The sequence below is a fragment of the Apium graveolens genome, chromosome 2 (assembly GCF_009905375.1).
Source record: "Apium graveolens cultivar Ventura chromosome 2, ASM990537v1, whole genome shotgun sequence".
NCBI classification, from domain to species: domain Eukaryota; kingdom Viridiplantae; phylum Streptophyta; class Magnoliopsida; order Apiales; family Apiaceae; genus Apium; species Apium graveolens.
The window spans coordinates 290865576-290937664 of NC_133648.1; the positions used below are offsets into that span (position 1 = coordinate 290865576).

The window sequence follows — 72089 nt, forward strand, 5'->3', positions numbered from 1 at the left end:
AAAGCTAGCAAATAGTAACCAAGTACCTAAACTAAGTAGTATAGCTTGGAACCTAGGATGACTAGCAAAGATTTTTCTTGATTTACTAGTACTACGATATATAGAAAATCAATATCACAATCTTTCACAAGAAGCGTTTCAAGAAAACACAAAAACACTCTCTTCTCTCTCCAAACTCTTCCATTCGGCTATAGCAAGAAAGAAGGAAGAAATCAAAACTCAAACACCCAATTCTAGCCATGGAAAAATTCTAAAATTAAATCCCAAGCTTCATACATCCTAAACTAAGGTAAGATAAATTTTTGAGATCATTCTATTAAGGTTTGATGGGTGAAATAAATTCAAGAAAAGTGATAATGAATAGTAACTCTTCTTGGTTTCTTGATTTTTACGGCTTGAATTAGGTTCCTTAAACTCAACCAAGTATACCCAAGACTCCACCATCAAGAACACATAACAAGATTTCAAGAAAGGTATAATCTTTGACCAATCTTTATTTAAAGGTTTAAATTTCAAGAAACTTTGAGATCTTAGCTGTAAACCTAGTTTTAGTAGTTGATTTGCTATTATCTTAATGTTTAGTTAGTTAGTATTAAGGTTGATGATTGTTGCCTCAAGAACATGATGTTCTTGAGAGGAGTTAGTGTTGAGATGATGATATGATGGTTGTTGGTGATTGAATGATGATTTAAGACGTAAACGAAACTCGAATCGTAATCGTAACCTCGTTAAAACGAACAAAACACAACTTAAAGTTTCTGCAGAAGTTCCTGAATGTATAAAATATATTTTATTGAAATGTAACACTTGATTTAATGTTATAAGGATCCTTTGGGCGCTTGAATCGCTTGATTTTGATTTACGGATCAAAAGTTATGACCGTTTTAGTAAAAGTGATTTACCCGATTAAAACTGCTACGAATTAGGAAATTTGGGAATAGAAATGATCGACTTAAAAATATTCAAAAATCATGAAATTTTTACAGAGAGTAAGAAATAGAGTTTATTAACTTCTATAAAAATTTCAACTGAAAATATAAATTTCTCAATTTTATAAAAATATCGGAGCCGGGACTACGCGATTAGAAAACCATTAAGGATCGTAAGCGGAGCCAGGACCGAAATGTAAAAGTTATAAACGAACATAAAGGATTTCGAAAATAAAGCGAACGTGACAAGGATATGTGCTTAAAGGAATAATAAGATTAAAATGAGTTGAGAGAACGATTAATAAGTAGCGCGTATGTACGAGTCGCCATAAATAAGAACAGGATCTAACGAGATGATTTATGTTTATGATTATAGATTTCTGAGCAGACCCTAGAGCATCCTCCACCTCAAAGTACCCAGGAAAGTTTATGAACCCAACTCAATATACTATTGGGTTGTGAAAAGATTTTACTGTATTCGTATAAATGCCATGATTGCCACGATAATAGCATTTTGAGTTTTCACATCAATAACGATTGTGTTACGATTATATCGTAGAATATGTTAGTGCTACCATAAGCGTGATGTATAATCATAAGACGGAGAGTCGGTCGGAGTTTTAAAACAAAAACCCGGGATTCATCCCGTGATATTTTGGATGATCAAAAGTCTGTACTTATTTTATTCTAAGGGACCCGATATCCACTTGCGAAGTATTAAATACTTCGAACTTATTTAAAACGATTTCGAAAATCCCATTCTCTCAACTATATTTTGTTACTCGATTAATGAATATACTTCAATTATTCATTTAATATAGGAGAAGTATTCTCCAACGAATTATTATTTCGACTCGATTATTTATAATTATTAAAGACTACTTTAATTATTAAACATAAATTAGTTGAGGAATATTATTTCAAATATTCTTTTAAAAATAATTATTCGAGGTCTAGTTATTTAATAATTATTATTTAATTATGAAATATTTATTCAATGATTTAATATGATTTAAAAATCATAGAACCTATTTTAAAATATTTTCTGAGTTTCAGAAAATCATACTGTTAGGTCACACACACTGTAGAAGGGGGTTGAATACAGTGTATAATACAATCAAATCGAATTAAGAACACAAGTATGTAACAAAGAATAATCTTATTAATAAAACAGTATTGCAATTGAACCGTTCTCTCTCAGTGATGAACAAATATCACGAGAGTTGCTAGGGTTACAATGAATAATATTCTCGATAATGATAACACGTCTAGTGTAAACCCTATGCTGTGTTTATATACCACACAGTTAGAAGATAATCTCTAATTGATATCGAATATAATTCTGTATCCTAAAATATATCAATTAGTTATCTTTTCCTCCAAGTCTTCTAGAATTCTTCTCCATGCATATCTCTTCTTGTTTTAGTCTTGATCTTCTTTTCCTTCAATCAGCCGCCTTCCTTATCTGAAAGTCTTCTTAAATCCTGATATTATCTTCTGATGAATATCTTCTGATATCTTAAGTTCTGATAACTTAAGTTCTGATAACTTAAGTTCTGATATCTTAAGTTCTGACTTCAGTATAAGTACTGATTTCCAGTTAGGTCCTGATTTGTCCTGTTAGTCAAGATCTGAAAACTAAACACAAATCATTATTAGACATGACATCACAAATATATCTAACAATCTCCCCCAACTTGTAAATTAGTATAATATACAAGTTCAATTAGATATTTGATGATGTCAAAAACATTAAGTACAAATGCATATGAGAATTTGACTAGATAACTACAACTCACAGTCCTTGTAGCTTTTATCATCCTTAAAGTATGATATCAGCTTTAGCCTGTATATCCTTCAAAATTTAACAGTTGTAGTCCTCGACCTGGCTTCAGTGTGTGATCTCTTGAATGTCAGGAGTTGTTCTGAGATAGTTCTTTAGAAGAGTTCTTTCAGCATATTCAAGTTCATTTATCATCCTCCTTTTAGCATCTTTAAGTTCAGCTGTATCTTCTCTTGTCTGAATGATAGCAGCCCTGAGATCATTAATCTTTGCTTTCCTTATCCCCTGATCCAGTCTGATCAAATAAGCTTTGTCAGACTCCATATTAAATTCAACACCCTTAATACCCAGAAAAGTAGTGATTTTGGCGGTATTGGGCTTCATCTCAACTAAATCACCATTGTGAGATCTATATTTTGGATAGTATGGTCTGTCAGACTTTACAGAGTAAAGTTTCTTCTGCCTCTGAATATCAGATATTAAGTATCTGGCAGCACCATCTGTTGAACTGTTCTTCACTTGAAGTATAAATAAAACATGTTGTAGTTCTTCATAATACTTCAACCGAATTGCATCCTTTCTTATCTGGAATACTCTCCTATCTGTCATAAAATAAAACATTATGTCTTCTTTTAGCTTGGAGTTGTAGACCATCTCTACAGACTCTAATTGATTTAGTCTTTCTAGAGTTGTCCCTACTCCTAGTTCAGTAAGGGATGTAGGATCTGAGGTAGAGTTGTTTATTCAGTCCTTTTTTATCTCTAGCTTCCTTCCCTTGGATCAATCTACCCTGAAAAACATTTATTGAAGTCTTCATAGGTTGAGCAGATTGTTGAGCTTTAGTAAACCCATGTAGTAGAACTATTGAAGGTTTAACATGAGCAATGTCAGAGGTTTCCTTTTCTTCTGATGTCAAGACAACTTGAGCTATGTCAGAGGTTGCTTGAATATTCCTTTTCTTGTTCAAAATCAGACTTGTATCTTCATCAGCATTTACTTCCAGATCCATGGTTGGCAGATATATCTTTACAGATTCATCAGCTTTTGCCTTACCCTTGAATCTAGGATCAACTTCCACCTGTGATTTGGACATGGCCTTAGATGCCTCAGTATATGTCCTCTCTTTGATCACAATGCCCTTAGGCTTAGGTGGTTTCTTTGCTATAACTTGAGCTTTAGACTTTGACTTAGATTTGTCATTTTTATCTTTCAGTCTAATCTCTTCTTCCTTCAGACTTTCAATATCCATGCATGGATTGTCCTTTAGGAACAACCTTTTGGAGATCTCTTCATCAAGTTTCAGAGTTTGTTCATCATAACTTATCCTTTTACCAGTATCAGAACTTGTTCTTTGACTTATAGTTCTGGCTTCCCTTGATAAAGAACCCCTGCCTTGACTTAGACCTCTACTCCTTTCAGAGTTTCCCTGGTCTTTATTATCATCATCCTTACCCTTCAGTGGTTGATCAGTTGTGCATTTGGACTTAATTACTTTCTCCCCCTTTTTGGCATCATCTGGTAGAAGCAGGGAGACAAGCAAGTCCACAGAGTTTTGGATTTCATTGAGTTGGTTTTGTTGAGCAGCTTGATTCTTTAAAATATCAGAAAGTTGAGCTTGCTGCTTTTCTTGAGTCTTTTCTATATAATCAATGCGGTTAAAGGCTGGCTTGAAAAATATTTTCTTGTCCAATGTGACATTCATGGTTTGCTTAGTCACTGTATCTTGAATTTTGTCCACCTTGGCTTGAGTTATTGAGTATTGACCTTGAAGGTTCCTGGTACTCAATGCAGTAACTCTGAGCTGTGCTTTGAAGTCATCATTCATCAGCATCTCATCAGCTTTAGCCAGGTGCTCAACAAGAACATCTGCAGTAGGAACAAAATCAACTTTGTTCCACTCCTTGAACCACTCTCTTCCTATGCGAGTTTTACTCCAAGGAACTGGTGCATCCTTTCTCACAAACTTCTTAATCAAATCAGCTTTATAAACTGTTTGTGGAGGTGCATGTCCAGAAGGACCAGCTGCATCAGCATTTATATTTATAGCAGCTTCACCAGTATTTTCTTCAACAGAACTTGCAGAATCTTCAGTATCAGCATCTTTTGATAGAATGATTGTATGTATTGTATGTGAAGCAATAGAAGATTCATCTTCATGGACATCAGCATCTATCAATGGAGTTGTTGGTGGAGTGTGTTGAGAAAGATGTGAAGTAGATGGAGCATCCAGATACAAGACCAAAGGCACATCCAAGTTGTTGATATCAATTTCAGCACTTGTGCCTGGGTTGTCAGCATGTACTGGAGAGTTTATTGGAGACACAGGAGGTGTAGGCATTGGAGTAGTCTCTGGCTCTTGGATTGGAGATTTGTGAGCTTCATAAAAATCTGGCTCAGCAGTTGGAAGAGATTCAACTACAGCAGGTTCTTGTGGGATCAGAGATTCCTGACCCCCTTCCACAGCTGCTGCTTCCATTCCTTCTTCAGAGATTGATTCTTCTACAGCCCTCCTTGCTCTTTGCTTTTTAAGTCTCTTAACTGGTGGAGAGACTCTGGGAGCTTGATCATCAGAGTTTAGCTTTCTAAGCCTTTTTAGGGGCCTAGAACTCCCAGTTTCTTCAGCTGTCTGAGGAGAGACCTTCTCAGCTACTTCAGCAACAGGTTCTGATGGTTGAACCTGTGCCTCATCATCAGACTCATCCCTTAAAATCATCTTCCTTCTTTTCTGTTGTGCCTGAGGTACTGTCTTATTCCTCTTTGCTCTAGAAGAAGAAGGCTTCACCTGATTATGTGCTGATGATTGGTTGGCATGTTCTGATGTGTGTGTTTGTTGAGTGGCAGTAGTAGGTTCTGATGGCTGTTGTGGTTGTGGTTGTTGTTGTGGAACATCAGGATATAATACAGAATAAGTATCAGCATCAGCATTTATAAGGGCTTGCTTTACTGCTAAAGGAATTCTAAGGGGCCTCAGAACTTTCTTTTTGTTATCATCAGTTAAAAGATCAGTAAAAGCCCTTTTTGCTAACCTAAAAGGTTCTATGTGTTCACTTGCTAGTTGTGGTTCATCTGATGTACAGTAACTGTAAATTAACTGACAGAACCTAGCAAAGTAAACTACATTCCTGTCCTCTTTCATTCTATCTCCTATAAAACATAACACAATCTTGGCATAATCAAAGTGAGACTGGTTTAGGAGAGCATACCCAATTTATTGAGTCAGAATCAGAATGGCGTCAAAATTTGAGCATTTGTTTGCGAACGCCTTGGTGATGCAATCGAAGAAAAAGCTCCATTCTCTTCGAATATGTGGGCGTTTAAGTTGGCCCAACTTTGCCAAACTCTCCTCATACCCTAAATTAGCCATCATTTACTGTAGTAATGGCTCTTCAACAGCAGAACTGAACTGGCAGTTCTCAGGTAGATGTAGAGCTTTCCTGACTGTTGCCGGAGTAACAACGTACTCCACCTCCTTTGCTGTAAAAACGATGCTTGGAGTCTCATCCTTACCACCATCATCATAAAGTCCTGTTCGCCAGAATGTCAGAACTTGAGTTCCAGATAAAGTGGATGGCTGCGTCAAAGTGAACCCTATTTCACTGTGAGCCAAGAAGTCCTGTACAAAATGAAGTTCCGACAGAGCGTCACTCTTGGTTAGAATGGCAGTGTATTTGTTGGGGACGAACTTTACTCCATTAAAGATTAGATCCTTGGGTGCCATTGAAAAAGAAGTGAGAAATAAGAATGCCTGAAAGGTGTTTGGTAAAATGCCTGTGTAAAAACCGTCAGTGAATATAGAGAGAATAAGAGAAAAAAGAGAGAGTATTGAATACAAAAGTAGATAAAAGATTTAAAATCTTTTCTCTCTTTAACTTATACACGCCACTTGACAACAATTAAGACGAATTGGAACAGTCTTTACACCTGTCAGCCATTCAGTAGTTAAGACAATAGTTAATGGGCATGGGAAATAAGTAATGATTACTATGCACATGCAGTTTTTCAATAAAAAAAATTGTTCCCACTAAACAAGTAATTATGACTGTCTTTATCTCACTTAAACCAATATTCTGATAAAATAGAACCGTTCAAGTATTGACCAAAAATAAATCAAGTAAATAAATACTGCCACGTAAGCATCAGAACTTGATTATTATCAGAATTTAAAGGTCATAAGAATATGGTACTCAAAAAGTGAATGTTTATTTCTGTAATTCTTCATACAAACACTGATATGGTTTCCGCAGAACTTAATCATTAGAACTTCCATCAGAACTTGTCCTCAGAATTTATGCAACTGACACTTAAACTGTTCATCTAAAACAACATTGATCACCACAGTAATTTTTCATCATTCATATGGAGTGTAAGTGTGTGCTTTAAGCTAAATATCAGACAAAGAGTAAAGTATGATTCATTTTAGTACATCTTAGAAATAAGGCATAACTAAGAACTTTGCTCAAAATCTGTCATTAGTCTGAAGTCTACTATAGAATGAGTTCATGCATGAGTCCACCTCAACTGTTTTGTGCTCATTTTATGCATCTTTTGATATTCTTTTTCACAGGAGCTCCTCAGTGTAAGTGAGTCACAACTGCTTATCAGAATTTATACTATTATCAGAGTATTTCTCCAGTAATTAGAGAATGTGAAAAGTCACCAAGAAAATTTTATTTTACTTTTCTAATGCATATAACATAATACCAGCAATGCACTTGGGTCTTCCCTTCCACATATATTTTTCTCTAGATCTCAAAGGAGTACCTGATATTTATTTCTTTTCTTTACTTTTTCTTTTGATAAGTGAGGCTTATCAGCACTTAGTACATCCATAAGATTTCCAAAATCAGAACTTAACAGATAAGAAGCACTATTCTAGTTTTTGACTTAGTAATAAGATACACAAAGTAAACCTAACCAAGCTCAATATCAGAATTTGCTTGTGTTAAAAGATTTCCACATAAACAATTACTTCAAACATGGGATCTTTAGTATATTAGAGACTACTAGGTCAGCATCTAGCACGGTTATCCTCATTGGATTGAATAGTCACAGAAACATTCATATCACTATCAGAGTTTAGAAATTCATATCAGACAACAATCAGCACCTAGGTAAATTTCAATTTAAGCACATATTACATAAAGATAGTAATATCTGTAACTACTGATCATAAAGTCTGATGTATCAGAACATAAACTAAACAGATTTAGAGAAAGAACCTGAAACCATTCCAAGTTCATTTACCAATCTTGTAAAAGTAGCTTCACATAATGGTTTTGTGAAGATATCTGCTAGTTGTTGATCTGTTGGAACAAAATGTAATTCCAATGTACCTTCCATCACATGTTCCCTTATGAAGTGGTACCTTATGCTGATGTGCTTTGTCATTGAGTGTTGAACTGGATTACCTCTCATAGCAATAGCACTTTGATTATCACAGTAAATAGGTATTTTAGAATATGTTAACCCATAATCCAGTAACTGATTCTTCATCCAAAGAATTTGTGCACAACATCTTCCTGCAGCAATGTACTCTGCCTCTGCAGTTGATGTGGAAATTGACTTTTGTTTCTTGCTAAACCAAGAAACTAATCTGCCTCCAAGAAATTGGCAGCTTCCACTTGTACTTTTCCTGTCAATTTTGCACCCTGCAAAATCTGCATCTGAGTAACCTATTAGCTTAAGGTCTGATTCCCTAGGATACCATAATCCTAGATCAGTTGTACCCTTAAGATACTTGAAAATTCTTTTCACAGCTGTTAAGTGAGGTTCTCTTGGATCTGCTTGAAATCTTGCACAATGACAGGTAGCATACATGATATCAGGTCTACTTGCAGTTAGATAGAGTAGTGATCCAATCATACCTCTGTAATCAGTAATATCTATTGATGTACCAGTATCCTTATCCAATTTTGTTGCAGTGGCCATGGGAGTGGATGCACTTGAACAGTCTTGCATTCCAAATTTCTTCAACAAATTTCTGATGTATTTAGATTGAAAAATAAAAGTTCCTTCTTCATTCTGCTTGACTTGAAGGCCCAGAAAATAACTAAGTTCTCCCATCATACTCATTTGATATCTTGACTGCATTAGCTTGGCAAACTTCTTACAAAGTCTGTCATTTGTGGAACCAAAAATGATATCATCAACATATATCTGCACCAAAAGTAAGTCCTTTCCATGGTTGAGATAGAATAAAGTTTTGTCAATAGTCCCTCTGTTAAATCCACTTTCCAGAAGAAACTAAGCTAATGTCTCATACCATGCTCTTGGAGCTTGCTTAAGGCCATAAAGTGCTTTATCAAGTCTGTAGACATGATTAGGAAATTTTGAATCCACAAAACCTGGAGGTTGTTCCACATATACTTCTTCTTCCAATTCTCCATTAAGAAAAGCACTTTTTACATCCATTTGAAAGACTTTAAACTTTTTGTGAGCAGCATAAGCCAGAAATATCCTTATGGCTTCCAATCTAGCAACTGGTACAAATGTTTCATCATAATCAATTCCCTCCTGTTGAGAGTATCCTTTTGCAACCAGCCTTGCTTTATTTCTTGTAATTATGCCATCACTATCAGTTTTATTTCTGAACACCCACTTTGTACCAACAACACATTTATTCTTTGGTCTTGGCACTAAGGTCCAGACTTTATTTCTTTCAAATTCATTTAACTCTTCCTGTATTGCTTGCACCCAATCAGCATCTTGAAGAGCTTCTTCTACTTTCTTTGGTTCAGTCTGATAAAGAAAAGAATGATATAGACATTCATTTGATGTTGTTGTTCTAGTTCTAACACCTGCTTCAGGATTTCCAATAATCAAGTCAGGTATATTTGCTTTAGTCCACTTTCTTGCAGATGGAAGGTGATCTCTAGAACTGGATGCTCCCCCATGATCCATGCTGTCTCCATCAACATTTTCTAATACTCCCCCTGAAATTATACTCTCTGAGTTGGATCCTTCAGAATTTGAGTTTCCAGAATTATTAGAACTTGGCCCATCAGAACTTGATGAATCAGAACTTGAAGAGCCTGTTTTAGGTTCTGATGCTTCTTGAGATGTGGTTGGATCTTCAATATGCTACCCTGCACAGGTGCATTTTCATTTGGCGTAGTCACCACAGTTTCAATAACATCAGAGTTTAACCCATCAGAGTTTGCAGTATCAGGATTTAGACTATCAGAATTTACAGAATCATAATTTAAAACTTCATTCTCAAATCTCAGCTGATCATGATCATTGAAATCTTCAAGTCCATTAATTTTCTTATCATCAAAAGAGACATTGATAGATTCCATGACAACCCTTGTTCTTAAATTGTAGACTCTGAAGGCTTTTGTGGAAAGTGGATATCCAACAAAAATTCCTTCATCAGCTTTTAAGGACCCAGACTTGCTTGGATCCTTTGGCCTTATTAAGTTTGTTAGCATTTGCAGCGGATTTAATTTCAGAATTTATGCTAACATGCTGTTTATCAGAATTTACAGTATCAGACTTTGCATCAGAACTTACACTAGAAGGAATAATGTTAAATTTCTTTAAAGAAGGTTTTATTTGATAATAATCATAGTACAAACTATGATATTCCTTACAAGTATAAATGGAATGCCATAAACTACCATAATGAAAACAAGGATTTTGTGGTTTAAACCTAACAGACTGACTCTTAACTCCTGATTTAGGAGGTAAAGAGTTTATATCCTTATTCTTCCTACAAAAAGAAGCAAGATGGTTAGAGTTTCCACAGTTATAGCATTTCTTTCTAGGAGCATTAGGAACAGGCTTATAATTATTGCTTTTCTTCACACCTTCCTTTCCATTCCTATTTTTCCTAGGTGGCTTTACCTTGTTTACATTCTTAATCTCTTTCAGCTTATGCTTAAGCTGCCTTTTTGTCATTAAGCCTACGTTGACTTCAGCTGGCTTATCCTGTTTTACTTTGTCAGAAGTTGACTCTGCCTTAACTTCTGTCTCAGTATCTTTCATCTTTTCAGAATCAGACTTACAGTTTTAGCTACAAACTTAACAGGATTTACCCTTGGCTTAACAGTTTGTTTAACAACAATTGGCTTAATTTGTTCAGTTCTTATTTCACTTTTATCATCTCCATAACCTAAGCCCTCTTTCCAGTTTCCACTACTTAGCAAATTCTGAGTTGTTCTGCCAGAGTTAGTCCAAGTCCTGATAATTTCTCTTTCCTTTTCTAACTCAGTTTTTAGAGATTGATTCAATTTTTACACTTCATCTCTAACATAAAAACATCATCTCTTTCTTTCTGAGTTTGATGGAACATATCTAACTCATTTTCTAAATAGTCATTCCTTTTCTTAAAAGCCAGATTTTTCAGAAGTTAACCTATCACATGTTAAAGTCTGATCTCTATAGCTAATGAATATGGTTTTAAGATAAGATCTCAACTCAGTAATATCATCAGTATGAAAAGCATAAGTTGTTTGAGGTACCTTTAACTCTGCAGCATCTGAACTGCTATCAGCATTTGCCATCAAGGCATGGTTCACCTCATCTTCAGAATCTGAAGTGTCTGTCCTGTTGGATTTTAAACGCAGCGGGGTCATGGTAAAATACTTTTACACATACAAAATCCAAATAAAAGCATATAAATCGTGAATAAAAATTCGAGGGATCGAATCTAACCTTTTAAAATAATTCAGAGACAATGATCAGAGATCCTTAGCAGTTGCTCCTCAAGTGTGAAGCACTCCACCGGTATCCACCAAGAAAACGATGTTAAGGAGGAGGAAGGAGGTGAGAATTGAGTTTTCCAAACTTCTTGGGTTTTCGGGTTCGATGTGGGTTGGAATCAAATTAGTGTTTATAATAGTGTATTTATAGGCAAAATTTTTAGCTGAAATTTTCCCATAAATATTATTATTATCATCCCATTTATTATTCTCATTAATAATTAAAATACCTTTTAATTATTAATCCTTTTTCTAAACACTTTAGAAATAATTCTCTCTCTTGATTTAATTTCCAAAAATTAAATCCTTTAATTAATAATATTAAGAACTTTTCTTAATTAATTTATAATCAATTAAATCTCATTTAATCAATTATTAAATTTGCCAATTAATTATTTATTTCATAAATAAATAATTATTAGCCATTATTAATTAATTCCTCCACCATTAAATCATTCTCTTTTTATGGTGTGACCCTGTAGGTTCAATATTAAGCCGGTAGTAGAAATAAATAATAATAAAACTATTTTATCATTATTTATATAAATTCTCTAATTTATTAATATGATTAATTAATTAATCACTTTTATTCTACATCGTGAGGGATACTTCTCAGCATATCGCGACTATCCGGATAATATGAATTCACTGCTTAGAATACCAAGAACCTATTCAGTGAATAGTTACCGTACAATAAACTCCTTCTACCCTACAATGTCCCGATTAAATACAAGGCATGGATCTCGTGTCAAGCCTATCTAATTCAATCACTTGCTTACCATTTACTATGCGTAGTTCTATGCAAATTAGAAACTCCTTTCTAATTTCATTCACTCTGGCCAGAGATTCCTGAACTAGCATAAGTGGATCAGCCTTGAACATTCGCTTCCTTCACTGGAAGGGGTAGATCCTTTATTGATCATACACTATCTTCGTGTATAAATTCCTATACCCAGAAGAGCCCTAATAATTGTCCCTGGAGACTAAGAACTAAACCAAAGCATAGTTCAGTGTACAGAAGATGATTATGATGACCTCAAGTCTAAGGATACTTGTACAACTATCACTATGTGAACAACTGCTGACACGTGAGTGAACTCCATCAGTTGTTTAGCTGTGCGAGTCATGTTCAGTAAACTTATTCTATAATAAGCACCTACATACTAGCTATAGTGTCACCACACAAATGTCTATGAGAACAGATATCCTTCATAATGAAGCAAGCATAGTATGTACCGATCTTTGCGGATTATTAATTACCAGTTAGTAATCCTATGACCAGGAACTATTTAAGTTTAGAGTTATCATCTTTTTAGGTCTCACTATTATGATCTCATCATAATCCATAAAAAGCTTTACTCTAAACTATGGTATATCTTATTTAAACACTTAAATAGATAAAGCCCGTAATAAAAACATAACAAGTCTTTTATTAATATCAATGAAATCAAAACAGATTACATAAAGAGTTATTCCTAAATCCTAATACATGATTGGACTTAGGACATATTCCTTTCAATCTCCCACTTGTACTAAAGCCAGTCACTCTGGTATCTAATACCCATCTAGTCTTTATGACGATCAAAGTGACTTTCATAAAGTAGCTTTGTGAGTGGGTCTACTATGTTGTTATGCGTGTCAACTCTAATTCAATACAATATAAGAAATGTTACCGCGCTCCCACTAACCCTTTTGTAGACGCATGGTTCATCTTCGTTTTTGATAAAATCAAACTCTTTGATTGTCTCATCAAAATGAATGTTCCATCTTTCGAGAAGCTTACTTTAACCACATATGGTTTGCAGCAGCTTACACACTAGGTTTTCATTTCTCTTGGAAAGAAAACCATCTGGCTATTTTCCAGATCTCATAGTCGTAGTAAGCAGCAATCGCAAGCAAAATCTGAACTGATTTTAACAGGGCTACAGGTAAAAGGTTTCATCAAAGTCAATCCATTGCCTTTGTTTGAATCCTTTTGCCACAAGCCTGGCCTTATAGGTCTCCACCTGGCCATCTGCTATAATCTATCTTTTGTATACCGTATACATAGATTCCATTCTGGATTTCATGGCACTATGCCATTTCTCTGAGTCAACACTACTCATAGCCTCATTATAGGTCACAGGGTCGTCATCATCAATGATCGACAACTCATTGTCATTCTCAATGACAAGGCCATATTACCTCTCAGGTTGGCGAGACACTCTCCCTGATCTATGAATGGGCTGTTCCACAAAAGGTTGTTCAGTCAGAACATGTGTTTCCACTTAAACCGTAGTAGTTTATGCTTCTTGAACTTCATCAAGTTCAATTTTGCTCCCACTGTTTCCTTCAAGGATAAACTCCTTTTCCAAGAAGGTAGCATGTCTGGAGACAAACACCCGATGATCGGTGCAAAAGTAATACCCTAAAGTCTCTTTAGGATATCCCACAAAACTACATTTTACGGATCGATATTCCAGCTTATCTGGGTCAACTTACTTGACATAAGCTGGACATCCCCAAATCTTAACGTGTTTAAGACTCAGTTTCCTTTCTTTCCATATCTCATACGAAGTTTGAGGAACAGATTTTGGAAGGCACCATATTCAGTAAATATGCTGAGGTTTCCAATGCATAACCCCATAGAAATACTGGAAGATTTGTATAGCTCATCATGGACCGAACTATGTCTAACAAAGTTCGATTTCTCCTTTCAGATACCAATCTGGAGGAGTCCACTGGGAGACTATACCATTTACTTTGAGATAATCTAGAAACACTCCATTAAAGTATTCACCACCTCGATCTGATCGAAGAGTTATAATACTATGTTTGGTTGTTTCTCCACTTCATACTTATATTCTTTAAACTTTTCAAAGGCCTCAGACTTGTGTTTCATCAAACACATATCCGAATCCAGATCTATCATCTATGAAAGTAATGAAGTAAGAAAATCCACCCATGGCTTGCGTAGACATTGGTCTACATACATCTGTGTGTACCATTCCTAGCAAATCTGCAACCCTCTCTCCATATCCACTAAATGGAGACTGCAGTGCCACTATGAAGTGAGATTTTCATCATCCCTTTTCTTTTATTAGTTTGTTCAATCTGAAGTAAATTATGTCACATTTATACAGACCATTATTTAAAGTACCACGTCCATAAAGAATATTATCTCTAAGAATAGAACATTCATTATTCTCAATAATAAATGAAAATCCAGCCAAGTCTAACATGGGAATAATATTCCTCACAATCGAGGGAACAAAATAGCAATTATTTCAAACAATAGTCTTGCCCGTAAGCCTATGTAAATGAAATGATTCTACATCTTCAGCAGCAACTCTTGCTCTATTTCCCATCAGTAGAATCACCTCCTCTTCCTCAAGAGTCCTACTTCTCCTTGGTCCCTGCAACAATTGCAGATTTGAGAACCACAGGCGGTATCTAATACCCAAGTAGAAATTTGATTTAATGAAATATTCACTTCTATCATGAACATACCTGAATCAGAAGCGGTAGTCTCACTACCCTTCTTCTTCTTCTTCAATTCTGCAAGGTAAACCTTGCAGTTCCTCTTCCAGTGCCCCACCTTGTTACAGTGAAAGCAAACAACTTTGCTCTTGGGGTCTTCAGCTTTTGGTGGAACCGGCTTTTCTTCACCTACTTTCTTCTTCTTGGAAGAGTTCCTCTTCCTTTTCTTAGGATTGAAACCTTCACTAATTAGAAGAACAGAACTCTTCTTAGGGGGAAAATTCGATTCCGCAGTCTTCAACATGTTGTGGAGTTCAGGCAGGCTGACATCCAACTTATTCATGTGAAAGTTCACAACAAACTGCGAGAACGAACTCGGAAGCGATTGCAAGACCAAGTCTTGGCTCAGCTCCCCATCCATGGCAAAACCAAGTTGTCCAAGACGTTCAATCAAATTGATCATCTTAAGTACATGGTCATTCACAGATGATCCCTCAGACATCCTACAACCGAACAGCTCCTTCGATATCTCATATCGAGCTGTCCTCCCCGCCACATCATACAACTCTTGTAGATGCATGAGGATAGTGTGAGCATCCATATGCTCATGTTGCTTCTGTAGCTCAATGTTCATGGAAGCTAGCATGATGCATTGAGCAACATTTGCATCATCTATCCACTTACGATACACAACATGTTCATCATTATGTGCATCACTAGCAGGTTCAGTAGGCTTAGGTGAGTCAATCACGTATTCCAGCTTCTCAATCCTGAGAATAATTCTTAAGTTTCGAAGCCAGTCAGCATAATTAGGACCAGTCAATTTGTGAGCATCTAGTATGCTCCTGAGTGATAGTGCAGAAGACATAATGTACAAAGTAAATCTGTAAATGATAAACACATAACAACACTTAGCAAATATTCGATTTCATTTCAAAACACTATATGAATCGGGTCTTTATTCATAAGTGGCTCCCACTAGTTTTCCTAATTTATTCAACCCCCTACGTGAAAAATTAAGCATTCATAATGCTAGTGGGAATAGGGATCCTACATTCCATTACACGACCCCGGCTATAGCACGAACCGCCATGTAATGTTCAATAGGCAGACAACTCTTGTCAATTACATCTCATGTTATTCCCTAATCAAACTTTAGCCTCTTGAATAATTGAGTCTCGGCTGTAGCACGACAAACTCAATATTCTAAGTCAAGTCTAACCCAACATTCCGTACAGTTGAATCAGTCCCCAAAGGCCCACGGCTGTAGCACGTACCGACCTTTAGATTCTTATTCAATGTACACATCTCTATGTAATAGACAAGTATTTCTTATTTCGAAATCAAAGCCCTCGGCTGTAGCACGAACCGACAATGATTCAAAAATAAGAACTACTTTCTATCATGTTGGAAGACTATGACCGACACAAGCCCGTTGTATCATTGGCCAATTACTACTTGATATTATTTAATTTTAGAGGGATTATATTATGTTACAATCATAATCATATTATAATGAAATTCTTCCTTTTAAATTAAATATTTCAAATCAATAATCAATAATCAGATGATTCCCAGATCAGGTGGAGCATTGTCAAGAGGCGTCACTTAATAACCCTTTCTTACAGATAGAAATCTGTTGTTGACAGAATCATCCTTTCTCTCATATCGAAAATTCATATTCAATTACGTGTTTCATAAACACAAGAATCTCATGATTGTATTCATAATATTGTTATTAAGGTTATGAAACAATTTCACTATACTAGGTTGTCTAACAAACGCCTTATATTCATTTAAGTTCACCTAAATCTATCATCGCATGATAAACTAAGCATATATCACATATATAAACATGAATAAACATCAAGGTAGGCATGTTACATCATCTAGCACATTAGTCTAAGCATTATACATCTCTATGTATCACATGAAGCATTTAAAAGCAATTAAAACAGTCAAAAACATCTTTAAAACACTTTATGGAAATATAAACAGTTCAAAAATTTTATATAAACTAAAATTGATCACTCCATTAGATCCGTCTCGGAAAAACGAATCCAACGGTATATTGCACGCCCAAAACGGAGTTACGAAACTCCCAGAAAATCAATTTTAATATCAACAAACGGGCTGTAACGCATTACAGGAACGCGTTACAAGCCTTGTAACGCATTCTGGTGATGCGTTACACCCCTTTTAAGCCATTAAAGGGTGTAACGCATTCCGTGAATGCGTCACAGGTGTGTAACGCATTCCTGGAATGCGTTACACCCCTATTTTTTTTTATTTTTTTTTGTTTTTCAGCAGCCGACAGCTTCTCCTCGAACTGCGCGCAGCCGTCCCTGGCTTTTTCGTCCGTGCAACACAGCAGACAGCCACAGAGATACAGACAACAGAGCAGATGTGCAGATGTACAGATAATACAAATATATATATATACTATATATACATATAATTATACTTATTAAATTACGAATTTAATTGTAAGAACTTCAAAAATTCATAATAAAAAATCTATACATCATAAAATTATGAAAAAAATACCCAGACGATCTACAACACTTGTAGAACCCAGATCAACACTCAAAATTATTCTGAGAAACAATTTCTCATCAGACAAAATTAATCCATGATATAACTTGTAAAAATCATAATTAATTCATACAAGCACATAAAATTCTGAAATTTTACCACAGATCTATATGCATACAACCTATGCTCTGATACCATTGTTGGATTTTAAACGCAGCGGGGTCATGGTAAAATACTTTTACACATACAAAATCCAAATAAAAGCATATAAATCGTGAATAAAAATTCGAGGGATCGAATCTAACCTTTTAAAATAATTCGGAGACAACGATCAGAGATCCTTAGCAGTTGCTCCTCAAGTGTGAAGCACTCCACCGGTATCCACCAAAGAAAACGATGTTAAGGAGGAGGAAGGAGGTGGAGAGAATTGGGTTTTCCAAACTTTTTGGGTTTTCGGGTTCGATGTGGGTTGGAATCAAATTAGGGTCTATAATAGTGTATTTATAGGCAAAATTTTCAGCTGAAATTTTCCCATAAATATTATTATTATTATCCCATTTATTATTCTCATTAATAATTAAAACACCTTTTAATTATTAATCCTTTTTCTAAACACTTTAGAAATAATTCTCTCTCTTGATTTAATTTCCAAAAATTAAATCCTTTAATTAATAATATTAAGAACTTTTCTTAATTAATTTATAATCAATTAAATCTCATTTAATCAATTATTAAATTTGCCAATTAATTATTTATTTCATAAATAAATAATTATTAGTCATTATTAATTAATTCCTCCACCATTAAATCATTCTCTTTTTATGGTGTGACCCTGTAGGTTCAATATTAAGCCGATAGTAGAAATAAATAATAATAAAACTATTTTATCATTATATATATAAATTCTCTAATTTATTAATATGATTAATTAATTAATCACTTTTATTCTACATCGTGAGGGATACTTCTCAACATATCGCGACTATCCGGATAATATGAATTCACTGCTTAGAATACCAAGAACCTATTCAGTGAATAGTTACCGTACAATAAACTCCTTCTACCCTACAATGTCCCGATTAAATACAAGGCATGGATCTCGTGTCAAGCCTATCTAATTCAATCACTTGCTTACCATTTACTATGCGTAGTTCTATGCAAATTAGAAACTCCTTTCTAATTTCATTCACTCTGGCCAGAGATTCCTGAACTAGCATAAGTGGATCAGCCTTGAACATTCGCTTCCTTCACTGGAAGGGGTAGATCCTTTATTGATCATACACTATCTTCGTGTACAAATTCCTATACCCAGAAGAGCCCTAATAATTGTCCCTGGAGACTAAGAACTAAACCAAAGCATAGTTCAGTGTACAGAAGATGACTATGATGACCTCAAGTCTAAGGATACTTGTACAACTATCACTATGTGAACAACTGCTGACACGTGAGTGAACTCCATCAGTTGTTCAGCTGTGCGAGTCATGTTCAGTGAACTTATTCTATAATAAGCACCTACATACTAGCTATAGTGTCACCACACAAATGTCTATGAGAACAGACATCCTTCATAATGAAGCAAGCATAGTATGTACCGATCTTTGCGGATTATTAATTACCAGTTAGTAATCCTATGACCAGGAACTATTTAAGTTTAGAGTTATCATCTTTTTAGGTCTCACTATTATGATCTCATCATAATCCATAAAAAGCTTTACTCTAAACTGTGGTATATCTTATTTAAACACTTAAATAGATAAAGCCCGTAATAAAAACATAACAAGTCTTTTATTAATATCAATGAAATCAAAACATATTACATAAAGAGTTATTCCTAAATCCTAATACATGATTGGACTTAGGACATATTCCTTTCATGTCCAGCTTTTCTTCTTTGTGACAAGTGCCTTGCCTTTGTCACCTTTTCCTTTCTTGCAATCAGTAGATATGTGGCCTTTCTCACCACAATTGTAGCATTTAACATTTGAGTTATCTCCTCTGTCAGACTTTCCTACTTTGCCTTCAGATTTTCTGAATCCATTCTTATCAGAACTTCCACTTTTCCTGGAAAACTTCTTTCCCCTTCTGAATTTCCTGTAGGCTATCTTTGTGATACCCTTCACCATAAGAGCACACAATCTCTTCATCAGCATCCATCTCAGATAGACTTTCAGTTTCTGAATCCTCATAATTATCAGAACTTGATGACTCAGTATCAGACTTTATGATGAGAGCCTTTCCTTTTCCTTTCTTTGAGATAGCCACTTTGGGGGATTCCTCCTCAACCTTAAGAGCAATTGTCCTTGACTTTCTCCCATGTCTCTTGCTTCTTTGATCCATCTCAAGTTCATGAGTTTTGAGAATACCATAAATTTCATCAAAAGTAGTTTCATCAAGAGCATAGTTGTCTCTTATAGTAGTTGCCTTCAAATCCCAACTTTCAGGAAGAGCTAAAAGGAATTTAAGATTTGAATCTTTAAGATCATATTCCTTATCCACCAGTGACAGATCATTCAAGAGTTTGACAAATCTGTCATATAAACCAGTTAATGACTCATCAGGTTTTGAGTCAAAGCGCTCATACTCTTGAGTGAGTATAGTCCTCCTGTTCTTCTTAATTGCATCAGTTCCCTGACATCTTGTCTCCAAGGCATCCCATATCTCCTTTGCAGTCTTGTAGTTAATTACCTTGTTTAACATGACATTATCAATGACACTATGCAGCAAATGCCTTGCCTTTGCATCCTTGGCAATAGATGAGATATCTTCAGCTGTATACTCACTTTTCTCCTTTGGTACGGTCTTTGCTGGCTGATCTGCAACTACAACAGAGAGCTTGGTTGGCTTATGTGGTCCTTCATTAATTCTGTCAAGGTATTCTGGATCTGTAGCTTCCAGAAACATAGCCATCCTCACTTTCCATATGGGATACTCAGAAGGTCTCAGCATGGGAACCTTAATAGTCTCATATCGACTGTGGATTTGAGTCTTCGGAGTTTCTTCAGTTTTGGTGGGCTTGGTTGGAGTTTGTTCTTCTTCAGACATGATTGTTTTGGATCTTTACTGTATATGTGTTAACAGATAGGCTCTGATACCACTTGTTAGGTCACACACACTGTAGAAGGGGGTTGAATACAGTGTATAATACAATCAAATCGAATTAAGAACACAAGTATGTAACAAAGAATAATCTTATTAATAAAACAGTATTGCAATGGAACCGTTCTTTCTTAGTGATGAATAAATATCACGAGAGCTGCTAGGGTTACAATGAATAATATTCTTGATAATGATAACACGTCTAGTGTAAACCCTATGCTGTGTTTATATACCACACAGTTACAAGATAATCTCTAATTGATATCGAATATAATTTTGTATCCTAAAATATATCAATTAGTTATCTTTTCCTCCAAGTCTTCTATTCTTCATAGAATTCTTCTCCATGCATATCTCTTCTTGTTTTAGTCTTGATCTTCTTTCCCTTCAATCAGCCACCTTCCTTATCTGAAAGTCTTCTTAAGTCCTGATATTATCTTCTGATGAATATCTTATGATATCTCAAGTTCTGATAACTTAAGTTCTGATATCTCAAGTTCTGACTTCAGTATAAGTACTGATTACCAGTTAAGTCCTGAATTGTACTGTTAGTTAAGATCTGAAAACTAAACACAAATCATTATTAAACATGACATCACAAATATATCTAACACATACTAATACTTTCAGATCATCGAAGAATATTATCTCGACATACCTTATATATTTTGATTATAGTTTCAAAGAAACCCCCCTTATTATTTATCCGTTGACAACAATCAACTCACATTATCTTAGTACTTCCTCCGAAAATTCTCGGAAGTACATATATATATACATATGAGATAATATGCTTCTATCAACAAGCGAAACACTTGGGGAACTTCGATGTGGTTCGAGTTCTCGAGATATGATATAATTCTTCAAAGGACTTGGAGGGGTAGACTCTAGTGCGAAGAGTACTAGGGAGACTACCAAAGGTACCGCAAGCGAAGGTACTCGGTGTACTCAGGAACTTGTGAAGTATGTGTATACCCGAAATGAGACACGTAGCCCGAATGTGGCAAGGGTGATAACCGGGATACGAAGGTGTCGTCCTTCTACTAGTAGAAAAGGTTACTATTTTCCGTATTACGACTAATCATCGTATGCGGTGGCTCCAGTGAATGTCCTAAATTCTTCCAACTGGAATTTTGATGCAATACCATAACCCAAGCCTAGGTGCTGGGTTTACCATTAAGGTATTTGCAGGATAATAAGTCAACAAAAGAATTGTTTCGAGAGAAGGTGTGTAACACCAAGGAAAAAACATTTTAAGTAAACATATTTAGCGTATATGGAATCATACATAAAACTTTTCATATTGTACATTATTATGCTGGGCATTATAGCTCACACTTGTTTTCTTAAATTGACACAACACAACAGTGAATAAAGATGCCTATCATGAAACTCACGGTCAAAAAACGGGGTTGGAAACAACCAGCTGCTCCGTAGGATGTTTGGTGCTATACCTCAGGTAGATCGAATAAGCTGGAATGGTTTTCAGTTATTTTTAGTTCGGCTTATTACAAGTATGACTTATGTAAGATAATAACCAGGAAGCGAATATTTGGCTGCCGGTCTAACCTTACATAAAGGTTACTTCCGCGATAAGACTTAATCACTTTTGGAATTGTAATAATTATCACTTGTGGATTGATGCACTCAAGTAATGCATGGTTCGTTTCCAAGATAATAACCTGTAAGTGTGTGTGTTGATAAGTGTGGGGTCTTAAAGGTGTGAGTATTTATATATTGTTGTATGAGATAAGAATTATACAGGATTCAGGATGGCGTGGCCTCCTAGATCCCTGACCCCGAATTTTGGGGCTCCACAGAGCGTGGTACAGTAATTGAATATAGAAACTTTGATCGGTATTCGAATAATGTTAAGCACATTTGGATTTAGGTATGTCCTATGTGAATAAGACCACAAGCTTAGGTTTGTCTCAACCTCTTTTTACATTATACATCAATTTTACATTTTTAGTTGAAATATTTTTGACACTTTTTATATATTGTATACATACACACACAAGCCCGAGATCTTTCGGGGAACAGGCTCCTCATTCGTTTGGGGAAGGCTGCGTACATTTTACACTTCCTAGACCCTGCGAAAGCGGGTATGTTTGATTTATAGATACAAGTTAATAACTAAAATGAAACAAATTACTAGTTTTTTCGGACTGATTTGTGATGAATTGTTGGTCCGATACTCATTCGGTTATGGGTTCGGATATTATAATAAATTTTAATTTTTAATAGTGTTTGTGCGGATTTAATGAACCCCGGGTCCGGGCTTGGACTCGTTTATTAGGTTGACGAAATTGGATCAAAAGCGGGTAGGGTTTATGTGAGATTCTAGAACCCCCCATCTTTCGTACACACACTTAACAAAAATCAAACCAGTTAAGAGAACAGACACACTCGCATTAACACTGTAATGGCTGCTACAGTAACCAAACATCCACAAACTCCATCAACTGCCCTGCCTCGTTCAATTAACGTAACAAGATTCGCAGAATGTCGTGGCCCAGAACTGGAGGCACTTCACTCAATTGTGTCTGAACGATTAAACGGTGATTTTAGGTCTAATAGGAATAAGAGGAGAAGAACTACCGGGTATGATAACCGGGTCGGAAAAAAGAGGTTTCGAAAGAGGCAAAATAATGGGGTGGTTGATTTCAACAAGAAGGTGCCACGTAGGATTCGTAGGAAAAATGAGCTGAGGAGGAATGAGAGTGTTGGTTTTGGGGTTAGTGGGGATGGGACTAAGAGGTTGAGAACACATGTTTGGCATGCTAAGCGGTTTACGATGTCGAAAATTTGGGGGTTTTATCTTCCTCTTGGTTTGCACGGCAAGTATGTCTTTTATAATGTATTTTTTTGTGAATTAATGTGTATTTAGGTGATGTTATATGTGTGAATTTTGAAATGTAATTTGTTTGACTTGTTATTTGTATGATTTAGTAAACTGTGTGTCAGTTCAATGGTAAATGTTGGAGGTTCTTAGACTAGATGCTTTGTAGTAGAATATAAGACTAGTTTGGTAAATTGTGTATTGAGTTTAATGGTAATTATTGGAGGTTTGTAGACGATGCTTGGTAGCCTATGAATCTATATCAAAATCCGAATTTGTAATAGACTATGAAGTGTTTTAGTTTCTTAAATGCTTGGTCATTGTCTTCTTACAAAAAATATAAATGCTTGGTCGTTGTCTTAATTTCATCTGTTTTCATTATATATTTTTTTTTGTTTTTTAATATGTATAGACATTATATGACACAGAGGAAGGGGTTCAAGGTCTATTATGAAGAGTCTAAGGGATGGAGTGGTTGTGCATGATGCTAGCTATTGTTCTGCTGTACAATTGGAAGGACCAGAGGCAGGCATATTCTTACTTCATTTCCAGCTCTATAGTAGTTTGAAGTATTGTTATTTGATTATTAAATTTTCTTTGCCTTACTGGTTGCTGTTTATGTTTAACAAAGTTATTGTTGCTTCTTCCTTCATTATAGACCTGCACTTATAAATTTATTTGGAAAGTCATAGTCCCAGTTTAAATAATTTACATTTTGACGTGATCTGTTCTTATTATGGAACTTTGATGTTGCATGGCACCTGTTTCCAGGAAAATCTATTGTCAATTCTAAGCACAGTTCTGGTGCCTTCCGAGGCTGATTCCGAAGTTTTATCACGTAAAATAATTTCTGGTGTTGCATTTGGAATTGCTATGGTGGGTGAAAAAGTATTACTATTTACAAGACTGATTGACAATTTGAAAATCTGACGTAGCTTTAAATAATTTTGCAGCTTCACCATGGTGGAGCAACATGTTCTCATACCATTTCTCCTGTGACCTATATGTGGCGGCCGCATGTGCGGTCTGCCATTAAAGATGTGGAGAAAAGTGATGGGTTACATGATGCCGAAACAATTGACAACTCTTCTGCCTTACGCTTGGTCTGGATATGGATACATGCTGCAGCTTTTAAAGAAGGATTTGATGCTGTGGAATGTGCTTCTCGAAGGGAGGTAAGGTATATATTCGATTCTATTCCTGTGTAGGAAGAGCCCTCATAAAACCATGATATGAATTGTATATGATGCATCTACTGACTCTAGACGGAGGAAGACACTTTTTGTAATAGCACGTCACCGTTTTATGGAGTTGGACCTCGCATTAACTGGCTAAATCTGATTTACAAATTAATAGCATATACTACTCTGTGAATGCAGAATGAGAAGGTTGGTGGTCATGTTAATTGTATTTCTCTCGAGAGTCAATTAGGAAAAGTGGAAGTGATGGGTTCAAAGGCATCTCAACTTCTTCAGAAGATACTACATCCTGTTAAGAGGTAAGATAATTTTAGAGTTGACTATGAATTATTAGAGGAAATATGTGGAATTGTGAATTAACAGTAAGCCTGTTAATATCAATTACTACTTAGTTTTCCGCAGAATAATATGGATTTGAAGGAATGCTCTGTGGATGAGACTCAAGATGAACCTCAGCTTAATATTTTTTACTCTGAGAATGAAGATTGCACATCATCCTCAATTATCTCTCTCGTTGTTAATGATCCTCGTATTGTAACTGGGAAGGCTGAAGATCAGACATCAGCTGGAATTCAAGATAGTATTTTAGAGTCAGTCTCATCACCATGCTTTAGGAATGGTGAAAGCATGAATTTATGGCATGCCGCCAATGGAATTTACCCCCCTGTTGAAGAAAGTATTCTTTGCAGAGAAAAATATCATCAACGCATGGCATTTTATTGCCTTAATGATCAAAGCAGTAGTATGTTAAATGAACCATCTAAGGAGCAGTGTTCTACTGTATGCCCAATTCTGCTTTTAAAGAACAGTCACCCAAAGAATTCCATTGTGAGGTAAAATATTCTCCCACTTATTTCAGTTTGTGTGTGTGTGTGTGTGTTTTCATAAGCTGCCACATATTAATCTCTTCTTTGCATTCAAAAGGCTCGTCTAAATGATGGGCTGGCATGCGAAAACATAAAGATTCAAATATGTGTCTTTTTTATTTTTGGGAGTTGTTAATGTGGATAAGACGGCCTCTTTGTATCGATTTGTCTTTAGTTGAACATTATTGGTATTATTATACTGTGATGATTTATTTCCTGGGTTGTTTGTAAAATTTTGTTTTTTCAGAGGGTGTGGATATAAACGGTATTTTTTGTTAGTATTAACCATTTAAAGAACTCCTTTTGTAGTTGGGTGTGTTAATCTATCCTTTTCTGAATGCTTCAGTTTCTTAAATGACTAATAGCTATTTAATATTATATTATCTTCAGATGGTCTATTATACTTCCGATCAGTTGGGTCAAAGCATTTTGGATTCCTCTGTTGTCTCTTGGAGGCCGTGCTATAGGTTTGAGAGAAAAGCATTGGATTGCATGTGAAGTAACAACACTATACTCTTCTGTGGAATTTAAATAGTCTTGACAGTATTCTGGTAGAGTAATAAGCGTCTCTTTTTTCAGGTTGGGCTGCCATATTTTCCTTCAGACTTTCCTGGTTGCAGTGCCTACTCATGTTTTATGGAAAATGAAGCAGCTGACTCTGTTCGAGATGCAGAGCTTCGTCCTCCTTCTGTGAAGCCTTTCTGCATTCCAATTTCGCCTCCATGGGACGTTGTTTCTTACGCTTTTAACAAAAAGAAAATTACTGGGTCAGAAAATCATATTTTTCCAGATATTTTATCTTCCGAAAATATGAACAACTTAGCTACCAACTCCCATAAAGATTTCCATAGAGATCCATGTTGTAAAAATGGTGTTTCATTTGATGGTTTGGTACCAAGGTCAGCTCGTTTGCTGGCTAGATTCCTCAGCGGCATTAATAATTGTGAACTTCACTTATTCCCTAGTATGCCTGAAAGAAAAAGCTGCATAAATAAAATTATGAAGGATATAGAGATATCTAAGCAGGGCCTAGACGATAACATCCTTGTGAATTATGACCATAAATTATGCTTTATCAGAATTCTTATTCATGCGTACAAGGATGGTGTCTTTGAAGACGGAGCTGTTGTTTGCGCCCCTCATATATCTGATCTTGCGTTCATGACTTCCAGGTAATTGTATTGCCTTATTTTTAGTTTGTACTTTGTAGTATTCGCTTCTCCCACTTATAAATGAGTTATTTTTAGTTTGTACTTTGTAGTACTCGCTTCCAGATTATTGTCGTTCCAGTAAGACTTCTTGGTGAGGTTATCTGAGCACATTAACAGTTAATTGTTTGTTTCCACAAAAGTTAGTGCTTATTAATGTGTAACTTATGCTAATTTCTGAGCATAGTGTTCAGGTCTCATGACTGTTGCTCCTGAGTTTATGTTTGTAGAAAGATTTGGAAGTAGTTAATTCTCAAAGTGGTTGCTATGTCGAACAATTGTTTTTATATAACAAAGTTTTCTGTATCTATTTTTCTTTTGCTGCTACTAACTTTTTTTTTTATTTTAACAGTTTTGTTTAAACATCCTTGTAACTTGTAGAACTATGATAATAAATCTGTTGATACTTGATAGGCTTTATTATTCATGTTGTATATCCATTAACTAGTATGTAGGGAGATTTAGAAAATACCCCAGTAGTGTATTTCATATTTTCAGCAGGAGACCTTGCTTCATGTAAATTTAAACGCTAATTGAAAATTTTATGCAGACTGGACAACAAATTTGAACTGAAAATTCCGGATACACTTTTGAGATCATATTTTGTACAACAACCAACTGGTAAATGGGATCTTCAGGAACCCAGCGACCCTGCTGGTAAGGAGTCTCACAGATGGCCGATTGGATTTGTCACTACAGGATTTGTTCATGGAAGGTAAGTTGTACCAAGTGGTTATATCTTAAATGTCTCTACACCTTATTTCCCTTTCCATTTTATCCATACTATTATATTTGGTATTTTATCAATGGACTTGCAGCAAGAAATCAGTGGCAGGGGCCTTTTGTGAAGCAGTCTTACTTGCCCGTCTTAGGGAAGAGCAGTGGAATGCTGTGCCTGCAAAACGGAGGAAGGAGATATATGTTTTGGTGAGGAATCTGAGGTCCACGGCCTACAGACTTGCTCTTGCGGAAATTGTACTAGAACAACATGAACAAGATGTTGAGTACATGTAGGATGTCCTTAAGACATTGTTGTGGTTTTTGTTGACCAATTCAATACAAACCAGACGCACATTGCCATAAATTAAATTATGAGCACATTTTCCAAAACCATAGGTCAAATGGTAAAATGAAGCTTAACAGCACTGCAGTCTGCAGTGTTCATATACCAAATAGCATAGATGTTTTTGTGTTTACAGATGCATATGATCAAGTGTAAATATCTATCGGTACAAAGAGATGAACTAGTACTAGTTTGTCATGTTTTCACCAATATACTCTGTCACAAAGATTGAGACTCTACGATTGTGCACTTAACAAGCCATGTTCCCCTGCACCAAAATTGTATCATTTATATCCACTCTGCCAATCCGGGACCAGACAACCCATTCTAATTTCTGAAAACTTCTATTTTGAACAATTGACTAAGTTTTTCCTTTTCCGACTATATGTGATTTTTTAGATGGGTCCAAATCTTGACCTACAATTGTTTTAACATACTGTATTGCCATATAGAAAAAAAAAATTAGAATTTGTGATGTGAATGCGGGTCACTTATTATCGTAAATGGACTTTTGTCTGTGCTATGCAAGATTGTTATTTGATAATTTTTTAAACGTAAATTGTTATATAAATGCAAGCAATCGGTATATCGTATTTTGAGATGTTGAACTCTTAATTATATTAACGAACAAATAAAAAAATAAAGATGCACCAAAAAACATAATCGCCAATACGATTTCTGCGTTAAGCAAATGATGATTATAAGAAGCGAACTTAGTAACAATCCGAATGCTTTGTTAATTAATATAATACGTATATTGCCTCAATTATGATGCATAACTGGTATAGTTAGTGGCCAAAAATGTTCATGTCCATGAGTCATAACTTTTTGCTAACTGTCTCTACTAAGCAGATTTTGATGTTCATTAATATTTTTGGAAATATTTGACAATGTTTAAGAAGTCCAATAATGCATAAAAGGCCTAAATTGTACAATGATGATAAATAGAATGTTGATGATCCAAGTTGAGGATTAATAAAGTGCTACTTTCTGCATCATCAAGACCTCTCAAGATATTTTGTACCAAACATAGTTGGGAGGGTGTGTGATGGTCACAACAGAGATTTGGATACATGTACAACAATAGTAGCAGTAAGTGGAGACATCAACGTTTTTGCCACAGTATCATGGAGGTTTAGCAAGAATTTTCCCCAGGCGACCTTAGATGAAAAGCTAGAGGGTCTTCGTATGAGCAACAATTGGCCATAAATGAAGAATTTCAGATACAAAGGAATGCTCTCAAGGTGAAGTGGAATGCATTTAGTTGTGTTTTAAGTTGGTAGTTACATTAGTGTTTGATGTATGAGTTAGCACGTAAGTGTTTTGTCAGGTGTTTTGTAATAGTAATTGATAATTCTAGAGTGTGTAAAGTAAGATATGTGATCAGAATTCATTATGAACTTTAAAATTTTAAAATTATTACAACTAAGAAGTTTTTAATTCTTTTAATTTAGTATTAGTATTTTTATGTTCCTATGCAAACTCATCCTTCTACAAAACCTACCCAACATAAGCTTGCTAGCAAACTTCAAAAGCACGTGTAGATCATCCTTCTCCAGCTTGATTTAAATGGAATCATCAGAATCAATGCCAACTTCATGACTGCATCTACAGCTCTACGCTCAAGCCATTGGGAACCTTTTCTCCAATAATGAAGATGAATTTCAAGCAGCATATGGAGGCTTAAAGACCACGACCATAGCGAGACGGGTCATCATAAGATTGCAGGAAGCCGCATTCAGATTATGGGAGATACTTGCACAAGGTTGGCAAGTCATAAACTGGAATACAACTATTTGAAAGAAGTATAAATAGCTCATTAAGTGAGATAATTGATGATTTTTGCAGCATCAAACAATCAATACATGTACACACACATACTTGATTAAGGGTTTTCTCAGAAATTGACAGTTCTTGCCGCAGGTTTTTATTTATACCAGTGCCTTTGCGCTGGTTTTTTATTGGTCAAAAACTTCTTCAAAATCAGGTGGACATGAAGAGGTGAGAGCTACAGATGACAAATGAGAAGTGTTTTTCCATTTTAGAAGTCATCAGATTTTTTAGTATTAGAATAGAGGTTATTCGTATTTTAGTAAAAATAGAATAAGACACTTATGGAAGAGCAGTACCAAAACCGAGTACATGCGTAAATAAAATCCACTAAACAAAACACAAATTATATAGACCCCTCCCCAACCAATGTGTTTTCCATCATTTGGAAGAAAAAAAATAAGTGACCTGTTTATCCAGTGGATGCCTAAATTAGAGTTGGGAAAACAGGAAGACGCCGTCGCAAAGCACTGTGACACATTTGCAATACACTACATATGTGTCAATATATATAATCTACAGAATGCAACTTTCGATTTCCCAGTGTTAAAGAATCGAAAACATATATCTACCATGATAAAGTCTCTCCCCATATTTCGCAAGTTTACATGTTGTGTTCTAATAGAACTAAAAGAAGAGCCAGTCTCATTCTTAACAAAAAGATGGAGATCCACTACTAATCTGCCAAGTAAACAATATCACACCAATGTTCAACCCTAAATACTAATAACCATTTACTCTACAATTAAATATGTAAGAAAGCAGAAACATTGATACACACTATGTAATAAAAAAATTGGAAGAAGGTCCAAGAAAATTCAAACAACTCATTTAAATTACAATAACACAACATTTGTAAATTAATATAAAATTGTTTTATTAGAATAACATTATATAAAGTCCAGTTATACTGGTCCATGTTTATGTTTTAGTTTCCAAGTAACCTTATCAAGTGCACTAATTGCCCAGGTTATTTTTATTAAAGATCAAATTATTTAAAAACTCTAACAAACCAATATCACTGAGACCAGCTGACGTTTTGCTCAAAATGATGATTACCTTGAAGAAATCGTAATATGATTGACTACTTATGACGCGAAAAAAAAAGGATGAAGAAAAACACATTACTGCAACATCTACATTTGACTATGTGTTAAACTACAGCAACAAACGCAACACAACTTGCAATAGGTTACCTTATAGAGTGAATCACCCGTACGTTCGTATCGCATTTGAGATCCAATAACAATTGAAATATGACTATTTGCATAGAAACCAAATATATCTTCACCCTACAGGTGAACGGAAAGAGGTTTTAACAAATTGAGCAATAAGGACATCATACAATCTTTAATTTAGACATCATAATCGTCTTTTCAAATAATTTGTAATGTCAGACTGGGAAAATGCTTCAACTCTGATGTATATATATATATTTTTACTGGCCTCAATTAATTCCTTAAGATTAGCATTTAACTAATTTAGCAATTGTTCTAGCAACCTGTGCAATGATGTCAACGTTTCCAGATCTAACCATTCCAAGGAGTGTTATAATACCACGTTACTCTATCAACAAAACATGCAAGTTCTTTGTCATTAAATAAATATATGTAAATAAAGATGCATCAGTATATACGAAGTTATTTATATATGAATAACTAATGGAATCATGATTCATGAAAGCAAAGGAAACACCGAGGAAATTGATATTTTTAATAACGATCATAAGCTTACCATTTCCGCATAGGTTTGCAATTGCTTCAGCAACCATTATGAGAGTTCAGGGATCATCAGTTCCGGAAGCTGTATTTGCTAGTAGTTGAGCACCTCCTTCAATTGCAATTAAGATTTGATTTTTCTCTAAGATTAAAAGCAAAATTTGAGATCTGTCAGATATTGTATGTGTCATACTCGCAATTGTTTTCAAGATTATTAATTTGTGATAAAGAAGGTTTGATTGTTGTGTTAACCAATATCTTCTCTTTTCTACGTGAAGATTTCTTAATCACCATAGTAGATAGATTAAAAAAGAAGGAATTGGTTTGATAATTAAAAAGAGAATAATATATTCGAGAACATGCAATTTTTGTGCTAATTCTCGCCTCTCGGATACATCATTAGTCCATTTAAATTCATGAATAACATTTTGGGTCTGAGTCAGAATTTATGGTCGTTAAGAAAAAGTTTACACTTCCACTGATTAACTAAATGTGTCTATCACTACTTTCTCTGCTCTATATCATTAAATAAATGAATTTAATTACAAATCACACAATCCTTTCCCTTGTTCATTATGTACATAATTATATTGACTAATAAAATATAGTGGTCATCAACCATAACTTCAGTTGTAAGCGTTCTTTACTCTAGTTGCATTGACCATAAGATACCTTTACGTAGCAAGTATAAGGACCCATGTAGTCGTCGCAACTTTCTCTTTTATCACCCTCATCTGCGTTTGCAGCTTGAATCATTACCCGACTCATGTTTGTATTTCATGTCAGAAGGTGGTTCTTTTACCATCGTTACAATATCACATATGTATGACTTAAGAAAGATAATAAAAACGATTACAAACTTGATTATTGGATGTGCTAATTGTTAGTGTTTGTGCTCTAGAGACAACACTATGATGTTTTAGTTTAAGACATTAGGATTATTAATGTTTATGTTCTATCGATTATTTCATTTATAATTTATTAATTCTTAATTTACTGCGATATAAATGTTTGATTAATAATTGTCCTTGGAATATGATATTCAATTCTATATCTCTAAGTACGTGACTTAGAAATGACATTATGAGAATAATATCAATATTCCTAAAACTCCCTAGTCGAGTATTATTATTAAGGGATAATAATAATGCATTAAGACTGGTGTATTTGTTGATATGATCACATCTCATTGATCATAGGTATGATGATACTAAAGTAAAAAATACAGGTAGGTGTATATGTACATGGTGCTGAACAGACCCAATGTGAGATTCTACATGTCTGTTGTGTCATAAGTAATTCTCACATTGATAATGATGTAATGGTCCTTAGACTTGAAGTCATTATATTTCTATACGAGAATTAATATACATTGATTCTATTAAAAGTTATTCTTAACCGTGTAATGATAAAAGTGGACATTGGGTATATTATGAATCGTATGAGAAATATGAATGATCTCGATGGGATTTAACCCTCCTATTTTAGGAGTGATATTATTGGCCTTTTGTGTAAGCCAGACTATGAAATGCGTGATCACGCTCAAATGTTGATTTGATATGATAGTCTACTCATTGATCAATGAAACTTGGATTAAACTGTGATGAAGATGACACATTACATGCCTCTAGTTTAATCTATAATATTTGGTTAAAGGGATTATATTATATTGTACATTATTCACGAAAGGTTTAATCGATCACCGATTTAATTATTATTACTTGGGTAGCAATGATGTATTACTAGATGCCGCTCATTGTTTACGATTTTAAATTAGATTTAAAATTCGTTACCAACGTAATAATAACCAATAGGGTCACACACTAAGAATGCCTAAAGGATTATTTAATTTAAATTGGATTTAAATTATATTAAAGTAATTCAAATTATTTATAATATTAATTAAGTATGACTTAATTAATTAGATAAATATTGATATTCGAATTTACTAATATTAATTATGAAATTCATTTCTTAAATAATTAAGTGTGACTTAATTATTATACAAATAGGAATTCTAAATTAAAAATAACTCCTAATTAGTTAAGAGTTATAATTCTTATTATACTCTCTATATAATATCTCTTGTGTGGATGATTTTGGATGCAAGATTTTTACTAAAACCCTAGCCACCAAAGGAGAATATGGAGAGAGCAAGAAAAAATGAGTTTGTGCTAGTACACATTCAATCCTTGTATTCAAGCATTCGTGTGGATACCGATAGAGCGTAGATCGCGAGAGCGAGATGCGTGGTGATTGAACAAGCTTTGGATCTCCATTAGTCAACCAATTTGTAAAGGTTCTTAAGGTAAACAATCTGATCTATGAATTAAATATCTATTTTTCACATGGATCCTGCGGTGGGTTTCGAAAATTCTGATTTTTCACATTTTTAATTACTGTTTCTGTTGCGTTTATGTGCTCGAAACCCAACAATGGCATCAGAGCTACTTGCGAAAATTGTTTAATTCGTTTATGTGTTTACTGGTTTTATGATGATAACATGTATACAATATTTCATGACTATTATATATGCGCTTTTGTATGTTTTACATGTTGTTATGTTTATATATGCGTATGTATATATATATTTTGAATATATGATATTAATGAGAGTTGTATGATAATATGATGATTATATAATCTGTATATATAATGATATATACATGTTTTGTATTTGTTCTTATTATAAGAATCGTATTTGATACGACTCTGAATCGGATGCAGCGGATTTGCTGAAATCTGTGTCTGATGTCCGATTTTGGCGAACGAATACTCTATTTCATATGTAATCGAGCTTCTGAACGTAACTGATAGATAAAGCTATCAACTACTGATATGTAAGGCGTTTGACGTCATTTAGGTCCTGTAATCTACGATTTAATGTTAACAGATTTAATTTCGAATTTTCTGATTTTTTCAATATTTGGTTTTTATGATTAGATCATGATGGGTATGATATGTTAAGATCAAATTATGTGTTTTAACATGTTCTTTTGTGTTAATTGAGCATGGTGGATGGTTATGGCTTATGACCTTAGGTTAATGGTTTTAGTTTTTCAAATACGGCTTGCATGTCGTTTAATCTTGTAATTATTAAATCTCGAATGTAACTCGAGTTCTTCTTGTAAGTTCATTAGATTAGTTTTCATATTTCATTCTTTTAATGTACATGAAGACATGAAGATTTGAAGATCAAGGGTAATCTCACATGGAGGTCATCCAAGGAAGCAATACAAAAAAGAAGACATGTAATAGTTAGCCTGTATTTATTTTCCACCTTAGATTGACCTAGATCTTTGTCATTAGCTTGATAAAGATAATATAGGATGAAGCCATAACCAACCACGTTTATTTATTGCACTTTACATATATATGCACATATGATGAATGTATGTGTAGAGTAGTTTATTAAGATGTATGGTTTATTAGATTAAGGATGTATGTATTAGATACGACACTCATGCCATGCTTGCTAAACAAGATAAAATTTGTAATGACTCAAGATTTTAAAATGAACAAACGATTATAAGATTCTCGTTTTTATGAAACACGGAATAAAATATAATTTTTCTTTGTTTCCGACATGGGGCGATTTTGTCAAAAGCGAGTTCATTGAACTTGTAAGATTGTGGGTTTTAAGCGAGACCGTTGTGACTCCCTCACTACCTGGAAATCAAACCATTGACGAATATTGATTTGAAGTATTTTATTCAAGGAAAAATTGGAAATCTCTTTATGATGGGATCATGATTGTTTTAAAATTAACAAAACCCTAAAGTTAATATTAAGTTGATCAGATGCCTTCCAATGAGTCCAATGCGTTAACCCCTAGATCGAAAAGGAGTGGGTTCGCCAAAGCGAAGTACTCTTATCTATCGTGGGAGATGTGTTGAAATATATTGATATTTTTGACTATTGGGTTTGACTTAACTAAGTTACCACATTAGGATTGTGAACTTAGAGGCATAGAGTTTGGCGAGATTTATTAGATAAATATGAATAAATAGTATTCCGCCAAGCTATCCAAGAGTTATATAGTTGATATAATTGACAAATATTGTCTACCTAAAAAATCATATTTTAGGAGAAAAGCCAAATCTGACCTAACGCATGGTGAAATATGGATCTTGGCTCACTAGAAAGGATATAAAAGGTATTTTTTTCCAAATTAATAGTTAGGGCTATTGATTTGATAAAAATAGTGGGAGATATATATTGTGTATATATATATGAATAATCACTTGAACATAATTTAATGATCACCAGTAGATTAGGTCATTTTATGCACTTTAATATTGTAGATATCAAATGACAAATAACATAAATAACTTCTCTATGTAATAGTCCTTGAGAAGGATAAACTGACATGAAATAATTTCTTCAATTGACATGGGAACTTGAGGATTGTCCTCAGGTTCAAGGATGTCACTCAAACCCCTCCCTTATTTCTTCTAGCTGAGAATGAAACATATGCTGAACAAAATGCTTACCAGAAGCAACTTAATTATGCAACTGATGTTTCATGTCTCATTCTTGTAATAATGAGTGCTGAGCTTTAGAAGCAACAAAATCATAATGATGCTTATGATATGATTGAACACCTTCAAAGGATGTTTGAAGGATAGGCTCATCAGAAAGATTTGACAATAATAAGGCACCATACTTTTGCATTAATGGGAGAATGATATCCGGTTGGACCATATGTTTTAAAGATGATAGGTATATGTACCTTGATATTTTAGGTTTCAAGAATGGTCTAGAGACTCAACTTGATTTGATCAAACAATCTTTGAACAACTTCTATTATCAGTTTGTTAAGAACAAAAGGAATGAAATACACAGAACATTCACTGAGTTGTTAGGCATGTTTAGAACTGCTGAAAATAACACGGTAAAGTCACGAATTACGTCCATATTGATGGTGTACACATGGAATGCAAATGGGAAAGGAAAGTGGACATGCAAGGTGAAGATTTGATCTTATTCAGTGCCAAACCAAAGTCCAATCCCAAAGGTCTTTTGAAGCCTGATAGTGGTGTTGCTAAAGGAGATGATTGTCATTTCTGTGGAAATAACTGGATGATTGGAAGTTAAATCGTCGAGTTTGTTTGGAAGATCTAAAGAAGAAGATCAGTAATGGTCAAGCTTCGGGTATTGGGTTAGAGTTGGAGCAAAAGTTGTTGCTTTAGTTGAAGGAACTTGATACCTAATTTTGCCCATAAGGCAAGATTGAGAACTTGATAAATTGTTATTACGTGTCTGCCTTTAGCGGATACATTAAATCAATTTCTTGTCAGGACAAGAAAGATTTTCATTTTAATTAAATAAACAATAGTTGTTTATTCTATTTTAATAATAAGGCTTATAATGTTGCACAATTAGTTAACAATTTATTGTTCTAAGATGACTCAAATCAAACATTACCTCTAGCATTTCTGAGTTACATATAGATGGATACTTGGATAAGTTTGATTTTGAATCATACGGAAAATGCGAACTTTGCCTCATTGGAAAAATGACTAAAGCTTCTTTTACCTGATCAGGTTAAAGGGCCACCGAACGATTAGGACTTATACATAATGATGTATGTGGTCGAATGCGTATAATGATAAGGGGTGGTTTATACTACTTCATAACATTTACTGATGATTTTAGTAGATATGGATATGTGGTTCTTATGAAGAATAAATCTGATTCTTTTGAAATGTTCAAAGAATATAAGGGTGAAGTAGAAAAGCAAACAGAGGAAAGTATAAAAGTTCTACGATCAGATCGTGGAGGACAATACTTAAGCCTCAATTTCAAGAGTTTCTTGAAGGAGTGTAATAGTCTATCATAACTTACTCCTTCTGGAACACCTCAATGGAATAGAGATTCTGAGAGGAGAAATCGTACCTTGTTGGATATAGTGCGATCGATGATGAGTCAAGCGGATCTTCTATTCAGTTTCTGGGGTTATGCTCGAGAAACGATTACATATACACTTAACCAAGTTCCGACTAAAGCGGTTCAAAATACTCCGTATGAGATATAGAGTGATAAATGTCATAGCATGTCATTTATGAAAATTTGGGGACGTGAAGCGTTTGTAAAACGTTTAACCTTCGACAAGCTTGGACCAAAATTAGATATATGCTATTTTGTGGGATACCCAAGTGAGAATAAAGTATAGTTTTTATAATCCGTCCGAGAATAAAGTGTTTGTTGCTCGGGCCGCTGTATTTCTTGAGGGAGAACTACTTTCTAAGAAAATCAGTGGGAGGATAGTACATCTCGATGAAGATCGAGAACCACATTATAATATTGAACCAGAGTTGGAATAAGATCAGGATGTACATCAAAATGTTGAAAGTAATCATGTCCAAGAAACACAGGTTATTCGTAGATCTAGTAGGATTCACCATGATCCCGGGAGAAATTATGAATTTCTTTTGACTCAAGATGGTGATGTGATGCTTAAGGATAATAATAAGCCTCTCACCTACCAAGATGCTATGAACAGTTCAGACTCCGAGAGATGGATAGAGGCCATGAAATCCGAGATGGAATCCATGTATCAAAATAAAGTATTGACTTTAGTTGATCCACTCGAAGGGGTAAAACCTATAGGGTGCAAGTGGGTTTTCAAGAAGAAAACAGACATGGATGGTAAAGTACAGACCTATAAGACGCGACTAGTGGCAAAAAGTTTCAAACAAATTCATGGTATAAACTATGATGAGACTTTTTCACCAGTTACTATGGTCAAGTCCATCAGGATTTTGTTAGCAATAGTTGCTTACTTTGACTATGAGATTTGGCAAATGGATGTCAAGACTTCTTTCTTATATGAGAGCCTTGAAGAGGATGTATATATGATACAACCTGAGGGTTTTGTCGATCCAAAGTTTTCTAAGATAGTATGTAAGTTGCTTCTATCTATTTATAGACTGAAGCAAGCCTCAAGGAGAATGAATATTCATTTTGATGAAACGGTCAAAGAGTTTGGCTTTATTCAAAATAAGGATGAACCATGTGTTTACTAGAAGGTTAGTGGGAGCCATGTGACATTCCTAGTATTATATGTAGATGACATATAACAAATAAGGAATGACATACCTTCTCTACAGGATGTTAAGACTTGGTTGAGAAATAGTTTCTCGGTGAAAGACTTAGGCGATGCTACCTATATATTAGGGATCAAGATCTATAGAGATAGATTGAAAAGATTAATCGACCTAGTCGGAGTACATACATTGATAAAATACTGCATCATTTTAGGATGCAGGAGATAAAGAAAGGATATATTTTGATGTCTCATGGGATAGTGATCTCAAAAGATAATTTCCCCTAGATCATTAGATGATAAGGGCCATTTAAAAAAGCTCCATATGCTTTAGCAATTGGATCTATAATATGTACAATGATATGGATTTATCCTGATGTTTCGTATGCTTTGAGCATGACGAGCAGATACCAGTCTAATCCATGTGAGGGTCACTGGATAATTTTCAAGAATATTCTTAAGTACTTAAATGGGACCAAAGATTTATTTTTCGTGTATGGAGAAGATAGGGAACTGGTTGTAAAGGGTTACACTGATACTAGTTTCTTAACCTAATTTCTGGATAGACAAGGATGATTATGTGTCTATGTCTGGTTTGCGTTTTATCTAAATATAAGTTATGTTAGCTGGAATGGTTCAAAGCAAGAACATTGATGATTCTATAATGGAAGCCGAATATATTGATACTCTTGAAACAGCCAAGGAGACTGTTTAAACATGTCCTTAGGCGATATCACCTTATTAATGAGATAAATGATCAAGGAGATATAAATATAAAGTGTATAGTACTGATAGTGTTGCAGACCCACTGACTCAGGCTTTGTCGTAGCAGAAGCACGATAGTCATACGAGTTCCATGAGTATTAGATACATGGGTGATTGGCTCTAGTGCAAGTGGGAGATTGTTAGTTTTTGTGCCCTAGAGACAACACTATGATGTTTTAGTTTAAGATATTAGGATTATTAATGTTTATGTTTTATCGATTATTCCCTTTATAATTTATAAATTCTTAATTTACTGCGATACAAATGTTTGATTAATAAATGTCCTTGGAATATGATATGCAATTCTATATCTCTAAGTACGTGACTTAGAAATGAGATTATGAGAATAGTATCAATATTCCTAAAGGTCCCTATTCGAGTATTATTATTAAGGGACAATAATAATGCATTAAGACTGGTGTTTTTGTTGACTGATGATCACATCTCATTGATCATAGGTATGATGATACTAAAGTCAAAAGCACTGGCAGATGTATATGTACATGGTGCTGGACTGACTTAATGTGAGATTCTACATGTCTGTTGTGTCATAAGTAATTCTCACAGTGATACTGATGTAATGGTCCTTAGACCAGAAGTCATTATATTTTTATACAAGAATTAATATACATTGATTCCATTAAAAGTTATCCTTGACCAGTTAATGATAAAAGTGTACATTGGGTATATTATGAATCATATGAGAAATATGAATGATCTAGATGAGATTTAACCCTCCTATTTTAGGAGTGATATTATTGGCCTCTTGTGTGAGGTAGACTATGAAATGCGTGGCCACGCTCAAATGTTGATTTGATATGATAGTCTACTCATTGATCAAGGAAACTTGGATTAAACTGTGATGAGGATGACACATTACATGCCTCTAGTTTAATCTATAATATTTGGTTAAAGGAATTATATTATATTGTACATTATTCACGAAAGGTTTAATCGATCACCGATTCAATTATTATTACTTAGGTAGCAATGATGTATTACTATATGCCGCTTATTGTTTACGATTTTAAATTAGATTTAAAATTTATTGCCAACGTAATAATAACCTATAGGGTCACACACTAAGAATGCTTGAAGGATTATTTAATTTAAATTGGATTTAAATTATATTAAAGTAATTCAAATTATTTATAATATTAATTAAGTCTGACGTAATTAATTAGATAAATTTTGATATTCGAATTTACTAATATTAATTATGAAATTCATTTGTTAAATAATTAAGCGTGACTTAATTATTATACAAATAGGAATTTCGAATTAATAATAACTCCTAATTAGTTAAGAGTTATAATTCTTATTATACTCTCTATATAATATCTCTTGTGTGGCTGATTTTGGATACAAGACTTTTACTAAAACCCTAGCCACCAAGGGAGAAGATGGAGAGAGCAAGAAGAAACGAGTTTGTGCTAGTACACATTCAATTCTTGTGTTCAAGCATTCGTGTGGATACCGATAGAGCGTAGATCGCGAGAGCGGGATGCGTTGTGATTGAACAAGTTTTGGATCTCAATTAGTCAACCAATTTGTAAAGCTTCTTAAGGTAAACAATCTGATCTACGAATTAAATATCTATTTTCCGCATGGATTCTGCGGTGGGTTTCAAAAATTCTGATTTTACACATTTTTAATTACTGTTTCCATTGCGTTTATGTTCTCAAAACCCAGCACTTACACGATTGCATTGGTCTTTGAGATTGCACCTAGCGTAAAAGCAGAGAACGTGGAAAGGGATTCAGAAATGTTCAATTCCAATGCAGTATTAGTTTTAACTTGCTTCATGATTCCTTTATTTCATCTGATCAAATAATATGTAGTACATTACACACAGAGTTCCTCTATAAGCTTCATATTATCCAGTGAAACACCATGGACAAGAGTTTCGAAAAGACAATTACTATTGCTGATCAATATCTTAAATTAATACTTTTATTTTCATCCAGTAATTCCACTTTTCACAGGGAAATGTGCTTATTAACTGTTATTGACCAACATCCTTCCACTCGGAATGCCTCGCTCATTAGTATATGGATAGTCTTTTGAAAGAGGGAAATTGTATGGCCAACTTTGAGTTTCTATAAGAATTTTAAAATCAAAATGGTTAGAATACTGACAATAAAATGCAAGTATGTACCTCTATATGTGTGCGGAATTTCCATGTATCAAATCGAGGGATAACCTCATGTTTAGCATCTGATTATAGTTTAAGGGGACTCCCATTTTCTATGGAATTTAAATAAATGAAAACAGGGCCAAATCCATTTTCTGCAACTCTACTTTTCTAAACTTATCTCTAGTGATATTCCAGTATAATGAGTACTAAAGAAAATCTGAAAATGATAACATATTATTAAAACTATAAGTACAATACATAATAATTATAATACACATCATAATTATAAAAACTTTTGAGATGAGGCCATGGATATTAAATCATTACTCATTATCTAAGGTTAGACATTATTAAGTAAATCCATGCACCCAACATATGATCATTGAGACTAAAAGTTATGCCTTTTGAATAATCTATATCAAATCAAAAACTTGAAAAATATTATAAAATACGATACAAATAAACCTGTTAGATATATTTGATAATGTCATGGCTAATATGATTTATGTTTAGTTTTCAGATCTTACTTAAACAGGATGAATCAGTACTTACTGGAAATCAGGACTTAAGGATATCAGTACTTATATTATCAGGAGATAATCATCAGAAGATGGATATCAGAACTTAAGTACTGAAGGACGTTCAGATAAGGAAAGCAGCTGATTTACAGGAAGAGAAGATCGAGACAAACATAAGTAGAGATATGCATGAAGAAGGAATTCTATGAAGAATAGAATACTTGGAATAAAAGATATCTAATTGATATATTTTAGGAAGCAGAATTATATTCCATATCAATTAGCGATTATCTTGTAACTGTGTAGTATATAAACACAGATATAGGGTTTATACTATAAGTGTTATCACATTCGAGAAGATTATTTAATATAACCCTAGCAGCTCTCGTGATATTTGTTCATCATTGAGAGAGAACAGTTCCATACTGTAACAGAGTTTATTGATTCAATAAAGTTTGTTTTCTGTTACTTGAGTTATTAAAGTTCGATTTGATTGTACTATACACTGTATTCACCCCCTCTACAGTGTGTGTGTGACCTAACAAGTGATATCAGAGCTAATCTGTTAATGCATAAACAGTTTAAGATCCAAACAAAATCATGTCTGAAACAGAGACTCCAACTAAGCCCACCAAAACTGAAGAACCTCCAAAGACACAAATTCAAAGCCGATATGAGACTATTAGAGTTCCCATATTGAGATCATCTGAATATCCCATATGGAAGGTGAGGATGACCATGTTTCTGGAAGCGACAGATCCAGAATATCTGGATAGAATCAAGGAAGGGCCTCACAAACCAACCAAGCTCGTTGTTGCAGTTGCAGGTGAAGCAGCAAAGACTGTACCAAAGGAGAAGAGTGATTACACTGCTGAAGATATCGCATCAATTGCTAAGGATGCTAAGGTACGACACTTACTGCATAGTGCCATTGATAATATAATGTCAAACAGGGTAATAAACTGCAAGACTGCAAAGGAGATATGGGATGCCTTGGAAACAAGATGTCATGGAACTGATACGATTAAGAAGAACAGGAAGACAATTCTCACTCAAGAGTATGAACACTTTGACTCAAAGGCTAATGAGTCATTGACTGATTTATATGATAGATTTGTCAAACTCTTGAATGATTTGTCACTGGTTGATAAGGAGTATGAACTTGAAGACTCAAACCTTAAATTCCTGTTAGCTCTTCCTGAATGCTGGAATTTGAAGGCAACAATAATAAGAGATAACTATAATCTTAATGAAACAACTCTTGATGAAATTTATGGAATGCTCAAGACTCATGAACTTGAGATGGAACAAAGAAGCAAGAGGAAAGGAGGAAAGTCAAAGACAGTTGCTCTTAAGGCTGAAGAAGAATCCCCCAAGGCAGCTACCTCAAGGAAAGACAAGGGTAAAGCTCTTTTCACAAAGTCTGATACTGAGTCATCAAGTTTTGAAAGTAATGATGACTCAGAATCTGAAAGCTTGCCTGAGACAGATGCTGATGAAGAGATGATGAAGCTGTGTGCTCTTATGGTGAAAGGGATCACAAAGATTGCATACAGGAAGTTCAGGAAGGGAAAGAAGTTTTCCAGGAAAGGCACAAGTTCTGATAAGAAGAATTTCTGAAAATCTGATAGCAGAGGAGGAAAGTCTGACAGAGGAGATTATACAAATGTCAAATGCTACAACTGTGGTGAGAAAGGCCACATATCTCCTGATTGCAAGAAAGTGAAGAGTGACAAAGGCAAGGCTCTTATCACAAAGAAGAAAAGCTGGGCAGACATCTCAGATTCTGAAAGTGAGGAGAATTATGCCTTGATGGCAAATGCTGATAAAGCAAGTGCTGAAAGCAGTTCTGAAGCTGCTGAATCAAAGGTACCTCAAACTACTTATGCTTTTCATACTGATGATATTAATGAGTTGAGAAAATATCTTAAGACCATGTTTATTAGTTATATAGATCAAACTTTAACATGTGAAAGATTAACTTCTGAAAACCTGGCTTTTAAGAAAAGAAATGATTTCTTAAAAAATGAGTTAGTTATGTTCCATCAAACTCAGAAAGATAGAGATAATGCTTTTTATGTTAGGGATGAAGTGCTAAAAATGAATGAATCTCTAAAAGCTGAGTTAGAAAAGGAAAGAGAGGTTATCAGGACTTGGACTAACTATGGCAGAACAACTCAGAATCTGTTAAGTAGTGAAAACTGGAAAGAGGGCTTAGGTTATGGAGAGGATAAGAATGATGAAGGAACTGTAGATGTTAAGCCTATAGCTGTTAAACAAAAATCTAAGCTAAAGCCTGTTAAGTTTGTAACTGTAAAGTCTGATAATGAGAAATCAGAAGTTAAAAAGGAATTAACTTCTGACAAACTAAAACAGGAAAAGACAACTGAAGTAAACGTAGGTTTAATGACTAAGAAGCAGCTTAAGCATAAGCTGAAAGATGTTAAGAATGCAAACAAGGAAAAATCACCTAGGAAAATAGGAATGGAAAGGAAGGTGTGAATCAAACCAACGATTATAAGCCTGTTCCTGATGCTCCTAGGAAAACGTGTCATAACTGTGGAAGTTCTAACCATTTGGCTTATTTTTGCAGGAAAAATAAGAACATAAACTCCTTACCTTCAAAGTCAGGAGTTAAGAGTCAGTCTGTTAGATATAAGCCACAAAATCCTTATTTTTATTGTGGTAGTTTATGGCATTCCATTTATACTTGTAAGGAATATCATAGTTTGTACTATGATTATTATCAAATAAAACCTTCTTTAAAGAAAGTTTCCATTTTTCCTTCTAGTGTAAATTCTGATAAGAAAAATGTTAACATAAATTCTGATGTTAAATCCGCTGCAAATGTTAACAAACTTAATAAGGCCAAAGGATCCAAGCAAGTCTGGGTCCTTAAAACTAATCATTAGTGGTCTTTGTGATTGCAGGGCAACAGGAAAAACATCCTAGTTCAGGACGGTGGATGTTCAGGACATATGACTGGAAATAAAGCCCTGCTATCAGACTTTGTGGAGAAGGCTGGCCCAAGTGTTTCTTATGGAGATGGAAACATTGGAAAAACATTGGGATATGGCAATATTAATCTTGGGAATGTCATTATTAAAGAAGTAGCTCTGGTCTCAGGACTTAAACACAATCTGCTGAGTGTCAGTCAAATCTGTGACAGAGGTTATCATGTGGATTTCTTTGAAGAACACTGTGAAGTTATAAGTAAATCTACAGGCAAAGTTGTTCTGAAAGGATACAGGCGTGGTAACATTTATGAAGCCAAGCTTTCAACAAGTATTGATGGTTCTGCAATCTGCCTGATGAGTAGAGCATCAATTGAAGAAAGCTGGAATTGGCACAAGAAACTTTCTCATTTAAATTTCAACAATATAAATGAGTTGGTTAAGAAAGATCTTGTGAGAGGACTTCCAAAGTCAGTATTTGCTCCTGATGGCCTTTGTGATTCTTGTCAGAAGGCTAAACAAAGGAAATCTTCATTTTAGAGCAAGACTGAATCATCAATTCTTGAGCCTTATCACCTACTACATGTTGATCTATTTGGTCCAGTAAATGTCATGTCTATTGCAAAGAAGAAATATGCTATGGTTATAGTGGATGAGTTCACCAGATACACATGGGTGTATTTCTTGCACACTAAAAGTGAAACTGCATCTATCTTGATTGATCATGTCAGGCAACTGGATAAATTGGTCAAAGATTCTATGAAAATAATAAGGAGTGATAATGGTACTGAGTTCAAGAATTTGATAATGGAAGAGTTCTGCAAAAACTATGGAATCAAGCAGGAATTTTCTGCTCCTGGAATTCCACAGCAAAATGGAGTTGTTGAAAGGAAGAATAGAACTCTCATTGAAGCTGCACGTACAATGCTTGATGAAGCAAAGCTTCCAACCTATTTCTGGGCTGAAGCTGTGCAGACTGCTTGTTTTACTCAGAATCCAACACTCATCAACAAGCAGGGAAAGACACCATATGAGACGGTGAAGAAAAAGAAGCCAAATCTGAAGTATTTTCATGTATTTGGATGCAAGTGTTTTGTTCTTAAGACTCATCCTGAACAGCTATCCATGTTTGATCTAAAAGCTGATGAAGGGATCTTTGTTGGATATCCACTTTCCACAAAAGCCTTCAGAGTCTATAACTTGAGAACAAGAGTGGTCATGGAGTCTATCAATGTCTCTTTTGATGATAAGAAGAATACTGGACTTGAAGATTTTATTGATCATGATCAGCTGAGATTTGAAAATGAAGACTCAAATTCTGATACTGAAAATCCTGACAATCTAAATCCCGATACTGCAAACTCTGATGGATTAAACTCTGATATTATTGAAACTGTGGTAACTACGCCAAAGGAAGATGCACCTATGCAGGGGGAGCATACTCAAGATATTACCACATCTCAAGAAGCATCAGAACATACATCTGGCTCTTCAAGTTCTGATTCGTCAAGTTCTGATAAGCTAATTTCTGAAAATTCTGAAAATCTAAATTCTGAAAAATCCAACTCCGAGAGCATAGTTTCAGGGGGAGCATCAGAAAATGAGAATGAAGACAGCATGGATCATGGGGGAGCATCCAGTTCTAGAGAAAACCTTCCATCTGCAAGGAAGTGGACTAAATCACATACACCTGATTTAATAATTGGAAATCCTGATGCAGGTGTCAGAACTAGAAAAGCTACTTCAAGTGAATGTCTTTACAATTCTTTTCTTTCTCAGACTGAGCCAAAGAAAGTGGAAGAAACTCTTCAAGATGCTGATTGGGTGCAAGCAATGCAGGAAGAGTTAAATGAATTTGAAAGAAACAAAGTCTGGACCCTAGTGCCAAGACCAAAGAATACATCTGTTGTTGGTACAAAATGGGTATTCAGAAACAAAACTGATAGTGATGGCATAATTACAAGGAATAAGGCAAGGCTGGTTGAAAAAGGATATTCTCAACATGAGGGAATTGATTATGATGAAACATTTGCACCAGTTGCTAGATTGGAAGCCATAAGGATATTTTTGGCTTATGCTGCTCACAAAAAGTTTACTGTCTTTCAAATGGATGTGAAAAGTGCTTTTCTCAATGGAGAATTGGAGGAAGAAGTATATGTTGAACAACTTCCAGGCTTTGTAGATACCAAATATCCAGATTATGTCTACAAGCTTGATAAAGCACTTTATGGACTTAAGCAAGCTCCAAGAGCATGGTATGAGACTCTAGCTCAGTTTCTTCTGGAAAGTGGATTTAACAGAGGAACTATAGACAAAATACTGTTCTACCTCAACCATGGAAAGGACTTACTTCTGGTCCAGATATATGTTGATGATATCATCTTTGGTTCTACAAATGACAGACTTTGCAAGAAGTTTGCCAAACTGATGCAGTCAAGATATCAAATGAGTATGATGGGGGAGCTTAGCTATTTTCTGGGCCTTCAAGTCAAGCAGAATGAAGAGGACACTTTTATTTGTCAAGCTAAGTACACCAGAAATTTGCTGAAGAAATTTGGAATGCAAGATTGTTCAAGTGCATCCACTCACATGGCCACTGCAACAAAATTGGACAAGGATACTGGTAAATCAGTAGATATTACTGATTACAGAGGTATGATTGGCTCTCTACTCTATCTAACTGCTAGTAGACCTGATATCATGTATGCTACCTGTCTTTGTGCAAGATTTCAAGCAGATCCAAGAGAACCTCACTTAACAGCTGTGAAAAGAATTTTCAAGTATCTTAAAGGAACAGCTGATCTTGGATTGTGGTATCCCAGAGAATCAGATTTTAAACTAATAGGTTACTCAGATGCAGATTTTGCAGGTTGCAAAATTGACAGGAAAAGCACAAGTGGAAGCTGCCAGTTTCTTGGAGGCAGATTGGTTTCTTGGTTTAGCAAGAAACAAAAGTCAATTTCCACATCAACTGCAGAAGCAGAGTACATTGCTGTAGGAAGCTGTTGTGCACAGATTCTTTGGATGAAGAATCAGTTACTGGATTATGGGTTAACATATTTTAAAATCCCTATTTACTGTGATAATTAAAGTGCTATTGCTATGACAGGTAATCCAGTTCAACAATCAATGACCAAGCACATCAGCATTAGGTACCACTTCATAAGGGAACATGTGGATGAAGGTACAGTGGAATTGCACTTTGTTCCAACAGATCAACAACTAGCAGATATCTTCACAAAACCACTGTATGAAGCTACTTTTACAAGATTGGTAAATGAACTTGGAATGGTTTCAGGTTCTTTCTCTAAATCTGCTTAGTTTTGTTCTGATGCATCAGACTTTATGATCAGTATTTACAGAAATTACTCTCTTTGTGTATTCTATGCTTAATTGAAAATTGCTTAAGTACTGACTGGTGACTGATGTGACTTACTAAACTCTGATTGTGATATGTCTGTTTATGTAACTATTCTATCCTATGAGGATACCTGTGCTAGATGTTGACCTAGTAATCTTCAATATACTAGAGATCCCATGTTAGAAGTAATTATTTATGTGGAAATCCATTGACACAAGCAAATTCTGATATTGAGCTTAGTTAAGTTTACTTTGTCTATCTTATTACTAAGTCAAAAACTAGAATAATGCTTCTCATCTGTTAAGTTCTGGTGTTAGTAAATCTGCTGAATGTACTAAGTGCTGATAAACCTCACTTATCAAAAGAAAAAGGAAAAAAAAAAAAAATCAGGTACTCCTTTGAGGTCTAGAGTAAAAATGTGGAAGGGACGACCCAAGTGCATTGCTGGTATTAAGTAATATGCATCAAAAAAAGCAAAATATTTTCTTGGTGACTTTTCACACTCTATGATTACTGGAGAAATACTCTGATAATAGCATAAATTCTGATAAGCAGTCGTGACTCACTTACATAGAGAAGCCACTGTAAAATGGAATTTAAAAAGATGCACAAAATTAGCACAAAACAGTTGAGGTGGACTCAAGCATGAACTCATTCAATAGTAGGCTTCAGAATAATGATAGATTTTTAGTAAAGTTTTAGTTATACCTTATTTCTAAGATGTACTGAAGTGAATCAGACTTAACTCTTTGTCTGATATTTAGCTTAATGCACACACTAAACACTCCATATGAATAATGAAATTTACTGTGGTGATCTATGTTATTTTAGATGAACAGTTTATGTGTCACATTGCATAAATTCTGAGGACAAGTTCTGATGAACGTTCTGATGATTAAGTTCTGAAGAATCTAAATCAGAATTTGTGTGAAGAATTACAAAGATAGGCATTCATTTTTCGAGTTAAGAAATCATGTTCTGATAACTGTTAAGTTCTGATATAAGTCTAAGTTATGATATTAAATTATGATCCTTTACTTGACTTATCTGTGGATAAAATCTAAAAACAGTCTCATTTTAAATCAGAATATGTTCAGACGGAATATTAACAGTCACTATAATTAGGGATAGTGGTCCACGTACATGCACAGTAATTCTTACTTGTTACTTATGCGCATTAAACCCTGTCTTACACTTCCAATGACTGTTTTTCGTCTTCCAAGTTTAGGGAGACGAGGTAGAATTAATTCTACCTGTCAGCATTAAATTCCTTACGTCTCCTGGCATTCTCTTGCCTATATAAACAACCACTTCACATCAACCTATACATCAATTCTTTTCTCACAAACTCACCTTCATTTTCTTCATACACAACATCATGGTTAACTACAATATATTTTTAAACTATGAAACATTCAACATGGAGCTGAGCTGTGAAGCCTGGCAGCGGGAATGGCACGTCACTGCCATTCCTGATGAGATTTGGGACTCTGTTCCCCAGGAGGTCCTAACCCACCTCCTGTTCTTTTACATGGACTACCATCGCCATCTGGAGCGATTGGAGGAGGAAAGGCTGGAAGCTCTCCGCCAGCAAGAGCGAATCATCAGACTCACTATTCTTTTTGTAGAGAGTAGGAAGAAGAAACAATTTTTTTTCTTCTTCCTGTTTTTCTTCATCGTCAGCTTTGCCCTGCTTCTTGAGCTAGGACAAAGGCTGTTGATGTTAGGTTTAGCAGCTTAGGACAATCTTGTACAGCTCTGATGTAATTTAAATTTCATGAATGTATTATCTTAATATATTAATGGAATTTCTATTTTTTTTCAAGTTATTGTCTCTGAGATGTTTGTAACTTAAATGCAATGATAAATCGTGATATATCCATGTTCTGATGATCATTTCTATTTGAATTTAAATTAAGTTCTGATCTTACAATATCAGTACTTATTTACTTGATTTATTTTGGTCATTATCATACTTGAATTTTTTATCAGAATATTGGTGTTGCAGTGAAAAAAATTGAATAAGTGGGGACAGTTTCAATTTTGAATTAAAACTGATTTACCTCGATTAATGGAATTACTGGGTAAGTGGAACGGTTTTTCCTTGAAAAACTGCAAGTGGGTAAGTAATGATTACTGTTTTCCCGTGCCCATTAACTATTCATTATTACTGCATGTTTGACAGGTGTCCAACGGTTATATTTTTTTACCAAGTATAAGTAAGAGAGAGAGAAGATTATACAATCTTTTATTTACTTTTACACTTTATCTCTCTTTCTTTGCTTTTACTCTCTTTCATCTCCTGACGTTGGTTTTTCATATAAACATTTTATCAAACACCTAACATGTAACTCTTCATTTTCGATTTTTCTCATGACACCTAAGGATTTGATCATTGATGGAGCTAAGTTCGTTCCAAATAACTATGCTGCAATTCTCGATCATGCTAAAGCTCCGTCTGAGCTGTATTTTGTACAAGATCTTCTTGCACACAGTAAAATTGGGTATGCATTGACCCAGCCTTCAGTCTTTTCAAGCCAACAAGTTCTGACGTTTTGGCGGACTGGGCACTTTGATAATGGTGGTACAAACGGTACTCCCAGTATTGTTTTCGAAGTGGATGATTCTACACATGTGGTAACTCCTGGTACAATTCGCAAGGCCCTACATTTACCAGAAGGATGTACTTTTTCAACCTCGGAGGAATCAGCTCTTCAAGAGTTAATGGCCAGTTTGGGGTATGAGCAGAGTTTGGCAAAGCTTGGTCAGTTGAAACGGGCTCATATCATAAAGCAATGGAGCTTCTTCTTCGAATACATCACTAAAGCTTTTGGGAATAAGTGTTCCAACTTTGATGTCATCCCTATAATGAGTCAGCACATCGGGTATGCTATCATTAACCAAACTCATTTTGATTTTGCAACTGCTGTGATAGGTTTTATTGGGGATAGGATGACAGAAGATAGGAATATTGTCTACTTTGCTAGATTTTGTCACCTTATTTATAATTACTGTTGTGTTGATGAACCCCAACCTACCACTAACTTAACTCCACCATTCAAAATCTCAAAACGAGCCTTTAATGATTTGGTAAATGCTGACCTCAAGAAAAGGGTGGTTAGACCTTTACAGATGTCTCAGTCTTTAAAACAGATCTTGGTAAATGATAATCCTGATAACTATATATCTGTTTATCCTGATGTCCAACCCACCTCCACATCTCAAACACCACAGCAACCATCAGAACATACCACTCATACTACTCAACCTACCCTCAGAACATATCTCAAATCATATCTCTCAACTTCACAGACAACTCAACCTTCATCCTCAGGACCTACTGTGAAGCCTTCATCTTCCAAGCCTAAGAGGACAAGAAAAAATTCTTCCAACCTACCTTTAACAGAGTTGCTTATATTGAGAAGACTCAAGAGGAACAACAATCTCAGATTAATGATATTTTGAAGAATCAAGCTTCTCAGCAATCTCAACTTGATGAAATCCAAGCCTCAGTGGAATTGCTTGTCTCTCTTCTCTTACGTGCTGATGCCAAAAAGGGGGAGAAAGTAATAAATTCCAAATGCAAAACTGATAAGACACTGAAGGGGAAGGATCATGAAAAAGATGACCAAGGAAACTCTGGAATGGGTGGAGGTCATAGTCAAGTTAGAGGTTTCTCATCAAGAAAAACTGAAATCACAAGTCACGGGACAAGTTCTGATGCTGGAAAAAGAATTACTTCTGCTACTGGTAAAAGGATAAGTTCTGATGAACTTTTGGATCTTGATGAAGAAATGTCAAGACATTTATTTCTTCAGGAAAATCTAGGAATGGACTTGGAGAGTCTAATGGAAGAAGAAGCCAGACTTAAATCAGAAAAAGTCAAAACTAAATCTGAAGCTTCTGGTAAAAAGAAACTTCCAAAACTCAAAGGCATTGTGATAAAAGAAAGGACAAATCCTGAAGCAACCATGGCTAAATCACAACTGCAGATAGATCTAAGGTCCAAGGGCAAAGAGAAATTTGGTGAACCTATCAAGGTTTATGTGCCTCCTGTGAGTGAAGAAATTACAGATGAAGATGATGATCTTGCTCTGACTTCAAGAAAAGTTTCTAAGACAACCTATGACATGGCTCAAGTTGTTCAGAGTCAAGAGATAGTTAGTTCTGATATTTCGAAGAAGCAAGTAACCTCTGACATAGCTCAAGTTAACTTGATATCAGAAGATAAATCAAAGGAAACCTCTGACATTGCTCATGTTAAACCTTCAAAGATACTCCTACCAGGATTCACTAAAGCTAAACAGACTCAACCTTTGAAGACTGCTGCAAGTGGTTTTGAAGCAAGAGTAATTACTGGAAAGGAAGCAAGAGATAAAACTGGATTGGGAAGTGCTGATGAAAGAAGAATACAGAACACTACCAATGATCCAACTTCCTTAAGTGAATCAGGTATTGGAGCAACTCCTGAGAGATTGAATCAACTAGAATCTGTGCAAATGGTTTACCATACCTACTTGAAAGAACACATCTTGTTGTACTTCATGACAGATGGTAGGGTTTATCATATAAGGGAAAATGCCATTCCACTGAAGTATTTTGAAGAACTGGAGCATGTATTGTTTTTACTTCAAGTGAATGACTCAATAACAGAAAGTGCTGCAAACTATTTAAAGAATCAGATTCAAAGACATAAAAGGCTTTATTCTGTTAAGTCTGACAGCACATATCTTCCAAAGTACAGAGATCACAAGGGTGATATAGTTGAAATGAAGCCCAACACTGCAAAGATTATAACTACCTTTCTGGGTTACAGGGCTGTGGAATTCAATCTTGAGTCTGATAAGGCATATTTGATCAGACTGGATCAGGATATAAGAAAAGCTAGAATTAATGATCTCAGGGCTGCAATCTTTCAAATTGGTGAAGATACTGCAGAACTTCAAGATGCTAAAAGGAGGATGATTGATGAACTCAGATATGCTGAGAGATGTTTGTTGAAGAACTATCTCAGAATAACTCCTGACATCAGAGAGATCAGAAGATGAAGCCAAGTTCAAGATCTACAACTGCTTAAATTCTGATATGAATACAGACTATAGTTGTTATCAGAAGTTAAATATTGGTAAAGCTTTAAGGACTGTAAGTTGTAGTTATCTAGTCAAATTCTCATGCATTTGTACTTAATGTTTTTGACATCATCAAATATCTGTTAAACTTGTATATTATGTTAATTTACAAGTTGGGGGAGATTGTTAGATATATTTGATAATGTCATGGTTAATATGATTGAAGTTTAGTTTTCAGATATTACTTAAACAGGATGAATCAGTACTTACTGGAAATCAGGACTTAAGGATATCAGTACTTATATTATCAGGAGATAATCATCGGAAGATGGATATCAGAACTTAAGTACTGAAGGACGTTCAGATAAGGAAAGCAGCTGATTTACAGGAAGAGAAGATCGAGACAAACATAAGTAGAGATATGCATGAAGAAGAAATTCTATGAAGAATAGAATACTTGGAATAAAAGATATCTGATTGATATATTTTGGGAAGCAGAATTATATTCCATATCAATTAGCGATTATCTTGTAACTGTGTAGTATATAAACACAGACATAGGGTTTACACTATAAGTGTTATCACATTCGAGAAGATTATTTAATATAACCCTAGCAGCTCTCGTGATATTTGTTCATCACTGAGAGAGAACAGTTCCATACTGTAACAGAGTTTATTGATTCAATAAAGTTTGTTTTCTATTACTTGAGTTATTAAAGTTCGATTTGATTGTACTATACACTGTATTCACCCCCTCTACAGTGTGTGTGTGACCTAACAAAACCAATCATAGTGATGGTGTTATTGTGATAACAAAACACAGACGCATATATAAACATTGAATTAAATATAAACATTCGAATACAATCAATGTTATATTCGTTTGCTTCCTAGAAATCAAAGATTAGACCAAATAAATATAACCATATCAACAATTATTAATAGAAAAACTTTGATACATCATCATTATATGACTTAGTAACGGTTTAAGATGAAGAAAGAGACGATGGTCAAGAGCAACAGCTTCATACCTTAAAACTGAGAAAAAATAAAAGTAAATACAAACTTAGTGCACGTTATCGATTATTGGAGATGATGGCATACCTGATTTGTCTATTAAAAATCGTTCTATCCCGCCAATAAATACAAATAAGCGATAAACTTCTTTGTTGCAGAGAATAAATATTTTCACTTATCCTATGAAGCTTTTATCTTACACTTGCTACATTAGGGTCTATAACAAAAGGATCAGAAAGAACATAAATTATTCTTAACGTGTAAGTAGACATGTTAGTATTTAATGGCAAAACCAATGTTATATAAATTCTTATTGCTCGTTATCTAGATGGACAGACATGAGGATCTATGTCACTGGGTTACAAACATGCACTTTCGGTTGTACTAACAGTTTTTTTGCAACGGATTGAGGCACTATAACCTTCACATACCAAAGTGTACTTTTTGTTATGTGGCTGGAATTGGAAAATGACTTTCGAACAAGGATAGGATGGGGATAGGATGGTGGCGTTCGGTCTAACTATAAACAGAATTTGTTTAATATGCAGGATAAGTGATGAATCTGTTGACCACCTCTTTCAAAGTTGTCGAAATGATGAGTATTATTACGATTCATCAAACTGCAAATATAGTGTTCGAAGAACAGATGATCAAACTACCCCGCAAAAATTATAAAAATGAATAGGAATTAGAATGAACAATATATTAACATGAAAGATGAGAGCAAAATCAATAGTATAAGAACTATTTATAGAACTGACTGAATAACTATTTTCCTCTATAGGTCATAGTACAACATCCCTCTCGGTAGCTTCAGATAGCTTTTGCTCCAATACAGGAAGAGCTTCTTCAACATAATTTCTTAGATTTCAAGAAAAAATCCCTCCAGAAAGCGCATCTGCATCGCTTTTATTCTGTAGTTTCCTCAAGAGTAAGCAACTTGTAATGCAAGGAATTAAAACAAATATTGTCTTTAGAGTAAACAATTTTCGAGAATTACGTTATAACATATCCAATTAAAGAGCTGCCAATTAATGTCCTAGAATAAAGTATGTAACCGAATACTTAAATATTGTACTACCTTTAGAATAAACACTTTTTGAGAATTATACTTTCCGTTCCTCAAAATTTGAAGCAATAATACCAAATTCCCCTGCTTTATGGCAGGAAGACTACACCACAACCAAATAGTAACACCAACAAAACCCGAAAATGATACTAACAACACTCGGTCACCCAAGAAATGCCTCAAAAATTGTAGAAGCAGTACCACCGTCTAAATATAAAATTAGAGGCATTAGCGACGACCATAATTGATGATGTCCACATAAGACTTGGATAAGTGATGTTAAATTTTAGGAAATTCAAAAGAATGAGATATCCTTTTGACTCTCTGAGCTGTAAGAGTTAATAATCCAACTACAATATTTGTTTAAAGAAGCATTTGGATTATGATATTGTGCAAAACAACAATCCAAATTTAAGAATGCTACTGTGAGAATCAATGTTTATAGATAACACAGGCAAACGATTCAGTTTGGTCTTGATATATGTTGTGCTTTACAAAACATGCACGTACATTTTATGACTATACAATTATGTAAAACGTGAACACCGTCGGAACCTGTTTTTCTCCGGTAGCAATAAAAAAATAACTTGGCTCCACACTAAGAGAAGCTCCGTAAGGAGCACTCCAACTAACACTGTAAGTCTAATATTCGGCAATGTTGATTACCATTCTTTGGACCATTCTAGATTGGTTGAGTTTTACGATTGTGATAGAATGCAAATTAAGGTCTGCCATGGTGGTCATCATGGACATACCACAGCTCTGGTCAGTATAATTAAGAACTACTGGTGCAGACCCATTCATGCCGCATAGGAATGACATATAATCATTGTAAGCTGCAATAGATGAAAGAAGAAAATTAAATTAAAATATATAGATGGAACAAAAGAAGATTCAAAAAATTCTGGAGAATGCAGAAGTTGTATTTATCTAGTTCAAATTTGCTAATGTAAAATGTTTCAAGGTTTGCATTTTGTGAATGATGAGCCTTATTCAAGCTGTCCACACTCTTTTTAAAAGAAACATTAGTCTTTTTTAATAAAAGCGATTAGGGGCAATTATCACAATGGAAGAGAAACAGTTTGAAGAGCAGACTATTCATCTTGGCGGGGAGATGTTAATTTTAGTACCTATAGTCGTGTAAGGGAATGTTAGGGGTATTTTATCTATTTCATCAGAATATATAGCCTAAAGGTGTTACAAACATATATGATCTTTACATTCTGAAGCAGAAAGATTACCCAAATTGAAGATAAGTCCTGGATTTAGTGTTGCAGTTGCATTCACAAACCCCCTCCCCATGTTAAATGGTGTTGCAGGGGACTCGCTCATATCTGGGTTGACATAAGTTCGTTGGGTCATTATAGGCCCACCATTCCTGTCAGACAAAGAAGTTTTCGTGGATAATGCCAATGCTATAGCTGAAGGGCTAAAGCTTGAATATTTGTTCTTGATCAAGGTTGTGAGGCCTGTGACATGGGGAGCAGCCATGCTTGTTCCAGACATCATTGCGAAGTTTTTCCCTACAAAAGTTATAACATCATTTCGAATAACTAAAATCATGTGAGATCACTGTTAATTCCTCTATTCAACACATGTTCTGAAAATTTACAAACTTCCAGGGCAATTTTTTATTTTCTTCATGTTTTCTAGGGGTGTTCAGTTTAGTACTGATGACATATTACACTAAAATTGGATTTATCTTTTCTTTTCACCAAGTCGATTGTAACTCTCAGAAACATCATAAGATATGTCATATTAAAAGGAAACAAAGACGGACTCTTTTAAAAATAAAATATGTAAGCACGTAACTCTTTTGTGCATATAAAAATAGGACTCGTAAACAGTTTTTCAATAGTGCTTGTCTCAAGTTTACCTAGGAACTCAAATAAGTCAGTGCCACCAGAACTCCAAGCAGCTCAGATGAAATTTGCTGGTGCGACCAGATTAGGTTTTAGTATGTTAGCATCATCAAGAAAACAGTTTTCTGGATCTGGTCCTCTAGTAGAATAATACATGATCTTTAGAGCCGAACTGCTGAAATTTGTTGTTACTCGGCCTGTAATGCACGCAACTGCTCCAAACTTAACAATCTGATTTGTATCCCCATCTCTCTCCAAGGAAGTGTTGTAGTATCGAAGTAGGATCTGCCATTTAAATAAAGAAATTGGTAGTAAATAGGATATTATATACATTTACCAAAATTCACACTAAACTATCAAGTTTTAGAAAATAAGAGTCTAGAATGAACACTCCAAAATTATAGGCAAACAAAAACCAACCTTGGAGTCTTCCGAAGTTGGAAATTTAATTCCAGGCAGTTCCATTGGTATCAGATTAAGCTGATAGCCGATAATAAAAGGATCCATGTGTTAGGGGTCTTTTATCTATTTGATCAGAATATATAGCCCAAAGGTGTTGCAAACATATATGATCTTTACATTCTGAAGCAGAAAGATTACCCAAATGAAGATAAGTCCTGGATATAGTGTTGCAGTTGCATTCACAAACCCACTCCCCATGTCAAATGGTATTGCAGGGGACTCGCTCATATCTGGGTTGGCATAAGTTCGTTGGGCCATTATAGGCCCACCATTCCTGTCAGACAAAGAAGTTGTCGTGGATAATGCCGATGTTATAGCTGACGGACTAAATCTTGGATATTTCTTCTTGATCAAGGATGTGAGGCCTGTGACATGGGAGCATCCATGCTTGTCCCAGACATCATTGTGAAGTTCTCCCCAACCAAAGTTATAGCATCATTTAGAATAAATAAAATCATGTGAGATCACTGTTAATTCCTCTATTCTACACATGTTCTAAAAATTTACAAACTTCCAGGGCCATTTTTTATTTTCTCCATGTTTTCTAGAGGTGTTCAGTTTAGTACTGGTGACATTACACTAAAATTGGATTTTTCTTTCCTTTTTACCAAGTCGATTGTGACTCTCAGAAAAATCGTAAAATATGTCATATTAAAAGGAAACAAAGATGGACTCTTTTAAAAACAAAACATGTAAGTACGTAACTCTTTTGTGAAGATAAAAATGGGAGTCAGAAATAGTTTTTAGTGCTTGTCTCAAGCTTACCTACGAACTCAACCGAGTCAGTGCCACCAGAACTCCAAGCAGCCCAAATAAAATTTCCGAGTGCGACCAGTTTAGGTTTTAGTATATCAACATCATCAAGAAAACTGTCTTCTGGATATGGTCCTCAAGCAGTTTAATCCAGATCTATAAACATATAACTATTATGGAAGTAGACTAGCGTATAAAAACTTGCATAATCATAAGCAGTTTGATATGTAAAATATTGACCTATAATAGGACTATAATAGTATAGAAAACTTGCCTTTGGTTTTTAGTAGTTAAGCACACTCGCAATAACACAATCGACTCGTTTTGACATCTCATGACATTGATGTCTTCTATTTCAACAATTCACTGATATGCTGCTCCTGCGATTGCTAGAAGCCCGATATGCATTAATGTTCAACTTTACTCTGGATCCCAAAGTCTCGTCTTGATTGTTTTGAACAACTCGCATCTATAAATAAAAGATACACTCTTAATTACTCTTAATTGTCTGCACGATAATTACTCGACGAACTGCATAGGTATCAAAGCGCTGATCGTTTATATATATAACAATTGAAATTTGGACGGACGGTTGAGAAGATATGAATTTTTGAAAATTAAAAAAATAAGTAACAGTGGAGACGGAGAGAGACGGAAGAGAGAAGAATGTAATCCGGGGGGAAAGAAAGGAAACAGACAAGGGGGAAGGGAGTAGGGTGGCGGGGCGGGGGCGGGGCGGGGACACGTTTTTTTTCTTTTTCTTTTAACTAAAAATCAATATAATATAATTAAAATTAGCCTAAAATTAATAAATAGTGGGGAATAATATTTAATCAAATAAATATAAAATTTATATCAAAATTCCCAAAAATTATGAATATTTCATAAATGTAAAATATAAAATATTTGGAAGTCACACGATTTTATAAAAATAAAAATACAATTTTTGTGGGGTTTGACGTCCCGATAGGTTTCCGGTCCGATAATTTTTATAAAATCGAATTTTTTTTAATTAATAATAAACCCAGAAAATACATATAATATATGTAAATGCCCGCAGAACGAGGTAAAACAAGTACCTCGATAAAAATGCACTATAATACGCGTTCAGATTGCGGGTAATTTCATAAAAATACATTTTAGACACGTAATGAGTAGGATCACATACAAATCCACCGCATGTTAAATTATGGTCAAATACATTTTTAATATTATTAAACACATAATAATTCATTTAACACTTAACAAAATAGCTGTAAAATATTATTTTTAAATATTTTTAAACCTCACCCTATGCCCGGGTGAACATGGTTTAAAATACCAAATAATATTTCAGACACAAATAAAATATTGAGCCGAGTAAAATATCCACTTGATCCCTAAGACTTAAAAACATAATCAGTTTTACCGATATAGATAAAATAATCGGCTTTCAGATAAACATTTTAAATTGTAAAAGTAATTAAATACTTTCACAATAATAACAAGGATTGAGACCAACTACCACTTAGCACATTACCATTTAATAAAACAAACATGTCAAACATGAATAAAATATCCATAATTTTATTCCTTCTAAATCAGAAAATCACATAAACATATTCAAGGAATAATAATAACAATAATAGCTGAAAATCCAGGATATCACAATAATCACCTACAACATTCATATAATCAAGCACAAATACTTCGATTAAAGCATGAAATATTTTTAAATCAAAATCATAATAAAGAACATCAGTCATACCAGGTTTAGTTGAAGGTGGACTTAATTGCAGAGGCATTGAGTTTTGTTTTCAACTACACATGATTCGTTAATGTGAGAAACTGAATAGAAATATGAGAAATAGTTTGGTGAAGTTGTATAACCTTGATTTGATTAGGAGCCTTTGTCTTTCGCCATGAATACTAAAACAACCACCATATCAAACACGTAGAGTGCATAAAATTGAACTTGTAAATTGTATAAAGTATATAAAAAACTTACCCTTTATGTTCAGTAGATTCAAAAATGAAGAATATATTACCAGCTACAAAATTCACCAATTGTTTATCTTCCTGAAATATCAAAAAATTAAATCGATTAAATCAAGATTGAAACAAATCTAAGCAACATACTAATTAAATGAGTAATGCTAACGATTTAAGAAAATACATGGCTTCTATACATATACATATAATAATGAGAAGAAGATTATAATGAAATTATAAATTCAATTTTGAAATAGATGTCAAATATTCAATAACAAAGCAATTCAAAATTATTCAAGATTGATATTAATTTTTGAATTTGATTCTGATTGATATGACTTGTAACAAAGAAAGAAGAAGAAGATAATGATTATCAAGGAAAGTAGTAATGATTTTTGAATTTGAATTACTGAAGACATGATTTGTGGATCTGTAATTGATTGGGTATAAAAATAAATCTATTTTAATAATATGTTTTATCTTTTTAATATTGAAAAGTGATTTTTTTAATAATTATAAATACCATTTAAGATATGGATAGTTCATGGATCTTTGCATATTTGTATAAGAATTGGTTGATTTATGAAAATGGGTCGACCCGCTGATCAAATTTCAAAAATATGGGTCAAAATATTTACAAAAATGTCATTCTTAGTACAAATTTTTGGGTCTGTTCACTAGTGCTCATTAAGATATAATGGATATAGTATTACCGTAACAATCAATATCGTGAATTAAAATATGCAATGTTGTAGGATTTAAAGTAGTATAAACCAAGTACATTATAATTAACATTTATCATATAATGTGTCTAAATTAATCGAATAGACATATCTAAGATTTGAAGTTGCTTCATGTAAATTTAAAAGCTAATTGTAAATTAATATTATATAGTCATGAAATACATAATGTGCTAAATGTATTGTAATCTATAAATAGTTAATTAAATAGGGATACTATATTAAATTGAATTTAAATATTAAAACACAACCAGTTTTTATCAATTCTTCCTTCCGATTAATTTTTGATTTAACAATTGACTATTTAGTATTATTTTTAAATAGATATGGGCCAGCCCAACCTGCACATGACATATTAATATTTAATCTTTTTAAATAATTTTACAATAATTAATATATTATTTTATTTAATCTGTTAAGTGGTATCTTAATTCAATCAATTAGGATTTTCTAGTTGTAATATCCCATATTTTCAGATATTATTATTATTATTTGAAGTTATTTATGTGAATTTTAGTGAATTATAGGATAATTGAAAATAATGTTTGGGTGTTTATATGTGATATTATGTGAGTATTCTAATTTTTATATGTGCAGATTAAAATATAGATAATTGTTATATTTTTCTGGTAATTTTTGGACTGTTATATGATTTTATAATGATTTATGTATTTATTAAATATTTTCTAAGTAATTATAAAACTATTTTACAAAGCCGGGAATCCTCCAACTTCACCCGTTTTTGCGGTTTTACAACCTGAAACTCTTCCGAAAACTACTTCCTAACCTAATCTGGTAATTCCGGACATTTTCTGTGTTTTAACTTTTTCGATCCGGATTACCATTTGACCCGTGCGCGTCCCGGCGTAAAATTTTCGATACGATAAACATTTTAATAGATCAACGAAACCCGTATCATTGAGAGACGGGATATTTTTGCATTATCTTCGTATAAAGTGTTTTATAAGAAGCCCGGTTTTGATAATTATCCAAATCTGATATTAAATTATATCATTTTATAGTTACTTAGCGGCTAAGTAATGTATTTTCGGATCTGATATGATCCAATGTGATACTCGTTACTTATTTAAATTGCATCTATATGAATCGATATATAATTTGGACGCGTGTTTACTTGCGTTACTCGTTTTATGTGAGTCTGAATGTATTTTATATTTTTGGGGTTTTCTGTTAATTTAAGAACCGTTTCTGTTTTTCGAAAATCAACGGACCGGGACCTCACTGAGACGTCAAAGCCCACAAAAGTCACGTTTTTATTTTTAGAAAATTACTCGTATTTCAAATACCCAGTATTTCTGCATTTTTGAATTATTCGCAATTTTTGGGAAATTTTGATATAAATTTTGTATTTTATCGCTTTTAAAATTATTCCCCGTAACTATTATTTGGGCCTAATTATCTTAATTAGGGGATAAAAACACCCTTAATTAATTTTTGGGGATATAAATCTCTGTAAGTATAAATAGTTGCAGAATTTTATTTTATTTATTTTTAATTCATTAAAATTTCAGAAAATAATAATTGAAGAACTAGATTTTGGGGACGAAATTTCTTATTCAACCTTTAATCACTATTTTTTATTGATTCCGGGAACCAAATCAAATGCTTTGCACATCAAAACGATCCTTATTTCAAGCCCTTTCTGTTGATATCAACATCAAAAATCGAGGTGTAGTATTTTGTAAATTCGATTTTTCAAGTTTATTGTTTAAATTCGTTTTCGATTCTTGAGTACTTGTTTGTTATTTTTGTTGATTGATAATTGTTCTTGGGATCACGAGGAGTAATTTAGCATTTTATTTTGTTGGTTTTGATTACGATTTGAGTAAGTTCGAGTTTTAATTTTTTTTGTTTTTTTTTTATTTCGAATTTATGTTCTTGATTGTGATTCTGGGTTGATATGGTTAGGGGGGATAGATTGTATCAGTTATGAGCTTCGTTTTGATAGCTAATTCGTTGAAATTGCTTAAGAAACGAATGAAATCGAAGTTTTCCGATGAACTCATCCGAAAACATGAAGTTTTGGCCGGAGAAATCAATCCGGTGATTGATTGATGTTGATTATGATGTTTTTGCGTTGCTGGGTTCGCGTCGAAGGATTACGGCTTGAAAACTTGCAGAAACCAAGTTGTTTTGGTCCTAATCGAAGCTTGGCCTGAATCTCCGAGGTGGCCGGAAACCTCGCCGGTTTCTGGGTTTTCCAGAAATCCGGCGGGTTGTTCTTGGCGACCCGGATTTCCTGGCAACCCACCCCAACCCGTTTAGCTTCAATTCAAAACCCGGTTTTGATTCTGAATTTCCCAAATTCAATTTTATAAAAATGTTTTTGCTGTTTCTTTTATTTTTTTAAATCAAAATTCTATTTTAAAATTCCTAAAAGTCACTTTAAATTCCAAAAATTAATTTGATTAATTATTTAATGATTAATTGAGTTATTTTAAATTCCAAAATTTTATTTTATTTTATTATTTTCAAGAATCCGGTTTGATTTAATTATTTATAATTTATTTTAGTTAATTATTTGTGAGTTTAATTAATTGATTAAATCCTTTAATCAATTGATTTTATTTATAAATAATTAAATAAAATGTAAAATATATATAATTAATTCAAATAATTCCTAAAAATTATTTTCTAAGCTTTTAAAATTTATATTTTGGTATTTAAAAATCAATTAATATTATTATTAATTGATTTATTCCTGTTTATTCTTATTTTATTCGTAATAAATAAACTGTTCGTCCGTTTAATACGAAACGAACGCGTACAGACTCAAAAAAATATTCCGCTTTCAATAAAAATACTTTCAAGACCCACATTCTTTTATTTCGAAAGGTCGCTTATTTTACGAGTCATTCTGAGTAGATTTTTGATCGATAAATCATATTTTTGACCCGATTTCACTTTTAAACGTAACGAGTCGAACCTTTTGACGAACCGAGTCATATGTGATAGGAATTATGTGATACGTGAGTTATGTGTTTATGTGCTATGTGAATTACGTGCGTTCATGGGTCAAGAGTCTTGTGTTTGACTGTTATAATTATGTGCGGGCTATCGTATGGGTAGACGATAGGGTTTTGACACGCAGTTCGTCGAGTTATTATCGTTTAGACGATTAAAGTTATATCTTTTAATTATAGATGCGGATCATTCGAGTTGGTCAGGACAAGACGTTGGATAAAGAGTAAGATGGAATGGTATTGGGTATTTGGGTTCTAGCAATCGCAGGAGCGGCATATCAGTAAAGTGTTGAAAAGAAAGACGGAGATGTTTTGAGACATAATGTCAGAATAGAGGTGTCTTTACGAGTGGGATTAACTACTAAAAAAACCCAAAAACAAGTATCCCTATCATCACTTATTATTCTAGTAATATTTATTTTAAATCTTCTTATGCAAGTATTATTTTCCCTATTCTCAGTTCAGAATAGATAAATGGTTTACATATCGCTGAATTAAATGATTCTGTTTATGCAAGTATTCTTCTATGTTAGGTCACACATACTGTAGAAGGGGGTTGAATACAGTGTTTATCACAATCAAATCGAATTAAAGAACTCAAGTAACAGAAAATGGACTTTTTCAATATAATAAACTCTGTTACAATATGGAACTATCCTCTCTCAGTGATGAACAAATATCACGAGAGCTGCTAGGGTTACAATGAATATTATTCTCGATAATGATAACACTTTTAGTGTAAACCCTATGTCTGTGTTTATATACTACACAGTTACAAGATAATTGCTAATTGATATGGAATATAATTCTGCTTCCTAAAATATATCAATAAGATATCTTTTCTTCCAAGTATTCTATTCTTCATAGAATTCCTTCTTCATGTATATCTCTTATTGCGTTTGTCTTGATCTTCTTTCCTTTCAATCAGTCGCCTTCCTTATCTGAAAGTCTCTTTTAAGTCCTGATATTATCTCCTGATAACTTAAGTTCTGACCACTTAAGTTCTGACTTCAGTATAAGTACTGATTTCCAGTTAAGTACTGATTTGTTCTGTTTAAGTAAGATCTGAAAACTAAACACAAATCATATTAGACATGACATTATCAAATATATCTAACAATCTCCCCCAACTTGTAAATTAGCATAATATACAAGTTTAACATATATTTGATGATGTCAAAAACATTAAGTACAAATGCATGAGAATTTGACTAGATAACAACAACTTACAGTCCTTAAAGCTTTACCAACTTTAACTTGTAATAATAGCTTCAGTCTGTATACACATCTAAATTTGAACAGTTGTAGATCTTGACTTGGCTTCAATTACTGATCTCTTTGATGTCAGGAGTTGTTCTGAGATAGTTCTTTAACAAACATCTCTCAGCATATTTAAGTTCATCAATCATCCTCCTTTTAGCATTCTTCAATTCAACTGTATCTTTACCAATTTGAAAGATAGCAGCCCTGAGATCATTTATTTTAGCTTTCCTTATGTCCTGATCCAGTCTGATCAAATATGTCTTGTCAGACTCAAGATTGAATTCTACAGCCTTATAACCCAGAAAGGTAGTTATAATCTTAGCAGAGTTAGGTTTCATCTCAACAATATCACCCTTGTGATCTCTGTACTTGGGACAGTATGTGCTGTCAGACTTCACAGAATAAAGCTTCTTCTGTCTCTGAATTTGAGTCTTCAAATAATTTGCAGCACTTTCTGTTATTTTGTTCTTCACTTGAAGTAAGAATAGAACATGTTCTAGTTCCTCAAAATACTTCAGTGGTATAGTATTTTCCCTTATGTGGTAAACCCTTCCATCTGTCATGAAATATAACAAGATGTGTTCTTTCAAGAAGGTATGGTAAACCATCTATACAGATTCAAGCTGATTCAATTTTTTCAGGAGTTGCTCCAACACCTGGTTCACTTAAGGAAGTTGGATCATTGGTTGTGTTCTGCACTCTTCTTTCATCAGCACTACCCAATCCAGATTTATCTCTTGCTTCCTTTCCTGTAACCACTCTTGCTTCAAAACCACTTGTTGCAGTCTTCAAAGGTTGAGTTTGTTTAGCTTTGGTGAATCCTGGTAGGAGTATATTTGAAGGTTTAACATGAGCAATGTCAGAGGTTTCCTTTTCCTTATCTTCTGATATAAAGCCAACTTGAGCTATGTCAGAGGTTGCTTGCTTCAGTGTTATATCAGAACTTACTATATCTTGACTCTGAACAACTTGAGCCATGTCAGAGGTTGTTTGAAAAATCTTCTTTGAAACCAGAGTAAGATTAGCATCTTCAACAGATATTTCTTCATCCATAGGAGGCGCATAAACCTTTACAGGTTCACCAACTTTTTCTTTGCCCTTGGACCTTGGATCTATCTGCATTTTTGATTTGGCCTTGGTTGCCTCAGGATTTACCCTTTCTTTTATCACAATGCCTTTAGCCTTAGGAATTTTCTTTTCAACAACAGAAGCTTCAGATTTGGAGTTGACTTTTTCTAACTTAAGTCTAGCTTCTTCTTCCTTTAGACTCTCAAAGTCCATTCCTGGATTTTCTTTCAGAAATAACTGTCTTGAAATCTCCTCATCAAGTTCCAGATGTTCATCAAAACTTATCATTTTACTAGTATCAGAAGTTCTTCTTCTCCCAGTATCAGAACTTGTTCTTAGACTTGTAGTTCCAGTTCTACTTGATGAAAGACTTTTACCTTGACCATGACCTCCACCCATTCCATAGTTTCCCGGATCATCTTTTCCATCATCATGTCCCTTCAGTGTCTTAATAGGTTTGCGTTTGGACTTAATTACTTTCTCCCCCTTTTTAGCATCAGCAGGTAATAACAGAGAGACAAGCAATTCCACTGAAGATTGGATCTCATTGAGTTGATTTTGATGAGAAGCTTGATTCTTCAAAATTTCATCAATCTGAGACTGTTGCTTCTCTTGGGTTTTCTCAATGTAGGCAATTCTGTCAAAGGTAGGTTGGAAAAACCTTTTCTTTTCAAGTTTTATATTCATATCTTGCTGGATCAAGTTTTCTTGAATTTTATTCACCTTGTGATGAGTGATTGAGTGTTGACCTTGAAGGTGCCTTGTACTCAATACAGTAACTCTCAGCTGTGTCTTGAAATCATCATTGATCAGTATTTCATCAGCTTTTGCAAGATGCTCAGCAAGAATCTTTTCAGAAGGAACAAAGGTAACTGTGTTCCACTCCTTAGTCCATTCCTGTCCTCTAGGAGTTTCACTCCAAGGTACTGGTGCTACCCCTGTAATAAACTTCTTGGCTATTTCAGCTTTATGCACAGTTTGTTGAGGTGCATGTCCTGATGGACCAGCTGCATCAGCATCTACATTTGTAGCAGCAGCTTCACCAGTAACTTCATCATTAGCAGCATCAGAACTTATAGAATCAGCATTAGCAGCTTCTTCTGATAAAAGAATAGTATGAGAGGCTATTGAGGCTTCAACATCATCCTCTAAGGGCTGATCTCCAACTAAGTTCTGATCAACAGCCATATTCGGATGCTCACCTAAAATCTGATCTTCAGTATCTAGATGTAGAGAAGGTGTTGTAGGCAATTCTGGATTAAAATCAGCATCAAGAATTGGTGTTGTTGGTGAAGTGATTGGAGCTAGTGGAGCTTCTAGATTCAAAACCGGAGGCACTTCCAAGTTATGGATGTCAATTTCATCATTTGGCCCCTGGTTATCAGCATGTACTGGAGATTGATGAGGTGCATGAAGGTCTGGATCAGCACTAGGAGAATTGTAAGCTTCAACAGGGACTTGTGAGATCAGAGATTCCTGACCCCCTTCCTTAGCTGCTGCTTCAATTCCTTTACCAGAATCTTCAGGCCTTTTTGCCAATGATTTGAATCTTTTAGCTTTTGAGGAGTGTTTAGGAGCTGTATCATCAGAATTACATTTTCTAAGCCTTTTTTAGAGGCCTGAAACTCCCAATATCAACATCCTTCTGAGAACAGACCTTCTAAGCTTCTATAACAACAGGTTCTGAGACTGGAACCTGTTCCTCAGCATCTGATTCATCTCACAGAATGAATCTCCTTCTCTTCTGTTGTGTCTGATGTACTTTCTTAGTCCTCTGAGGTCTGGAAAATGAAGGTTGCACTGTATGATCTGAAAGTTGAGGTTGAGAAGTTTGAGGTGGTTGAGTAGAGGTGGTAGGTGCTGATGGATGAGGTTCGGATGGTTGTACATCAGGATATAGTTCAGTGTATTTAACTGGATCGTGGTTTATTAAGGCTTGTTTGACAGATAAAGGAATTAGGAGGGGTCTTAACACAACCTTCATATTATCAGTAGATAATAAGTCATTAAAAGCTCTTTTAGCTAGTCTGAATGATGAAATTAATTCACTAGCAGATTGGGGCTTACTATCACAACAAAAACTATAGATAAGCTGACAGAATCTAGCAAAATAAACAGTAGTTCTATCTTCTGTCATTCTATCCCCAATAAAACCTAAGACAGCACTTGCATAGTCAAAATCAGTTTGATTTATTAGAGCATACCCGATTTGTTGGCTGAATATGGGAATTACATCGAAATTGGAACATTTGTTTGCAAAAGCCTTGGTTATGCAGTCAAAGAAGAAACTCCATTCCCTCCTTATGAAAGATCTCTTCAACTGGCCCAGCTTTTCCAATGTCTTCTCATATCCCAGACTGACCATCATGATTTGAAGAACTGGCTCTTCAACAGTAGAATAAACACAGTTCTCAGGTAGCTGCAGTGCTTGTCGAACCGTAGACAATGTCACAACATACTCATCCTCCCCTGATGAAAAAATAATACTTGGGGACCCTTGAGCACCACCATCATCATATACACCGCTTCTCCAGAACTCCAGTACTTGAGTACCAGAGACTGCTTCAGGTTCGGTCAGAGCATACCCAATATCAGAACTAGAAAGAAAGTCCTGAATGAAGTGAAGTGAAGTTCAGATGGGGCTTCTGACTTGCTAAGAATAGCGGAGAAGTTATTAGTAACAAACGTAGCTCCATCAAAAATTATGTCCTTGGGTGCCATGAGAAATACGTGAGAGAAAAAAAATTGCCTGTAAGGAGTTTGATAAAATGTCTGTATGAAAAATCGTCAGTTGATGTGAGAGAGAATAAAAGTAAAAAGAGAGAGAGATAAAATATGAAGGTAAATAAAAGATTTTACAATCTTTCCTCTATTTTACTTATACATGGTTAAAAAATAGCCGTTTGAGACACCTGTCAGACATGCAGCAGTAAAAGATAATTAATGGGCACGGGTATTCAGTAATCATTACTTATCACATGCAGTTTTTCAAGGAGAAAAACCGTTTCACTTACCAAGTAATCCCATTAATCAAGGACCTGCAGTTTTATTTTAAATTTTAAAACTGTTCCCACTAAATAAATTATTATTACTGCTTTACCAATATTCTATAAAAATACGACCAATGAGAGAATGACCAAAAATAAACCAAGTAAATAAATACTGCCACGTCAGAATCAGAACTTGATTTGTATCAGAGCTAAAAAGGTCATCAGAATATGGTTAGTATCAGGATTTGAAATGTCATCAGAATATGAAACGACACAGAGACAAAATCTTGTAAAAAGATAAAATTTCATTAATATATCAAGTGAATACATTTCATGAAACTTAAATTACATGCATGAAATTACAAGATTGCCCTAGTCTAAAATGCTTAACATCAACACCTTTAGTCCTAAGCTAAGAAGCCTAACGACTAACTCCTTCTGCTGGAGACGAAAAGCACTGCAAGACGGATGATCCGTTCTTGCTGACGGAGATGACGGAGATGTAGATCTTTTTGGACAGTCAACAAGTCATTTTTAATGATCTCTGGAAATTGAATCCAGAGATTATGAGGAATATTGTTGATATGATATGCAGTCGGAATTCCATTTTGAAAAACATGTACAGTTTCAGTGCCATAGTTGTAAAACCAACCAAACTCAGCCATTTTTATTGATATGAAAGAGAAGAGAGAGTGAGTTTGTGAGAAAGTGAAGAATGTTTTGGCTGGAATGAAGTGTTGGTTTAAATAGGCAATGGAATACCAAGGGACAGGAGGACTGGGCTTCAATTCCAAGTAAAAATGTTGAACCCTCGACTCCCTAGATTGATGAGTAATAACAACAGCCATTGGAAGCTTAAAACAGGAGTTAATGCGCACACGAAACCAGTAAAAATTACTGTGCATATACGAGTACCACTAACCCAAATTATGTTGACTGTTTATATCTCACCCAAACATATTCTGGTTTTAAATATGATTATTTCAGATTTTAACCACAAATAAGTCAAGTAAAGAATCAGGATTTAATATCAGAACTTAGACTTATATCAGAACTTAACAGTCATCAGAACATGATTCCTTAACTCGAAAGATGAATGCCTATTTCTGTAATTCTTCACACAAATTCTGATTTCGTTTCTTCAGAATTTAATCATCAGAATTTCCATCATTACTTGTCTTCAGAATTTATACCAGTGACACTTAACCTGTTCATGTAAAACCACATTGATCACCACAGTAATTTTCATCATTCATATGAAGTGTATGTGTGTGCAGTAAGTTAAATATCAGATAAAGATTAAAGTCTGATTGACTTCAGTACATCTTATAAGTAAGGCATAATTAAGAACTTTGCTCAAAATTTGTTAGTATTCTGAGGTCTACTTTAGAATGAGTTCACGCATGAGTCCACCTCAACTATTTTGTGCTCATTTTATGCATCTTTTGAAATTCCGTTTTACAGTGGCTTCTCAGTGTAAGTGAATTACAACTGCTTATCAGAATTTATGCTATTATCAGAGTATTTCTCCAGTAATCATAGAATGTGAAAAGTCACCAAGAAAAATATTTATTTTGCTTTTCTGATGCATATTACTTAATACTAGCAATGCATTTGGGTTTTCCCTTCCACGTTTTTACTCTAGATCTCAAAGGAGTACCTGATTTTTATTCTTTTTTTCTTTTCCTTTTTCTTTTGATAAGTGAGGTTTATCAGCACTTAGTACATCCATCAGATTTACTAACATCAGAACTTAACAGATAAGAAGCACTATTCTAGTTTTTGACTTAGTAATAAGATACACAAAGTAAACTTAAGTAAGCTCAATATCAGAATTTGCTTGTGTTAAAAGATTTCCACATAAACGATTAGTTCAAACATGGGACATTAGTATGTTGTAGACTACTAGGTCAGCATCTAGCACAATTATCCTCATTGGATTGAATAGTCACAAAAATATTCATATCACTATCAGAGTTTAGAATTTCACATCAGACAACAATCAACACTTAAACAATTTCCAATTTAAGCACAGAATACACAAAGATAGTAATATCTGTAAATACTGATCATAAAATCTGATGTGTCAGAACATAAACTAAGCAGATTTAGTGAAAGAACCTGAAATCATTCCAAGTTCATTTACCAATCTTGTAAAAGTAGCTTCACACAGTGGTTTTGTGAAGATATCTACTAGTTGTTGATCTGTTGGAATAAAGTGCAATTCCACTGTACCTTCATCCACATATTCCCTTATGAAGTGGTACCTAATGCTGATATGCTTTGTCATTGAGTGTTGAACTGGATTACCTGTCATAGCAATAGCACTTTGATTATCACAGTAAATAGGGATTTTAAAGTATGTTAACCCATAATCCAGTAACTGATTCTTTATCCAAAGAATTTGTGCACAACAGCTTCCTGCAGCAATGTACTCTGCTTCTGCAGTTGATGCGGAAATTGACTTTTGTTTCTTGCTAAACCAAGAAACTAATCTGCCTCCAAGAAATTGGCAGCTTCCACTTGTGCTTTTCCTGTCAATTTTGCATCCTGCAAAATCTACATCTGAGTAACCTATTAGCTTAAAGTCTGATTCTCTGGGATACCACAATCCCAGATCAGCTGTACCTTTAAGGTACTTGAAAATTCTTTTCACAGCTGTTAAGTGAGGTTCTCTTGGATCTGCTTGAAATCTTGCACAAAGACAGGTAGCATACATAATATCAGGTCTACTAGCAGTTAGATAGAGTAGTGAGCCAATCATACCTCTGTAATCAGTAATATCTACTGATGTACCAATATCCTTATCCAATTTTGTTGCAGTGGCC

The 72089-nt window shown here is 34.4% G+C and overlaps 2 protein-coding genes across 6 annotated transcripts; one reads left to right on the forward strand and one right to left on the reverse strand.

The window, feature by feature from the left end:
* Nucleotides 1-22814: 22814 nt before the first annotated feature.
* On the forward strand, nt 22815-27729 carry LOC141708582 (ribonucleases P/MRP protein subunit POP1-like). 5 transcript variants are annotated; one of them, XM_074512278.1, is made up of 10 exons: nt 22815-23348; nt 23775-23871; nt 24118-24222; nt 24300-24521; nt 24726-24844; nt 24938-25378; nt 25802-25910; nt 25991-26583; nt 27170-27334; nt 27438-27729. In XM_074512278.1, the coding sequence occupies exons 1-10, from the start codon at nt 22930-22932 to the stop codon at nt 27631-27633; spliced, it is 2466 nt and encodes an 821-aa protein (XP_074368379.1). In that variant the 5' UTR covers nt 22815-22929; the 3' UTR covers nt 27634-27729. The 5 variants fall into 5 exon arrangements, with proteins under 5 accessions (XP_074368379.1, XP_074368380.1, XP_074368382.1 ...); XM_074512281.1 differs by having other exon boundaries at nt 23209-23348; nt 23775-23875; XM_074512282.1 differs by having other exon boundaries at nt 23213-23348; nt 23759-23875.
* A 28081-nt stretch (nt 27730-55810) lies between these two features.
* On the reverse strand, nt 55811-57750 carry LOC141701963 (subtilisin-like protease SBT2.2). The gene is made up of 4 exons (XM_074505651.1): nt 57631-57750; nt 57150-57315; nt 56389-56691; nt 55811-56004 (listed from the first exon to the last, which is right to left on the reverse strand). The coding sequence occupies exons 1-4, from the start codon at nt 57748-57750 to the stop codon at nt 55811-55813; spliced, it is 783 nt and encodes a 260-aa protein (XP_074361752.1).
* Nucleotides 57751-72089: the final 14339 nt, after the last annotated feature.

Bases quoted from the DNA above. Each gene is read 5' to 3' on its own strand.
- LOC141708582 (XM_074512278.1), top strand. From the start codon at position 22,930: ATGGCTGCTACAGTAACCAAACATCCACAAACTCCATCAACTGCCCTG. The intron at 24,522-24,725 runs GTAAGGTATATA...CTGTGAATGCAG, and splicing joins AATGTGCTTCTCGAAGGGAG to AATGAGAAGGTTGGTGGTCA. The intron at 25,379-25,801 runs GTAAAATATTCT...TATTATCTTCAG, and splicing joins CCAAAGAATTCCATTGTGAG to ATGGTCTATTATACTTCCGA.
- LOC141701963 (XM_074505651.1), bottom strand. From the start codon at position 57,750: ATGGCCCAACGAACTTATGCCAACCCAGATATGAGCGAGTCCCCTGCA. The intron at 57,316-57,630 runs GTAATCTTTCTG...TTTAAATGGCAG, and splicing joins CAGGACTTATCTTCATTTGG to ATCCTACTTCGATACTACAA. The intron at 56,005-56,388 runs GTAAAGATCATA...CATCTATTGCAG, and splicing joins TAATCTTTCTGCTTCAGAAT to CTTACAATGATTATATGTCA.